General features: G+C 45.7%; 3 protein-coding genes across 4 annotated transcripts in view; 1 reads left to right on the forward strand and 2 right to left on the reverse strand.

The window, feature by feature from the left end:
* The first annotated feature begins 6,800 nt into the window (after positions 1-6,800).
* Apobec1 (apolipoprotein B mRNA editing enzyme catalytic subunit 1) lies at positions 6,801-19,902 on the forward strand. The gene is made up of 5 exons (XM_050164180.1): positions 6,801-7,185; positions 10,403-10,430; positions 14,753-15,150; positions 16,067-16,185; positions 19,676-19,902. The coding sequence occupies exons 1-5, from the start codon at positions 7,170-7,172 to the stop codon at positions 19,799-19,801; spliced, it is 687 nt and encodes a 228-aa protein (XP_050020137.1). The 5' UTR covers positions 6,801-7,169; the 3' UTR covers positions 19,802-19,902.
* Positions 19,903-36,399: 16,497 nt separating this feature from the next.
* Aicda (activation induced cytidine deaminase) lies at positions 36,400-40,274 on the reverse strand (the record flags this gene model as incomplete). The annotated part of the gene is made up of 4 exons (XM_050164042.1): positions 36,400-36,453; positions 36,906-36,991; positions 37,618-37,888; positions 40,110-40,274. Coding segments are annotated over 4 exons (576 nt in total), but the record flags the coding sequence as incomplete, so codon positions are not given.
* A 29,965-nt stretch (positions 40,275-70,239) lies between these two features.
* The window catches only part of Mfap5 (microfibril associated protein 5), a 12,663-nt gene continuing 11,446 nt past the window's right edge, over positions 70,240-71,456 (reverse strand). For both annotated transcript variants that reach the window (XM_050164136.1, XM_050164135.1), the window contains one exon: positions 70,240-70,556. In XM_050164136.1, the coding sequence (XP_050020093.1) occupies positions 70,444-70,556 (113 nt within the window). In that variant the 3' untranslated portion in view covers positions 70,240-70,443. The remainder of the gene's footprint in view (positions 70,557-71,456) is intronic.

A 71,456-nucleotide genomic window follows, 5' to 3' on the forward strand; every position in this document is an offset into this window, starting at 1 on the left:
GTGTCTCACTGTGTAGTCTAAACTGGCCTCCAAGCTTCTGGGCTGCTGGGTTTATAGACCTGACCCTCCACGCCTGGCTTTAGAATTTCTTTCCCTATCTTTTTTGAGACCAGAGTCTCATTTATCCAAGGTTAACTTTAAACTACCTGAGGTAGCCCTAGTAAGGACGACCTTGAACTTCTAACAGTCCTGTCTAAGCGTGTTGCAGCTATGGGCCTGTGCCACCATCCCTGGCTTGTGTTTGTGTGGCCCTGGGGACCATGCCAGGCATGACTCTACCAACTGAGTAGAGCTTCAGTCCTCTTTTGGGGTTTGAGACAGTATTGTATATAATCTACTGACCTCCAGCCCTTGATATCTTAGGATCTGGAGAGCTAGTACTGCAGATTCAGATCACACTTGGCTTTAATTTTTGTTGTTTTGGGTTTTGTTTTGTTTTGAGACAGATCTCTCTATAGGACTGTGCCTGTCTCCAACTCACAAGGGCTCCACCCCACCTCTGCCTTCCTGGAGCCACCACACCCTCCTGTCACACCCACGGTTTCCCGAGACACTGAACTTCCCCTCTTTGACGTTCAGAGCACTGGGCAGGAGTTTGGCTGCATTATCTGGCAGAATTGCAATCCTGCGCGTCTGACTCTACAAACGTTCTGCTGGGTTTGGCCGGATTGCCCCACCCTCCCTATCTGACCAACCAGGCTGGCTGGGCGTCTCAACAACTCCACTCTCCTTTCCATCCTAGATGCCAGGGGATGTCGTAACAGGCCCCCAGACCGTAGCACCACTGATCTCACGATGGAAGTGCCATCCAGGCTGTAAAACTCAACACACAGACAGCACCACCAGCCAAAACTAAAGCAAAGACCTAATCCATCCAAGTCCACAGTTCTGGGAACGTCTCTGTCTCTAATGTACTGACCTTGCTTTTTTTGGCTTCTACAGTTCTGTTCTGGGTAACTGTTCTTGTTAACTGCAGTGTGTCAACCCAGAAGATAGTTTTGTGCTTAAAAGCTCACCCTGAGAAAGGCTCAGGCCTACACTAGGATCCTGAACACCCAGTATCATCCACAGCTGGATAATAGAGACTTCTATTGGCTTAAATCCATGTCTGAGCAGTCTTCTCTGGTGGATACCCCACGACAGGGGCTTATCAGCCAGATTTGCTTCAGGGTAAATCCTGTTTGGGGCCCGGCTTGTAACTCAATGATGTGGAGCCTGCTTGAAGCCCTGGGTTCAATTCCTGCACCCAAATCTTGTCTCTGTAATCTTTCCATGCTCTTTCTCCTCCATCACGCTGGTCCCCGGCACTTCAAGCTGCCGCGCTCCTTTTCCCTTGTATTTAAGACGGAGCGTTGCTGGAGAGATGGCTCAGCGGGTAAGAGCACTGGCTCCTGTTCCAGAGGTCCTGAGTTCAAGTCCCAACACCCACATGGTGGTTCACAAACATCTGTACTGAGATCTGGTGCCCTCCGCTGGTGGGCAGGCACACATGCAGGCAGAGCACTGCACACAATCAGAGCTTTATTCTGTGTGTGCACCGGTGTATAAGCCAGAGGACAACCTTTAAGAGTCAGTCTCCTAGCAAGTGGGTCGTGGGGACAGCACTCAGGTCATTAGGCAAGGTCACAAGTGCCTTTCTCTGCTGAGCCATAGTGATGGCCCTCGCTTTGTTTTTGAGGCAGGATTTCATTTACTCAAGACTGGCTTTGGAGTTGCTATTGCTATATAGCTAAGGGTGATCTTGAATTTAGAATCCTTTTCCCTCCACCTCCCAAGCACCGAGACTCGAGACTCTAGGTGTTCGACAGTATTTCCTGTTTATATGGTGCTGTAGACAGCACCCAGAGTGCTTCACGGCAGACAGTCTACCAACTGAGCGACATCCTTAACCCCAGATATAATTCTTTGTGGACAAAGATTTGCTGTCCCTAGCTGCACCTGATGACCCAGTGATGTCACTTAGTCACAATAACCAGACACACGACCTGCACTCCACCTATGATGCCCACTAGCCAGTGGATGAGCAGCGACCAAGAACAGTGCAGTGTTCTGCGCATCTTCTACTGAAGACACTGGAGAGACGCCACTTTGATCTGCCCTGCAGCTGGAGAGTCTCCCCAAGGTCCTGAGCCTCAAATCAGAGGCTTCTGTCAGAGACTAGACCCGACTAGATGAGATACAGTACACAGGTGGGCAGCCTTGGGGAGACAGACTTAGGAAGTTAGTGTGGGCCTTGTCTGATGACCCTCAGCATAATAAAACAGCTTTTGTTTGACCAACTCTACATACCTGTCTTCCTCTCTCTGTCTCTCTGTCTCTGTCTCTGTCTCTGTCTCTGTCTCTGTCTCTCTCTCTGTTTTTTTGACACAGGGTTTCTCTGTGTAACAGTCCTAGCTGTCCTGGAACTCACTCTTGTAGACCAGGCTGGTCTCAAACTCACAAAGATTCACCTGCCTCTGCTTTCTGAGTGCTGGGATGAAGGCATGCGCTACCACAGCCCACCACCTTCTTGTTCCTGACACTCTGCCTCCCTAGGGCTGAGATTAAAGACGTGCACCACCACGCCTGATTTACACGTTTCTTAAAGAGTTTTTCAAAATAAAAAAGCATTAATAACTTTCGGCTCCTTAAGGGTTAATTGTCCAAAGAGACCCAGAGAAATAACAGTCATTTAGTAATCGTGAGCTGCTGTGTAAGGGTGACTACTGGAACTCTTGCAGGTCCAGGGTCGAAGTGAGAAACGGGAGAGAGTGGACTCGATACAGGCGTGGGTGGGGGGCGGTGGGATTCTTACAGAGGACGGTGAGTGAGAGGCAGGTAGAGAGCTCCACCTTCTGAAAGGCCAGAGTGCAAAGGCAGGACACAGAAGACCCTGAGGACTTTCGGGGATATATGTACAGGGCCTTGGTGGTATTGGTTTTTTTTTTTTTCCTGCCTTCTGCTGGCTAAAACAAGGATGATCAAGCTGGACACTGCTACCAGGGAGGCTGCGGTAAGAGGCAAGAGGCGGGTGTCCTGGAACTTGCAGTCAACAGCTCCCCCCAGAAAGGATGGTGAGCTGGTGAGCTTTGAGGTTTTAGGCATCAGCTGCCTAGGAAAGATGAGTTTGAATCCCTGGTCGTTTCCTGAGGATTGTCCTTTGGAAGCAGCTGAACCCGTGTGTCTTCTGTTTAAGCTGTTTGTTTCTGCGAGGCTGTGACTGTGTAAGCCCCGACATACACATGCTCCTGGTGCCACCGATGTCACCAGGCACATTCCTGCGGTGGGGAGCATCCGACCCTGGAGTGCAGGCCCCGCCTAAGCTGGCATAAGCTTGTACACAGATTGTTGGACCATATTGTCCTAGACGGAAACAACCTATTTCCTGAGTTTGAAATTCTGGGTTTTTGTTTGTTTTGAGATCAATATTCAAGACTGAGTCTCTGGTGCCAAAAAGACCTTTGCTTTCTGGGTTCAGCTGGCCATAACAGCTGAAGGACCTAAAGGCAGGTGGGCCGGCCATGAGTGTTGTCTGTCGCTTAGGCCCTGGCTAACATATGTCTTAATAGTCGGGGATATAGCTCCATTGATAGTATGCTTGCCTAACATACAGGAAGACCTGGGTTCCATTTCCAAGACCACATGATCCAGGTGTGAGGCACACAGCTGTAATGCCAGCACTCCAGAGGTGGAGAACAGAAAGATCAGAAGTTCTAGGGCACTATGGCTATAGAGTGAATGGGACACTAGCCTGGGGTAAATGAAATTCTGTCTTTAAAAAGAGTCACCGCATTGTAGCCCCCTCTCTGGGACTTTATCCTAAGGAAGTGATTATCTAGAGACGGAGGCATAAGGATGATACTTGGGACATTATTTACAATGCCTAAGCATCAGTAAAAAAAAAAAAAAAAGTCCCTCAGGTTTAGGGGTCACACCAGTTATTCCACCACTGAAGGTTGAGACAGGAGGATTGGCCGGAATTTGATGTTTCCTGTGTGTCCTGAGCTTCTAGGCGAAAGACAATGAACATCCACCGTGGAAGATGGTCTGTGTAGAGACTAGATAAAAGGGAGCTTTACATCGTCACCAAGAAAGCACTGCGGATGGTACTCATGGAGTTACTGGAAAGACAAGGGTCCTTTTAACAGCAGTCTCATAGATAAAAGAATTAGAAAAAATACAAACAGGAAACTTGAGGATAATTTTATTAGTTTAAGAGAAAAATCTACACCCTAGGCAAGCTAGAGACCTCAGCAGCTGCCAGGTAGAGAGATATGGATAAGATATTCATGCTTCTGAATTAATTTTTTGTCCATTTATTTATTTATTTTTTGAGACAGGTTTTTTCTATGTAACAGTCTTGGCTGTCCTAGAACTCTCTTTTGTAGACCAGGCTGGCCTCGAATTCACTGAGGTCCTCCTTCCTCTGCCTCTGAAGTCCTGGGATTAAAGGTGTGCGCCGCCACTAAGCAAAGGCTGTGTGCCACCACCACCTGGCAGAGGCTGTGAGCCAGTTACCTTGTTTTTGTTTTTGTTTTCTTTTCTTTTCATTGCTGAGGACAGAACGCAGGGCCTTGCACTTGCTAGACAAGTGCTCGACCACTGAGCTACATCCCCAACCCCAATTTTTTGTTTATTTCTTAAAAAAAAAAATACATATGTTGCCAGGCAGTGGTGATGAATGCCTTTAATATCAGTACTTGGGAGGCAGAAGCAGGCAAATCTCTGAGTTCAAGACTAGTCTGGTCTACAGAATGAGTTCCAGGATAACCAGGGCTACACAGAGAAACCCTATCTTGACCCCACGCTGCCCCTCACATGTGTGCCTGGTGCTCATGCAGGTCAGGAAAGGGTATTGCATCCCCCTGGAAATAAAGTCACACATGGTTGTTGCTGGCCTGGTAGGTACCGGAAGCTGAATCCAGGTCCTCTGGAGGGGTAACCAAGTGCTCTTAGGCACTGGACCCTCTCTAGGCCTGCTTCCTAACTTAGCAGGCAGGTGGAGCCTGGGAGCAGCTGCATGGGGGGGGGGGGGGGGGGGGGCATACTTAGAGAGAATGAGAATGTTACCGGAGAGTCAGGGCTCCCTGTTGTGAGCTCTTAGTCTCACTAATACACAAATTTCAAAGGGATTTAAAAGCTGGCTGTGGTGGCGCACGCCTTTAATCCCAATACTTGGAGTCAGAGGCAGGAGGATCTCTGTGAGTTTGAGCCTAGCCTGATGTACATAGCGAGTTCCAGGACAGCCAGAACTACATAGAGACTCCATTCCCAAAACACTAAATGAATAAACAAATAAATAGGATTCAGAAAGACCTTGAAGGCCATTTTTATTTATTTTTTATTGATTTTTATTTTTATTTTTATTTTTTTTCCGAGACAGGGTTTCTCTGTGTAACAGTCCTACGTGTCCCAGAACTCACTTTGTAGAGCAGGCTGGCCTGGAACTCACAGAGATCCTCCTGTCTCTGCCTTCCAAGGGCTGGGATTAAAGGCACGCACGACGACTGCCCGGCCTCGAAGACCATTTTTTAAAAGTAATTTATTTATTTTTATTTTATGTATGTTGGCATTGTACCTGTATGTCTGTGTGAGGGTGTCAAATCTTGAAGTTACAGACAGTTGTGAGCTGCCATGTGGGTGCTGGGAATTGAACCCAGGTCCTCTGGAAGAACAGCCAGTGCTCTTATCCGCTGGACCACCTCTCCAGTCCCCAGGTTTCATTCATCCTTTTGACCAGGAGGAAGTAACTTTTCTTTAACAGCCCCTTGATAAACTCCATCTTCCTATGATATTTTACAACCTAGGAGGGACATTTGTGATACCTTCCTTGCTAGTTTTACCAGGAGAATGGGAGCTGAGGCCCAAAACTGTAATCAAGGATGTGTGTATGGAGGTTCATCCTCAATGGCCCCCAAGTCACAAAAGTGGGCAAACCTAGGGTACCACTGCCTGGTCTGTAAGGCTGACCAGTGGGGCTGCTTTACTCCCTGATCTTCAGGCAAGCTTTATTTATTAAAATACAAATGAAATGCCACTACAAAGTCTGGGACAGGAGGAAAACACAAGCTAGAGTCATCTGGGAAGAGGGAAGAAATACCCCCGTCAGATTGGCCTGTAGGGATGTCTGTGGGTGTTTTTTTTTTTTTTTTAATTGATGATTGATGTGAGAGGACCCAGTCCACTGCGGGCAGTACCATCACTGGGGAGGAGGCCCTGGGGTGTATAAGCAGGCTTAACAGGCAAAGGTGAGCGAGCCAGTGAGCAGCACTCCTCCATGGCCTCTCCATCAGCTCCTGTCTCCAGGTTCCTGCTTGAGAGCCTGCCCTGTTTTCCTCAGCGATGGTGTGGGACATGGAAGTATAAGCCAAGTAGACCCTTTCCTCCCTGAGTCGTGTTGGGTCTTGGTGTTTATCATAGCAAGAGAAACCAAACTAAGACAAGACCCAGTGGGAGACATAGGTCTTGAGAGAATGATCTCAATTCTGAGGAATGGTGCTGACTCCCAGAACTGAACTTGACCCTGACAGCAGAGGTGATCGCTGTAGATGTATAGCACATTAGCTTTTTTTTTTTTTTTTAAATTAGGGCTAAAAATTTCAAGAGTGGACTTAGTCATCCAGTTAACCTTCCCTTCAAGAGCCCCAGACCAGCACACTAGTTATCTGACTCAGAGACCAAGGTCCAGCCGCTTTTGCACCCTTAGGTGCCCCTCCCTTCTCTGACAGAGAGATGGAACAAAGGACAAATGAGAGGAAGTAATAGGTGAAAACCACAATATTCTTGCCAGGTCACGCCAAGAAACAGTTTCATTTTCTCTGACCTCTGCGCTGCCTTCTCTCCCAATCTTACTTGAACTCGAAGAAGAAAGCCTTGTAAATTTAGACATCACCAGGAAACATCTGAAATTTATTAAACATATGAAATTTCAAACTATCAGTTTCTATTCTGCAGAAGTGACGATTCCTGTGCCTTTGGGTTCCTCCCTGTGGAGGATGAAAATCCAGATGCCACTTCCTTCTTCATTTACATAGGACAGCTCTCAAGTAGCTGCTGCCACTCAGGAACTAGTCATCCTCTGTCTACGCGGGTGACTGTGGCACTCCAGAGGAAACAAAACGCAGACACACACTTGGCAGAAGTCATCCTCGCCACACACGCTCGGGAGGAAGGAGTCCAGACAGAGCAAGATGAGCTCCGAGACAGGTAAAGGGGGTGCCAGGTCCTGGCAAAGTGTGCAGCAAATTTTTTTCCTCTTTACTTTGCTTCTTTCTATGCAGACTTTTGTCATGTTGCCCCAGACTGACCCCCAACTCCTGGCCTCAATGATTCCCCTGCTTCCCTCAGCCTCTTGAGTATATGGAAATGCAAGTGTCTGTTGCCATGCTTAGCTTAAGTCCATGGTCTGGCCAAGTGCGCATCAATTATACATGCGTGTAACCTGCTTATGCTTGGGTCCCTAGGTGCTTTCCAACTTTCCTATTATGATTAATACATTAATATTGTTCTTAAGATGAATTACTATTCTGATGGGGTATTTATAGCTCCTAATGATTTTGACAAGTAACCCTAAATCAATGTTGGTTTCATGGTAATAAAAAATTTAAGTTAGTTGAGTCTGGTGATATAGCCTTATAATTCTAGCTACTTGGGAGGCTGAGGCAGGAGAATTACTCGTTGAAGGTCTTTGTGCACTACAGGGAAAATTCAAGACCATGCTGGGTAATTTAGCAAGAACCTGCTTTTAAAAAAGATGGGAGAGCTGGAGGGGATGGCTCAGCAGTTAAGAATATTCGCTGTTCAGCCGGGTGGTGGTGGCGCACACTTTTAATCCCAGCACTCGGGAGGCAGAGGCAGGCGGATCTCTGTGAGTTCGAGGCTCAGTCTGGTCTACAAGAATTAGTTCCAAGACAGGCTCCAAAGCTACAGAGAAACTCTGTCTCAAAAAAAAAAAATTGTTGTTCTTGTTTGATTCCCAGTGCCCACATGAAGCTGCTCACAACTGCCTGTAACTTCAGCTCTAAGGGTTCCAATCCAATGCCCTCCTTTGGTCTCCACAGGCACACACACACACACACACACACACACACACACACACACACTTAAAAGCTTTGTTTTTGCTAAGAAGAGTTATGGTGTAGCTTAATGGTAGAGAGCTTGCCTAGAATATATGAGGCCCTGGGTTAAATCCCTCAGTGCTGCCCACACTTCAACCTGGAAAAAGTAAAACTAAAGCTAAATAAGAAAAAACAGAAGCAGTAGCAAATGGTTTGTGTGCTAGCTGGCTAACTAGACAGTGGTAAATAATGTCAGCCAGCTGTGGTTACTCCCACCTCTGATCTCAGGAGTCTAGAGACTGAAACAGGCGATTACAGGAAATTTGAAGCTATCCTGGGCAACATAATACACTTCAGACGAGCCTAGGCTACAGTATGAGACACCCCCTCAAAACCAACCAACCAACCAACCAACCAACCAACCAACCAACCAAACAACCAACCAACCAACCAAACAACCAACCAAACAACCAACCAAACCAACCAACCAAACCAACCAACCAACCAACCAACCAACCAACCAACAAGCAAACGGTCTGGGGATGTAGCTCAGTTGGCATAGATTTAACTAACATGCAGGAAACCCTGGGTTCCACTCCCAGCACCATACACAGCAGACACAGTGGCTCACGCCTGTAATCTGAGCTTTTGCGAGGTGGTAGATGAAAAATTGCAGGCGGAAGACGTGCCGGCTTTGGAAGGAAGTGACCTCAGAAGAGCTGAAATTGGAGCCCACGCCTGAAATTGTTTTTCTTATTGTCTTTGGTAGGGTTTAAATCTTTGGAGATTAAAAAAAATATTTATTGTTAAGACGTGGTCTCCAGTAGCCGGGACTGGCCTTGAACACACTGAGTAGCTGAGGATGACCTTGAGGATTTCTGAAGCTCAGAGATGACTAAAACAGTGTTTTGGATACATTTGCCTACTATTTAATTGGTTTGGGGCTGGACACAGAAAAGAGTGGAAAAAACAAGGTTATGTGATCTTTTTATTATAAACTGACTCTCAAAAGCAAACAAAACACAAGCCAGAGTAACGGTGCCCAGGGCAACGGTAGAGCCAGGGCGACCATGAGCCAGGGCAATGGTGGAGCTGTCTGGGAAGGAATAAACCCTTCCTTCTGTAGGCTTCAGCCAGGGAGATAATGGTTCTGATAATTGCAACTCACATAAAAAAGCTGTAAGAAAAAGATCAAATTTGTCAGAAGCAAAAGCACCTTACTGTAGACAGATTTTTATTTTGGGCCACCAGCTCACAAAAAAATGACACAGAGTCTTATTAATTGTGAAAGCTCAGCCATAGCTTAGGCTTGTTTCTAACTAGCTCTTATAACTTAAATTAACCTGTATTCTAAATCTATATTCTTCTATGAGACTAGGTTGCCTTTACTCTGTATGGCCTATCCTGGTTCCTCTCCGATCCCTTTCTGTCCCCAGAAGTCCCTCTTAGCCCCTTCCTACCTAGTTAGTGGTCATTCAGCTCTTTATTAAACCAGTCACAGTGACACATCTTCATGCAGTGTAAAGGAATATTCCACAACGCCGTACTCAACAGTTTACATAGGGAGGAAGCAAAGTTCTTCCAAGGACAGTTGTCTGTGGAAGATGTAACCATGATGGTGTTGTGTAAATCCACTTTTGACCTTAAAATCTCCATCTCTGGAAAAACTGGAGAATAAACAGTATACAATTCACCAACAAGAAACGGCCAAAAAGGAAGAAGAGCAGAGTCCACTGACCAGCAATCCTATAGGGACACCCCATCTCAACTGTTTAAATAACCCACTGACCAGCCACACTGTAGGGACACCTCAGCTCAATTGTGGTAAGAACTGAGATCAGCTCTCATGGATATAGGATCTGTCTGTGTTTATCAGAAAACCAGTCTGAAAATAGATTCTAATCATGTATAAAGTATGTTCAGCTTGCACACTACCCCAAAACAAAGTCAAAGAAAGATAGAGGTGAAAATAGAAAATGCTTGTAGAAGACTTTCGTAAAGTTCATCAGTCAGGATTCAGTACTCTGCATTGCTCACCAACATGTTCTGAGGAGAGCGACAGAGTCTGGAGGAAGAGATGCATCATCTATATCCCATAACTTCCAAATTGAACCTCTGGGACCCTTGAGAAGTGACTTCCCCATTAGATTGCTTTTTTTGAGGTCACATCAGAGTGTGGCCTAGGCAGGCCTTGAACTCCGCATCCGCCTGCCACAGTGTCTAGTATGTGGGGATGGGAGGTGCGTGCTGTACCGGCTTCGCTTCTCCAATATGGTTGTAGATTTGGGAGACTAGAACGCGTTTCCATAGCAGCTCCATGCGGATTGAGTGTTATCTGACAAAGCCGTCTGTCTCTTGGTTCACAGGTCCTGCAGTTGTTGACCCCACTCTGAGGTAAGACGTGCATAGTGCCTCCCAATTCAATCACACAGAGATGAACATTTAAGAATTACACAACTATAGTTTATTTTTTAGTGTGCGAATTTGCTTGTCTTTATTAGATAGTAAGAAAAGGACCTCAGCACTTGTGAAGGGGACAATATTTATACTTAGTGTAAAAAGAAAATAAGAGGATTTTTGAATATATATATGTGAGTTTATTTGTTTATTTTCTTTTACATACTTTAATATTAATTAATTAATTAATTTTTTTTTTTGAGATAGAGCTTCTCTGTGTAGCCTTGGTTGTCCTGGAATTCACTCTATAGACCAGGTTGGCCTCAAACTCACAGATATCTGCCTGTCCTTGCCTCTTGAGTGCGCCGCCACTGCCCAGCTCATTCCATATCATTTTTCAAATAATGTTTTCTATATTAACATTATTCTGGATATCTGGCTTTCACAGGACATGCTCATGGGTGCTGAGTGGGAAGTTGCATGCTCTCATCAGAAGGATTTTAGTGATGTCTCTGAGCAAGGGCAGAGGAGCCAGCTCCCTCCCATCCTTCTCCCACCCCCTCCCCTGTCTCCCTGCCTTTAGGGAGTGAGATAAGTCATCTTGTCATCATGCCTCTGTCATGTGGAAAATCACGTTTCCTGGTGACACACAGAAGTAAATATGAGCATGTTTTAATTATTTGTCTTTTCCTTATTTATTTAATCTGCCTTTGTGTGTTTTAAAAATCTGTTTTTCAGTCGGCAGTGGTGGCCCACACCTTTAATCCCAGCACTCGGGAGGCAGAGGCAGGCGGATCTCTGTGAGTTCGAGGCCAGCCTGGTCTACAAGAGCTAGTTCCAGGACAGGCTCCAAAGCTACAGAGAAACCCTGTCTCGAAAGAAAAAAAAAAAAAAGAATCTGTAACCGTCTAACCAGCTACATCATTACCTTTAAGTTTATTTTGTTTTGCAACTTAGAAATCACCAACATTATGGCCCACTTAATAAAACAAACAAACAGGAAATTCCTTGTGTGAAAGGGGTGTGTGAGTGGTAAAAGTTTGAAAAGCCAGGCCAGGAACATCTTCTTTGCTTTAGGTTTCCCCTTGTCACACACCCATAAGACTCTCGCTGTAGCATGAATGAATGTCCAAGTGTTGATGTTTTAAAAACCAGCGCTGTGTGCCTGGTGCCTAGAATCTGTCCATTCTCACAGACAACTGCCTGCCCCTGCCTCCCGAGTGCTGGGCTTAAAGGCATGCGCCTCCCTGCCCAGCTCATTCCATATAACTTTTCAAATAACATTTTTCTATATTAGCATTATTCTGGATATCTGACTGGATATCTGACATGGGATACTCTGTCCACTCTCTGCCATGGTCTTCTTCAAAGACTTATGCAAAATCTTGGCAGAGGTATTATCTGTCTGCCCATCCATCCATCCATCCATCCATCCATCCATCCATCCACCCACCTATCTCCCATCTATCTATCTTCATAAGCTGCCCTAGAAGCCAGAGTGAAATCCAAAGGCTTAACTCCATGATGAATGTTTTTCAAGAAGGCCACTATCCATCATGTGGGTGTGTGTTGGCTTTTTCCTGGTCCCCACAGGCTCCAGGTTCCTGGATGTGCCATCCTCAAGGGAACTCGAGCCTCTGTGCCACGTCTGCCATGGCCTGTATTCAGAGAGGTCAGGGGTAAGGGTTGATATTTCTGTTTTCCTACCTGTGGTTTTGAGCAGTTTCTGCTGCTTCTTATTGAAGGCTCTTTCAGAAAAAGAATCGATCAGTTTTTGGTCTCTGAAAAACTGTGTTTTTTGTTTTTCAAAACAGGATTTCTCTGTGTAACAGTCCTAGCTGTCCTGGAACTAGCTCAGTAGACCAGGCTGGCCTCGAACTCATAGAGATCCACTTGCCTCTGCCTCCCCGAGTGCTGGGATTAAAGGTGTGGGCCACTACTTCCCGGAAAAACTGGATTTTTATAGACCACTTAGAAATGACTTCAGCAGACTTTATCTACCTATCTTAGCTTTATCTATTTTCCGTGCATGAATGTTCTGATCACCATATGAATGCCAGCTGCTGCTGAGGCCAGGAGAGGGTGCCTGACCCTCTGGAGTTACAGATGGTAACATGAGCCTCCCCACGTGGGACCTGAACCCGGGTCCTCTGAAAGTGCCTTCTCTCCCGCTCCCGGACTTCTGTTGCTGTTGTTAATTGACTTGTTCTGGTTCTGCTGACACATCCTTGGGGGATCTGAGGTTCTGCTCTCATGCAGAGTCCTGACTTCAAGTGGTCCAGATGGCAATGGAGGGCGGGAAACTACAGGTTTGGTTTGGTTTTGCATTTCCACGCTTTCTCAGCTTAATCGCTAATGGTCGCTGGGATTGGGAATAACTCCTATATCTTTTTGCTTCTGTTTAAATGAACTGGAACAGCCCCCCCCCCGCCCCCACCCCCGACCTTAGCACAACTGAAGCGTGATGGAAGTAACATTCAAGCACTGGAATCCAGCGAGTAGGCAGCAACACCCGTGAAAAAGGGAGCCAAGATCAAATCCATCGAAGTCACAGTTCTGGGAAAGATGCTAATGCACCAGCCTTGCTTTTTGGCTTCTGCTTTTTTCCCCTTCCGCCTGACTGTTCTTGTTGACCGAGGCATGTCAACACAGGATGTGGGTGTTGTGTTTGAAATCTCACCCGGAGAAAGGCTCAGGACTGTGCTTGGATCCTGAATACATCAGTGTAGTGGCTAGGAAATACTTCCTAAAGGCTTGGACCTGGTCTTCTCTGGTGGATCCCCCACAACATTGCTGGAAATTCTGGGGAGTCTGTCCAGAGCCACCACATGTTCCTGGGGAAATCTGGGTCTCATCTTGGGATTGGACCCTTAGTCATGTTAATAAAATGGGTTTAGAAAGAAGTACAAGAAGCCGGGAGGTGGTGGCGCACGTCTTTAATCCTAGCACTCGGGAGGCAGAGGCAGGCAGATGTCTGTGAGTTCGAGACCAGCCTGGTCTACAAGAGCTAGTTCTAGGACAGGCTCTAAAGCTACACAGAGAAACCTTGTCTTCAAAACCAAGACAATACAATACAAAACAAAAACCAAAAATCAAAAGAAAAAACAAACCAAAAGAAACTAAAATAAATAAATAAATAAATAAACAACAAAAAAAAAAAAGAAAAGAAAAAAGTACAAGAACAGTTATGTGAGAGATTAAAAGAAAAACCACAGGGCAACCAAGATGTTTATCCCAGCAGCTGCCCAGAAGCATAGACAGGGGAAAGAAAGAGAAAAGTTATCTATTTAAGTCAGCCTGGAGATCAGCCCCACGGTGGACAAGCAGCCACATGTCATAAATGGGAGCCTTAGAGGAAGAGCCACGCCTGCTGTGCTAGGGAAAGCGTGCTTAGGCTCCAACTAGTGTCCCGAAGAAAAAGGCAGAAAAGAAGCAAAACAAAGTCTTCCAGAGTCGGGATTAAATGCGTTTACAATAATTTCATTAGTTTATAATAATTTCATTATTAACGAAATGCAGTGATAGAAAGCCTTGGAAATCACGGTAGGAGCATGGAGCAGTAAACTCCTGCCCTGGTCCCTTCGCTTGGTTGGAAATGGGTTCCTTCCCTACTTACTGGCGTGTTAGCAAGCCACCTCTAAGGCCGTGCATTTCGGGGAGGACAGTCATTTCCATGTTCCCATTTTAGAACTCCCAGGAGCCCTTTGGATTCCTTGGCAAACATGGTAGTTCTGAAAATCCCCAAAGCTTTGTCCCTCGCAAATCCCATTTCCACGGGGTGTCCTTGTGAAGTTTTAGATAGTGCCTGAGAGCAGCCTCGGCCATACGCGGTACGTGGCCTATGTTGGTCACATTCTCAGCCTTCCCCAGCCAGCTCCCAGGCCAGACAGATGGGAAAATCTACTCAGCAGTGTGTGAAGTCAGGGAAGCAAACCCTCCTCCTCCTGCATCTCAGGCAACGTCTCTGGGGCTGGAGGGGTCCAGTCCGCACCACGGATCAAACTCCCAGGATGCTCTCTGTTGTGGAGCAAAGTAACACTCAGAGTGTTAGAGGAAGATGTTCAGCACTGACCTCTGACCTCTGCACGTGTACATATGAGCAAGTGCATGTGGACATATGCACGCGAACATATATGTACGGCACACACACACACAAATAAATAAAGTATAAATAGAACAGAAATCAAGGTCAGCCCTGGCTCCATATCAAATTCCTGGCCAGCCTAGGATATGTAAGGTCTGGTTTAAAAACAACAAAGCATGAGGGGAAAAAGTTTCTTAGATCCCCTGGACTGCATGGGAGTCTTTTTGTGTTTCAGAAGAAGAATCGAACCCCAGGAGTTTGAAGTCTTCTTCGACCCCAGGGAGCTTCGGAAAGAGACCTGTCTGCTCTATGAGATCAGCTGGGGCAGAAGGCACAGCATCTGGAGACACACGAGCCGAAATACCAACAAACACGTTGAAATCAATTTCATAGAAAACCTCACCTCAGAAAGATCCTTTCATCCATCCGCCCGGTGCTCCATCACCTGGTTCCTGTCCTGGAGTCCCTGTGGGGAGTGCTCCAAGGCCATCACAGAATTTTTGAGTCAGTACCCCAATGTGACTCTGTTTATTTATGTAGCACGTCTTTATTACCACATGGATCCGGGGAACCGGCAAGGACTCAGGAACCTCGTTTGCAGAGGTGTGACTGTCCAGATCATGACCGAGCAAGGTAAGAACAGAATGGTCCCGAGGGAGTGGTGTTGGTGATGCTCGGATGGAATTCCCGAGGGGGAAGTTCAACATAATGTGAGGAGGGACCAGTTCTGACCTTCACAGCAAGGGATTGATGAACAAAAGCCCTCCTTTCCTAGGTATCTCTGCCTCCAGCTCACCTAAAATGAACTTCCTTTTAGGGAGTGTGACCCCTTCTAGGAACAAATACGCAAAGCCTTTGAGTTTATGCTTGGTGGTTGTTGCTGCTGGAAATTGAAGCAGGTGCTAAGCATATATGGGAGGCAGGCAGGCTCTATATACACTACTGAGCTACATTCCTGCTCTCCTTAGTTTTTATTCGAGACAGGGTCCTTAAATTGCTACTCTGAGCCGGGCGGTGGTGGTGCATGCCTTTAATCCCAGCACTCGGGAGGCAGAGGCAGGCGGATCTCTGGGAGTTTGAGGCCAACCTGGTCTACAAGAGCTAGTTCTGGGACAGGCACCAAAGCTACAGAGAAACCCTGTCTCGGAAAACAAAAAACAAAACAAAACAAAAAAAACTTTGTTGCTACCCTGCACTCGCCACAGGCTAACCTTGAATTTTCAGTTTTCCTGCTTCAGCCTTCTGAATAGCTTGAATTGCAGGCATGAGAAAATGTGCCCAAGTATGTATGTAAGTATGTATGTATGTATGTATATGTTTGTTTGTTTGTTTGTTTGTTTTCCGAGACAGGGTTTCTCTGTGTAACAGCTCTAGCTATCCTGGAACTTGTTCTGTGGACTGGGCTGGCCTTGAACTCACAGAGATCTATCTGCCTCTGCCTCCTGAGTGTTGGGATTAAAGATGTGCGCCACCACCGCCCGGACTCCAACTAATTTTAAATAATTTACCATTGCATTTGCTAGATGAACCAAATTTTGTGTTTCTTTAGAGTATTGTTACTGCTGGAAGAATTTTGTCAACTACCCACCTTCAAATGAAGTTTACTGGCCAAGGTTCCCAAATGTGTGGACGAGGCTGTATATACTGGAACTCCTCTGCATCATTCTAGTAAGTGATTCTGGCTTTCTGCTTTTTTCTGTTTTGAGATAGGGTCTTCTATAGTCTAAGCTGCTCTTGAATTTATTATGTAGTGGAGGATGACCTCGAATTCCTGATCCTTCTGTCCCCACCTTCTGAGTACTGGGATTATATTACAGTCTTGTACTCCCTAGTAAGTTCCTCCTCCTCTTCCTCTTTTAAAGCATCTCTGTGTCTTTATAAAGGGATGCTGCAGAGGGCGCCCTGGAGCTGGAGATAGAGGTGCTTGTGCGCCCCCTGGTGTGAGTGCTGGGAACTGAACTCTATGAATGGGTGCTACAAGAGTTCAGGTGCCCACAGAGGGTCCCCTGAAGATGGAGACAGTGGTGGTTGCTGCTGGGGTCCAGCCTCAGCAGAGAAGTGGGTCTCGAATCTGGGATGTCTGGAAGGCGAAATGAGTACACAGAGTACACAAATGCAGGATTCTGATGCAAGCTGACAGGCTGTCAGCTGCAGGGCTTCTTCTTCTTCTTCTTCTTCTTCTTCTTCTTCTTCTTCTTCTTCTTCTTCTTCTTCTTCTTCTTCTTCTTCTTCTTCTTCTTCTTCTTCTTCTTCTTCTTCTTCTTCTTCTTCTTCTTCTTCCTCCTCCTCCTCCTCCTCTTCCTCCTCCTCCTCCTTCCTTCTTCTTCTTCCTCCTCCACCTTCTACTTCCTCCTCCTTCTCCTCCTCCTCCTCCTCCTTTTCCTGAGCTTCTTCTGCCCTGAGCTTCAAATCTCAGTCTTTTATTGCAAATTTTACACAAGGAAAATGATTCTGTTTTCTTGCCACAGGTTAATCATTACCTGAGCAAAGGAGTTCACAAGAAGTAAAAAGATTCTTTGAAGTCAGAACATCACCATTCATTATAACATTTTCCCAGTGCCCAAGCCCCATGCCAGCCACTATATTCTTAATTCTTAGCTGAGTTAATCATAAAACAATTTCTGAGGCTTTCACCTCAGAGGGAAACTACTTGCGGTTTACAGAAGCATAGTTCAGTGGGTTTTACTCCATTGTCATACCTTTCCCATTGTTGTTCCTCACAATTCCAATTTTGACTTATAAGACCATGGGAAGCCAGGCGGTGGTGGCGCACACCTTTAATCCCAGCACTTGGGAGGCAGAGGCAGGCAGATCTCTGTGAGTTCGAGACCAGCCTGGTCTACAAGAGCTAGTTCCAGGACAGGCTTCAAAACCACAGAGAAACCCTGTCTCGAAAAACCAAAAAAAACCAAAAAAAAAAAAACAAAAAAACATAGGCAGTCAGCCCCAAAGCCCTAGGTTCTTCAGAAACTTTATTCATCATAGTCAAGTTCTGTTCTGGTTCAGTATAATTCTTTTGCCAAGTTTTATATCCAGGTAAAAAATAATTTCTGCATTTTTCCTAAATTTCCCCAATTCTTTCATCAGTCAGGATTTCCCCCATAATCTGCTTTACAGCTTCAGCGCCTGCTTGCTCTATCAGATCAGGAAGACTCATATTATCATACAGCACATCCATATTTTCAGAAGCCACTGGTGTGGAAAGAGAAAAAGAAAGTGAAGAACAAGTACACTAATAGAATTGCTGTAATCAGAATCAGCTGTAACATTGCCAAATGTGTATACAGACTCCATAGAAGCAGTCCTGGGGCACATAGGTGTTTTCTCCTTGGTCCTCAAGTAACACGCTCAGTTAGCTGCCACTGGGTTGCCTGGAGGGAATTGCTTCCTGCATCTCAGGAACCACATGTGGAAGAGGGCTATGCTTTGCTGTCTCCACAGTTTGCAAGCCCCCTGACATGGGTGCTGGGAACTGAACTCTGGGTCCTCTATGAGCACAGTCTGCGCTTGTATCCTTTCCTTCACTGTTGCTGTGATAAACCTCATGACTGTAGTAAGGAGGCTGCTCGTTTGTTCCTGGACACTTAGCCCTGAAATAATCACACAGAAACTGTATTAATTAAATCACTGCTTGGCCCATTAGCTCTAGCTTCTTATTGGCTAACTCTTACATATTAATTTAACTCATTTCTAGTAATCTGTGTATCGCCATGTAGCTATGGCTTACCAGCTTAATTTTCCAGTGTCTGTCTCAGGCAGGCTACATGGCTTCTCTCTGACTCTGCCTTCTTCCTCCCAGCATTCAGTTTAGTTTTCCCCACCTACCTCTGTTCCCTGCACAGGCCCAAGGCAGTTTCTTTATTAACCAATGGTAATCACAGCATACAAAGGGAAATCCCACATCACATGACCAAGCTGATGATAGAAAGAAGGGTTTCCTTGGGCTTACAGCTCCCAGGGGGAGAGTCTACATAACATCAGGGAGGCATGGGAGCAGGCAAAGAAAGCTGAGCTGGACTTGTGAAAGCCCAAGAAGAAGAAAAGAGAGAGAGAGAGAGAGAGAGAGAGAGAGAGAGAGAGAGAGAGAGAGAGAGAGCTGGGACTAAGGGGACAACTATAACCTCTCAAGCCTGCCCCCAGTGATATATTTCCTCTAGCAAGGCTTCATGTTCTAAAAGTTCATCAATTCCCAAACCATGCCACCACCAGACATCAAGTGATAAAATACTCAGGCCTGTGTGGATGTTTCATCCAAACCACCACAGCACCCTAACTGCTGGGGTATCTCTCCAGATCCTCTTATAAGTGTTTTTCCCTCCCTCCCTCCCTCCCTCCCTCCCTCCCTCCCTCCCTTCCTCTTCTTTCTTTCTTTCTTTCTTTCTTTCTTTCTTTCTTTCTTTCTTTCTTTCTTTCTTTCTTTCTTTCTTTCTTTCTGTCTTTGAGACAGGGTCTCACTATATAACCTTGGCTGGCTTGGAACTCACAAAAACAGACCTGTTTGTTTCTCTTCCTCTTAGTGCTGAGACTAAGGAGTGTGCCACTCCCCCCCCCCCCTTTCTCAGAAGTCTACATAAGTTTACAGAAAGATGTGGCCTCCTTTGTGCTTCTCTTCTGAGGATTTCCCCATATGCCCTGGTTGCATTTTTTTTTATCATTTATACTGCATTTTAGTTATTTAACTTATTAGCTTATCTTAAAATGAGAGGACAAGATAATCTGAATCCAGGCATGGTGATACATGCTTGAAACCCCAACACTCAGCAGGCTGAGTCAAGAGGATCCTGAGTTCAAGGCCAGCCTGGGCTATAAATCTAGACTGTAGCTCTAAAATCTGCACCACCACGGCCAAAACAGCTTCCTTTAGTGGAAAGCAGGTAGGAAGAGGGAAGGGACCGGTCAGTGTAAGGTGTATCTGGAACGTGTGGTGACTCCATTTTGTCACACGCATCGCTGTCGCCGTCACACTTACTGGGGCTCAATGTTCCAAGGGGTCTTGTTTCATAGTGGTTGAGGTCAGGCACACTATTGAAGAAAAGGTGCCTCATTTGGATTCTTGGTCCAAATGATGGCTCAACTGAATCCCAATAGACAATTTTAAATGTTTATAGTAATAATAGTGTTAATTGCTACTGAGGATAAAATATAATCTTTGTTTCAGGGACTTCCGCCCTGTCTGAGGATTCTGAGAAGAAACCAACGCCAGGCTACCCTTTTTACACTTGTTTTTCAAAGATGCCATTACCAAAGGATCCCACCCCCCATCATTTGGGATACAAGGATGTGACCTGGGAGTTGGAGATGAATAAAATGACTGCTTGTATGTGTACTGTTTGGATGGCAAGCACTGATGATGCAATAAAAGTGGCTGCCATGGAGAATCAGGAAATCAAGCTGAGGCTGTCTCTCCTGGGTCGTGTACTAGCTATATACGTGAGGCCCTAGGTTCAGTGCCCAGAACTCCCAGGAAAACAGAGAGAATCTAGAAATTGAGCCAGGCATGGTTGTACATTCCTGTAATCTTAAAACTTGGGAGGCAGGGGCACCAGATCTCTGTGAGTTCAAGGCCAGCCTTGTCTACATAGCAAGACTGAGGCCAGCCTAGGACCATAGAGTGAGACCTAGGCTATAAAAAAAAAAACCCAAAACCTTCAAAATCAAGAATCTAGAAATCGAAGATTCAGGTAAGGTAAGGTGGGCATTCCTGGACTCCTAGTAATTGTGTGGTAGAGGCAGGAGAATGACAAGTTTGAAGTCAGCTTGAGCTACACAGTAAGTTTGAAAACAGCCTCAACAGCTATGAAATTCAGTGTGCTGTCTTTTGGGTTATACCACCTCACCAGCTTGTGTAATAGGGTTGCTCAGACCACCTCACCAGCTTGTGTGATAGGGTTGCACAGACCAGCTTACCAGCTTGTGTAATAAGGCCTCTCAGACCAGCTTAGTCATTTGCCTGCCTTCCTCTCCAAAGACTGTCATGGCATACAGCAGTCCCTGAGTATAGTGAGAGGTCTCTTGTTTGTTCCTGGCTGCTCAGCCTCATAATAATCACATAGAAACTATACTAATTAAACCACTGCTTGGCCTATTAGCTCTAGCTTCTTATTGGCTAACTCTTACATATTAATTTAACCCATTTCTATGAATCTATGTATTGCCATGTGGCTGTGGCTTACCAGCTAAGGTTCTGGCGTCTGTCTCCTGTGGGGCTACATGGCTTCTCTCTGACTCTGCTTCCTTTCTCCCAGCATTCAGCTTAGTTTTCCCTGCCTACCTAAGTTCTGCCCAATCAACAGGCCAAGGCAGTTTATTTATTCATCAATGGTATTCACAGCATACAGAGGGGAATCCCACATCACCTCCCCTTTTCTTTTTAAATGAAAAGAAAGGTTTTAACTTTAACATAGTAAAATTACATATAACAAAACAGTTATCAAGAAAGAGTTGTAATTACAACATTTATATCTACTTTATTTTTATTATAACTAAGGAAAACTATATCATTACTATCTACTTTTCAACTCCATCAAAGACTCCAGAAGGATAAGATATTACCTAAGCAAACAGGAAGTGCACTGTAAGCAACTTCCAAAACTCTAGAATTGACAGAGACATCTCACTGCCTGACAGTCATCCAAAGTTCTTCTGTACCATTGGGGCATCCACCTTCAGCCCACAGGCCCATAGTATTCAGCAGACTTTTCCGTGAAGCAGGAAATTTCAAAGATAGTTCCACCTATATTGGCAGCTTGTCAGTCACTTTTTTCTGTATTCTGCAGAATGTCTAGAAGACTCTTTCATGAAGCAGGAACCTCAAAGGACCATCTCACCTTTAGGCAAGTTAAACAGTCATTGCTCTGTGGGTCCTGCATGTCCAGTTCACACAGCATACTATCAAGCAGTCTAGGCAAGAGCAATTTCTTGCCCAAATGGCTAACCGACTCCATAAGGAGCCTCTTCAATGCCCATCTTCCTCTTGAAGTAGATCGGTGCTGTCAGGAGCAGATGTGTCTCACTGTCATGAAAAATCCTAAGTTCTTAAACATTTTAAATGACATATTATGTTAGTCTTTGAGATATTTGAAGAATAACTATCAGCTGGGTGGTGGTGGCGCACACCTTTAATCCCAGCACTCGGGAGGCAGAGGCAGGCGGATCTCTGTGAGTTCGAGGCAAGCCTGGTCTACAAGAGCTAGTTACAGAACAAGAACCAAAAAGCTATGGAGAAACCCTGTCTCGAAAATCAAAAAAAAAAAAAAAAAAAAAGAATAACTATCCATCTGAAATATATATCTGTACATCTAGAAAGCCAAACTAACCTGACTACAAGCTTGACTACTATAGATGACTATCTATTGACCTATATTTCTTAGTTATACATTACATTTTTAAGTGAGCTGCACAAACACAATACCTTAATCAAGTTTAGAAATACATATACACAGTATAAAAAAACTGACCTTAAATTTGTATCAATAGACCAAGATTCATACCAGTGCAAATCTCTATAGTATATCCCCCTTTAAATGTAAACAAACATTTATAAACAATATTTTGGAATATGGGTATAGTTGTCTCCAAACTGCTTCCTGCTATTTATTGGGCAAAGTAATTTTTTGAGGGGGTGCTCAAGGCAATCTTTCAGGGGGTTTTGGTCCATCAGACAACATTAGTCTGGAAGGATTTCACAGGTTCTCATCCTCTGTGGAAACAAAAGAAGAACCTCTTTTCCAAAGCAACATATCCTTAGACTCAAATTCTGAAGTCACGATACCTTTAAAGTATATTTTTTGGTTTAGTTTAGCAGCTCGTACAATGAAATGTCTATCTGTACTTAACTCATTTACAGTCAAAAAATTCAAAGAAAACACAATAATATACATAGTCCAGACTCTTTGTGAATTTTCCATCTTTATGTGGCTTATTTTCCTTTACTCTTTTTAATCTATGACTGTCTGTACTCTGTCTACTTCTTTTCCAACTCTCTATACTCTTTCTCACTGAAAGAGGCTGGGCTTTACAAAGTCTATCTATGCCTCACATTTTAAAAATCATTTATTTATTATTATTATTACTTGTGTGGAAGGGGTTGTGTGTGTATGCCATGGCACTTCTGTGAAGATCAGAGAACAACTTTTAGGGTTCTCTCTCTCCTTCTACTATCTACCCTGGGGAATGAATGAGGATTGTCAGTTTAAAAAAGTAGTTTATTACTATTATTTTTATCCCCAAGTCATCTTAACAGCCCTATATCTATACATTTAAAAAAAACTTCAGTGAAAGATACCATTTACCAATTATTATTGTATTTGTTTGGCTCCCAGCACCCAATGGAGTTTGTCTGTGAGAAAAACGAGGAAAGGTGTTTGTAGTTTGGGGATCAAGGCTTCCCACCTCATTAGAGCCAAACTCAGCATTTTTTTTTTTTTTTTTTTGCTTTGATTTGTTTCTGTTTTGAGACAGGGTCTCAAAAAGCTTCCAATTCACTATGTAGTTATGGATGACCTTGAACTCCTGAGTCTCAACATTTTTGTCTTTTATCCATCCACCTGTCCATCTGGGACCCAGAACTCAGCTGTGGTCTCCTCTCTTTCCAGTTCACTCTGTCTTAGATCCTGCTCCCTTCTCTCCTGGCTACTTCTTATCACAGAAACCCTTCAGGCTTTGAGCACATTTTCTTGACTCCAGTCATGCACTTCTATCTTGAAAGACATCTTAACCGTGTATCATCTCTTGTTCTAATGAAAAGGTTTGTATTCGGCGTGGCAGCATGCCCTCTGATCTCTGTACTCAAGAGGCTGAGGAGGGGGACCATGAGTCAGAGACCAGCCACTGGGCTACCCATTGAGACTCTGTCACAAACAACCAATCAAACAAAAGAGGGAACAGGGCGATTGCTTAGTGGGCAAAAACCATTGCCCAACAAACCCAGGCAGAAAGCCAGGCAAAGTGACGTGAATCCAGGGTCAATGGACCCAAGGACCGTGGACTGAAATCTCTTAATCCATGCACTGAAATAAATCTTCCTTCTTAATAAATAAAATCAACCTTGGGTCAGGAAAAGGACCTAGCAACTTTGTGACAGAAACTAGTCATAGAGAGTCAGAGGGAGTCTGGAAGACAGAGAGATGCATAGGAAGTAGTAGGGAGGGGCTTCGAGTGGGGAAGTCAATTTTGGTTTGAAAGAACAGAAGGATGCTCTTTTTCAGAGACATCAGCGAAGAGGGAAGATCAGCTAGTTGCTCCTCAACCTTTCTGATCTAGCAGGTTTGTACCCCAACCTCTGACTGCCTAATCTTATTGATAAATAGAATAATGAGTTTTAGTTAAAGCTGTATTTGATGGCAGGAGGCAGATCCAGCAGTATGTAAACGTCTCACTGGGCCGCCGAGGAAGAAGTGGGCCAGTAACCATGGAGCAGTAATTAAAGATTCAGGTGCAGCTTCTGTGCCAAAAATAAAACAGCTCAAAGGCAGAGAGACCCTAAAGTTCATTCCCAGTGACAAACTTACTCCAACAAGGCCACATCTCCTAAACTTGGTGGCCATTCTTATTTGAATTACCACAAGAATGTAGATCAATAGTATAACACTTATCTAGCCTGTGTGGGGCTCTGGGTTTAATCCCCAGCACTGAAAAAAAAAAAAAAAAAGAAAGAAAGAAAGAAAGAAAGAAAGAAAGAAAGAAAGAGAAAAGATAAGGGAAGACAAAAAAGGCAAGAGAGATTAAAATGTATCCTTACCTCTGTCTTCTAAGGTTGTGTTATTCCCATGTACCCGTTTCTTCTCTGCCATATGTCTTAAAATAGTCACATCCACTCATTATCATTCATTATCTATTTATAGCACCAATGTTCAACTACATTATTCTTAAAAATTTGACATCTATTATGTGCTTTTAACCTACCCTTTTTTAGGTTTTTGTTACGTTTTAAAAACAGAATTAATTGATTTTACTTTTCTGGTATAAGTGTTGTGGCCCCAGCAGGAGCCTGGATCTTCTGAAAAAAAAAAAACAAACAAAAAAAAAAAAACCACTCTGGTGTGAATCTTCACCAGCCGGTCAGTGAATTCCTGATAGGGAAACTTGGTAGACAGTCTCTTTCCAGAGGTCAGGGTGGAGTAGTTGTGGGTCTGGGAGATGTGTCAAAGATGGCCTTGGTGAAGTTGCCCAGGGTGAAGGTGAATCAGTACTGGCTAACCAGCAGCTTTTGGGGAACAGAGCAAAGACGATTTCAGTACCTCTGGGGCCAGGGATGAGGGGTACCAGCACAGAGCCGCAGGGTGTGGGACTCGCCAGACTTGCTACCCAGGTATCCTCTCTTTACAGGGACAATGGAAAGCTTGGGAAAACTAATGGTCTCTTGGATGGCAGTGACTACTACCTCCATAGAGCACTTAATGTTGGGTCCACGGAGGTCACACAAAGATGGGGACAGACCACCAAAGTATAGTAAACCAGAAGCAAACTTTATTCCAGGAAAAAAAAAATTAAAAATCTCCTAGGAGCACAAAAAGTTTATCAGCTAGCTGAGACCATAGCCAGAGATGGACTTGTAAGGCTGTGGCAAGGAACAGCTTCTGAACCTCAGCTTTTAAAAGTAAGGATTAGGCAATAGCAAAAGCATTTTTAATCTTGAAACTTAGACACAGATTGCCCGTCTTTGCAGTAGTTAGTACCAGGGTTTTTCAGTTAAACTAGTGTTTGTAGTTAGCCCATTGTTTCTCTCTGGCTTTGCTGATGGTGTTTACTGCCCTCTGCATTCCCGACACTGCCAGTTTGCATAGCAGGGAAGGGTATGAGACAATATAAAACCAAAAAGTCACATACATCTCATCAGTTAAAAGTTAACTCAGCTCACATCAATTGCTGGTCATGTGTGGCCAGGGGCGTTATCTAAAAGCTGATCCTCAGTTTTGCCGAGTGTCCCTCAGTTTGCAGAGAGCTGCTTTAGCCTTGCAAATGTGTAAAACAAAGTAACCCACTTTTAATAGTCAATCCTTAAACTGCTGGGACAGCTGCTGACAGCCTGCTCTCATTCTCCCAGGCTTACAGCTTTATATTTCTTTATTTCCTACCTCCTTATTTTTGGAGTCTACACTTCTATATTCTTATTCTTGGACTCTTCACCACATACACTCGGAGGTAACATCATCATGCTTTTAACAACCGTTATCACACCAGAGACTCAGCTGCTCAGATAACCACTCTGTCCCGGCTCTTGAGCTGGCTGGGTACAGTTCAGTCTATAGTATCACTGTAGAACATAATAAATTGTTCACGCACATTCTGGAAGCTAGCAGAAGAAGCCATAAACAGGTCAAGTTCCAGTTCTGTTTCCTTCTGCTGGGGCCCCAGGCAAGTTAGTCAGCTGTTTCTGTTTCCTCCTCAATACAATGAGAATGCTGACGTTGCCGTTGCGAAACAGGGCTGTGAAAACGAAACCTAAGCCACAACGTCATAGGCCAAGTGATTTTCTTCCTGTAAATGTTCCCAGAGTGCTGGGACACTGGCAGGAAATTCAGAGTGAACAGGCAGACTCATCAGTCAATCAGGTCTTGAGTCTTGATTCTATGTACTGCGTTGCATGGGTAAAAAAAAAAACCAACGGCAGCAAAACCCAGCAGATGTCTGTATGACATTCATCGTGGACCAAGTACGGAGTGTCTCACACTCAGAGATCTACGCCTCTGCCTCCGGAGTGCTGGGGTTAAAGGTGTGCACCACTACTGCCTGGCAAACTCATTTATTCTTACCAGCTGCCTCCAGTATTACTTTGGAAAGGAGCAAAACTTCAACACAAAAAGTTCAAATGATTCGACCAAGGCCACCGAGCTGCTGAACTTTTAAGTCCCTCTCCCTCAGGAAAGAGGAAGCAGCCTTTTGTGAACAAAAGAGCATTTCTGGCACCTTTCTTTATAAATACCAGACTTAGTTTTCTCCAGATTTTATAATTCAAAAATAACCTTTGGAGGAAGTCAGCTTCGGCCCTGACACTGCCCGGGGATGGGAAGCGATTTGACCTTTCATTAAATGGGCATGGGTGCATTGAATATTTCTCCTCCATCCCGAAATGCATATGCTCACTTTAAAGTATGAAGTGATGTCTCTGGGAGCTTGGGTGGCCCCCAGTCCTGTTCCGTTACGAAAGAGTAACTACAGCGGGAGTTGGTGACAGAGGAACCAATAAGTGTGACTCACTTCCGGAATACCTCCCCGACTTCAGGGCAAGCAAATCCCCAGATGTGTGCACCGGTGTGTAGACTTGGTTGGTGGAGTCTGACCCGCCCACAGAGGTACACCATGTTTACACACTATAGTTAGAAGGGCGCTAATCTGGTTTTCAGTTATAAAGGGAACACGAGCCTCAGCTGTCACACTGAGTACCCTGAGAACTGGTATCTGAGAAACAGGACAGAGACAGCGTCTCAAATTGAAGTCCATACATTGTCAGGGCTGGAGACGGGGCGCGGTCCACAGATCGTTTGCCTAGCTTTCGGGAGGTCCGATGTTCGATTTTCAGAACCTCAGAAGCCAGGAGTGCTGCCGTGGGCTATCCATCCAGAACTGGATAGGTGGTGGCAGAAGAATCACGTGTCCAAGGCCGTCTTTGGCTCCACCGTGAGTGTGAGGCAGCCTGAGCTACGAGATAGACACTGTCTCAAAAAGAGTTCCTCTACATCTCAACTCAAGTGCTCTGGCTCCTGGAAGAACTGGTTTTATTTTTGCTATTTTTGTTGTTGTTGCTTTTCCCTCCTCTTCATGTGTTACGTTTGAAAAGAGGTCTTTCTATATAGCCCCATCTGACCTCAATCTCATGATTCCCCTGCCTCTTCTCCCAAGTACAGACACAGTCTACCACATCCGGCTTACCCCCCAGCCCTCCACACACACATTATTCCTTCGGTGTCAGGGATTGAATCCAGGACCTTCCCAATAGCGAGAAGGTACCCTACCACTGAGCTACACTCTCAGCTCCTGGCCCTTCCCCACAGCGAGTAGGTACCCTACCACTGAGCTACACCCTCAGCTCTTGGCCCTCCCCCACAGCGAGAAGGTACTCTACCACTGGGCTACACCCCCAGCTCCTGGCCCTCCCCCACGTGAGTGGGTACCCTACCACTAAGGTACACTCTCAGCTCCTGGCCCTTCCCCACAGCGAGTAGGTACCCCACCACTGAGCTACACCCTCAGCTCCTGGCCCTTCCCCACAGCGAGAAGGTTCTCTACCACTGAGCTATACTCTCAGTTCCAGGAATAACTGCTTTACCACAGAGCCGCCCATGTCTAGTGAGTATCGCATGCGCATAGCAGGCACCGTGCCAGAACCTGGTATCGTGACTAAATGGATGGAACAGCTGAACCACCCTCGGACACAGGCTGCATCCGAAGCCCTTTTCCTTTGCCGCCTAAGTCATCGCTGTTTATGCCACAGCAAATCCTATGAAGTCCTGTCTCGTGTGAAAACATTCCAGTGGTAGTAAAGAGACCATTGAAATCTTGGGAAAGGACACCTAGGGTTTAGACTACAAGGAAAGGCAACCACAGGTCCCGGTTTGCTCTTTATACAGGCTGATTTGCAGGACATTTGTGGAACCTTTTCGATCGTTGTCGTCTACATCTTTGGCTTAATTTCTTATTTAGACCTCATGTCTAATAAGGAAACATGACACCTCGGTGAGATTTAAATTGGAAAGTAAAAGAAACCAAATTGCATGGACCATGACAGTTTTAAAGCCCCAGGGGCCGATTCTATTTGATTAGCACTCAAAAGTTGTTGTTTGTGCCGTGCAGATTTCACGGTCTGAAGACTAGAACATCTTGATGTGCATACAGCTGACCAGGCTCTGGGCCTGTCTCCCAAGGTGGCTCTCTCTCCAGCTAACTCTGCCACTCCCTGGTTATCAGATCTCCCAGAGAAGAGGGGACTGGCCCAGGGATTCTTCACTATCTTGTTTTTGGCACCTCCTTTAATTTAATCTTATAAACCATCCTCTCATTAAATGCTCATTAAGTTTCCTAGATACAGTTACCTTCTGCAGATAGAATCTCATTTTTATGAAATTAATAGGTAATGCATTCTTAACTCTTCCAGGATTCTGAGATATGGCAGGAAATAGTAACTTGAAGGGAAGGGTATGTTAATATGTCTATTAAAGTTTCAGGAGCCAAGAATAAAGTAGAGGCTATGTTCAACTTGCAGACCCATGTGGAAAGGAACCCAGAACAATGCATATCCAGCCATGGGTGCAATTCCCAGGGCAGCCTTTTCCTCAGAGACAGCCAACAGGCCAGAGGATGGCTGGTACTGCCTCAGTGTCTGTTCTTTGTTCATCTTTATTGGGACTGGATGCAGCTCGTGGACCAGAAGAGACAGGAAGGGTGTTTGAATAGAGAGAGGAGGATCCATAGAGTCTTGTGATAGAGCCCAGGCTGGCTGGGAACTTATGAGCCTCCTATCTAAGTCTAAGTGCTGGGGTTAGAGGAGTGTGCCACCACACCTGGAAACAGTAATCGTGAAGTTCATGCACAAACAAAAAGTATGAAATTATTGCACATCATGAAAATTTAGTTCTCGTAAGGAAATAAAACTAACACATCTTAAACCTCAGAATGATAGGAACCTGTTGATAATGGTTGTTAAAACACAGTTGGAGACTGGGTGTGGTGGTGCTGGCCTCACTTCTCACTAAGTAAATAATAAAGGTTTAACATTGTGTTTTAATTGTTTATCTTTTGTTGTTGTAGAGATAGGCCCAGATTGATCTCAGTTTTACTAAGTAGCATATATATAAATCATAAGCTACAATCCTGTCGGGGTTAGAGGACAACTCGCAGGAGTCTGTTTTCTCCTTTCACTTTTACATGGGTTCCAAGGATTGAACTCAGCTCGTCAGACTTATGTGACAAATGCATTAAATGTCTGAGGCATTTTAAAGGGCTGACCTTGAACTTCTGACCCTCCTGTTCCTGTGCTCTGAATGCTGGAATTGAAGGCTGTATCCCCATACCCTGAACCCAGGACTTGGTGCGCACTGGCAAGTGCTCTCCCTACCAAATAGTTCCACTCTCAGTCCCGAGTTATTGTCTTCACTGGATTGAATATTTATTTATGTTTCAAAAGACTAGAAATATCAGTTTCTGTGAAAAGAAGTTCTCTGAGTCCCAATTCAAAATTTCAAATAGTGTTTCTCTGGATACATGGACTTTAAGACTTTTTATTCCCTCTGAGACAGGGCCTTGGCTATCTTGGAACTAACTCTGTAGACCAGGCTGGCTTAGAACTCACAGAGATCCTCCTGCCTCTGCCTCCTGAGTGCTGGGATTAAAGATGTATGCCACCATCGCCTGGTTTAAGACTGCTTTAAAAAAGATTATTTATATTTTTTAATTTATGTGTGTGTGTGTTTGAATACCACATGTATGCAGGTGTTCATGGAGGCCAGAAGAGGATGTTGGATCCCCTGAAGCTGGAGTTACAGTTGTTCATGATGTGGTGCTGGGGACTGAGCTTGGGTCCTCTGGGAGACCAAGAAGGACTCTAAGCTGATGGAGGAGGGCCATCTTTCTATCTGTTGTTTCATTGGCTAATTAATAAAGAAACTGCTTGGCCTTTAATAGGACAGAAAATTAGGTCAGCGGAGTAAACAGAACAGAATGCTGGGAGAAAGAAGCCGAGTCAGTCAGTCGCCATGATTCTCCCGCTGGACACAGACGCAGGTTAAGATCCTCCCTGGTAAGCCACCAGCTAGTGGTGCTACACAGATTATTAGAAATGGGTTAATCAAAGATGTGAGAATTAGCCAATAAGAGGCTAGAACTAATGGGCCAGGCAGTGATTAAAAGAATACAGTTTCCGTGTAATTATTTCGGGTAAAGCTAGCCAGGTGGCGGGACGCAGCCTGCCGCCGCCGTTGCTTCAACACTAAGCTACTGAGCTACCTCTTCAGTCCCAAGATGTTTCGACTTTCTTGAATCGGAGTGTGTGTGTGTGTGTGTGTGTGTGTGTATTATGTCTGCACAGAGATGAGCACAGTGCATCAAGTTTGGGAAGAACGAGTGAACAATTAATACACTAGTATGAATTTTAGTGAAGTCTCCTTAAAAACAATTATCACCACCACCACAGAGTGAGTATTAGTAAAATGAAATAAAAATTATGAAGTGTGAGCTGCTAAGATGGTTCACCGTGTAAGAGCACATGTCATGTGGTTAGCATGAGAAATTGCCCCTATAGGCTCAGCTACCTGACCTTGGTTCCCAGGCGGCCCAGTTCGTGGGTGCTGTTTGGGAGGTCTGTCTGGAAGTGCTGTGGGAATACAGCACCAGGGGCGGGTGGGCTTGAACACCTCACAGTATCGCCCACTTCCAGTTCAGTCTCTGCTTGGTGCTCAACTTCCTGCTTCTCACATCAAGCCTGCCACCTGATGCCTCCACCCCACCAGGATGGTGTCTTGTCTCTCTGGTACTAAAGGTGAATACACAAACTCTCTCTTCTGTAAGTTGCCCCGGTCACAACAACCAAAAAGTAACATACACACATAATAATAATAATAATAATAATAATAATAATAATAATCTAAAATCAATTAGTGACTGTCATGGCCATTTCAATAGACAGAGCAGCAGCTGCCGTTGACTGAAGAGTTTGGTGTGTCAATGGCCCCGAGGGAGAAGCGTCTGAAAAGAGTGAATTTATTGCTTGCTGTAGAGAATGGAGCATAACATGAGTAGAAACAATTCTAGAGTTTGGGCTTTGCTGAGGCGATAGAAAAGGAGGGTTTGTTGAGGGCAGTGTGTGTTCTGTGGTTGGGTTTGTGACTAAGCCTTATGTCTAGGGAGGGCACCTAGGACAGAATAAAGCTGAGCTCACTGGAGAGAGGGAGAGTGTGGTACTTTGTCACAGAGGGAGGCGGGACTGTTCTAAGAGAGAGGTACAGATTGACTTCACCAACCTGGATCAGGCTCCGGGAGTCCAATACCAGGCGGTTTCTTCCCAACGTATTTAAACCCAGTACAGTCTGGGAGACGCTTCCCAGTGTGATAGAATCCCCTGTAATTACACTGAAACTCAACTCAGAGTACACGTCCTTTCTTCCAGGAAGGTGGGCTCTAGAGAGGATCGAAGGGTCTGGCTTGGTGTGCAGTTAGCTAGAGGTCATTTGGGCCATTAGCCACCTCTGGTCCTGGCTGTGGAGCCTGGTGGTGCCTCTGGCTGTCAGGGTCATTTAGATTGCTAGTCACCTCCAGTCTTAGCTGTAAGAACTTGGTACAGCCAGCCAACAGATGACACACCACCAGGCTGTCTGTCATTCCCCGTTCTCAGCTTTCTGAAGAAACAGTTATTCAGAAGAATGGGTTTTACCTCTTTCCCATCGAAAGACCATTTTGCTGCTAAATATTCCTGGTTTCTCTGGAGACCCGTGGGCTCAAGGACCTCCCTGCTATGCTCCCAACAACTTTGCAGGCAGCACATTCAGTCAAAATCACAGAGTGATTTTAATTTCTCAGACTAACGGCGTCTGAAGTTGGCGTCTCATGGAGAGTCCGTGCAGTAGGAACCACTACGGCTTCCCCGTGAGCCTGGACCAGCTTGCAACTCTTATGGGCTGTTTACCTTTCATCTTGGGGAGGAGTTAGCTATTTAGGGGCCGCTTGTGGTGGTGTGTGTTTGTAATCCTACTACTCAGGAGATGGAGCAGAAGGGCTGGGCAAAGTAATCAATTAGTTAAAACAATAGCTCAGCCGAGCGGTGGTGGCACACACCTTTAATCCCAGCACTTGGGAGGAAGAGACAGGCAGATCTCTGTGAGTTCGAGGCCAGCCTGGTCTAAAGCATGAGTTCCAGGACTGCCAGGGCGATACAGAGAAACCCTGTCTCGGAAAACCAAAAAACAAACAAATAAAAAACCAAAAACAAAACCAACCAACAAACCAAACAAACAAAAAACCCAGAAAAACAAAAGAATAAACACCAAAAACTCCAATTCACAGAATTCTACTAATTTTATTGGAAAATGCCTCCCTCTGCGTGAGTCCCTGCACCCAAAGCTAAGCAGATCCTCATTTCCTTCTCCCTCCACCCCCACAACCAGAGTTTAGGGGTCTCTGTGGGTTTACCAGTTGTCAGCATTGCTCTGTTCTGACTCGCTGTGTTTGAGACAGCGTCTCATGTGTCCCACACTGGCCAGGAGCTCACTGTGTACTCACATCTGGCTGGGGGCTTCCCATCGTCCTAGCTCATCTCCCGAGGGCTGGGATTACAGGTGAGCATCACCACAGCTGGGCTCTTTCTTACTCGGGCCATTGGACACTGGGAATCGTACAGTGTGCGGATTTCTGGGTGTTTCTCTCACAGGGCTCGAAGTTTTCTTTTTAAATTAATTAGTAATTTGTGGGAACAGCCGCCCCGAGTTATGATATCCCTGCCCCCATTTGAGGTGCTTAACTGCAAAGAAAAACATGTTTGACATAAAAATTACCCTCTGCTCCTGGAGTAGGGGAAGGACTCTTGAGTGCACAGTCCCTCGCAGCCCCCTCCTCATTTGTCACCATGGTATAAAAGCCAGCCATAGCAGAACAATAAAGAAGCCGCTCCACCTCAATCTCATGCTCTGTGCATTCCTTCAATCCGGACACCCTTCGCCGATTTTCTTGGTCTTCAGGTCGTGCAGGCGTGGCAGTAATTCTCTTTTTATTTAAAATTGTGTTTACTCACTGTATGTGTATGGGGGCTGGCTCACATGCCATGATGCTTGTGAGGTCAGAGGTCAGCTTTGAGTTGGTTCGCTCTTCTATCATGTGAGCTCCAGGGATGCAACTCAGGCGGTCAGGGTTAGCCGAAGAGGTCTTTACCCACTCGACCACCTGGCTAGCCTAGCATCACGCGGTCACGGTATATTCATGCTTTAGCATGGACAGTACTTCATTCCTCTTATGAAATTTCGCCTGCGGATATGCCATGCTTTGCTTCTGCATTCACCATTCCTCAAATGGTGGGTATTTAAAGGTGCCATTTTTTGGCTATTACACATAATGTTATTTTGAATAGTCATGTACAAATTTTTGTTTGACCATATTTCTTTTGCGATTGTGGGTGCGTGTTCAGCCGTGTGTGTGTGTGTGTGTGTGTGTGTGTGTGTGTGAATCATTCCTCCGGCTCTATCCACCTTCTTTTTTTAAAAACAGGGTCTCATTATGTAAACCAGGCTGGCTTCAAACTAACAGAGGTTTTCCTGCCTCTATCTCCCAAGTGCTGTGGTTAAAGACTGAAGAGTCCAAAATAAGAATATAAAAATGTAGATTCCCAAAATAAGCAAAAGTAAATAAATATAAAGTTGTAAGCCTAGGAGAATAAAAACAGGCTGTCAGCAGCTTTCTCAGTAGCGTAAGGACGGACTATGAACAGTGGGTTACTCTGCTTTACAACCCATAGCTCTATTTGAGAGGCTGAAGTGGCCTCTGCAAACTGAGGATCAGCCTTTAGATACTTTTTGGTTGTGCATCTTCCTGTTCCCTTCCCTGCCAGGGGAAAACAACGGACTAGATATGAACACTAGTTTAACTGAAAAACTCTGTTAACGGAAGTTGCAAAGAAGGGCAATCTGTGTCTAAGTTTCACCTCAAGATTGTAAAAATCCCTTTGTTATTGCCTAAGGCTTGTTGCTTAGTGTAAAAAGGGAGGGTTCAAAAGCTGGCCTTTGCCACAACCTTACAAGTCCATCTCTGACTGCGGTCTCAGCCAGTTGATAAGCTTTTTGTGCCCTATGGAGATTTATTTTTTTTAACTCTTATTTTTTTCCTGGAATAAAGTTTGCTTCTGGTTTACTAGACTTCGACTGTCTGTCCCCGATCTTTGTGCAAACCCCACGGACCCAACAAGGTGTGCACCACCACCACCCTGTGATCTCCATGACTTTAATTTTATAAATAATTTTTGACATTATTTTATTCATTATTTATTATTATTCTATTATCGTCAAAACTTCCAAATTTTATTTATTTATCCAGTTTACTTGAAATGAGCCAGAATAAATTGGCTGTGGGGAAAAAAGTTTCTAAAAATCAAGAGACTAGCTGCTGAGAGATGGTGCTAATGTTTTAGATGGTTGCAGTTTTCTGTGCTGCTGTAGTAATTTCTAACGTTTCGCAGGTATGAGACTTCAGGAACCCACTTCGATATTTCAGAAGAGGAAATGGTGGCAGGAATGTCACTGGACGCTCTACAGCATAAAATAAAACACGAATAGATACAGGAAGTCATGATATTTATTTCCAACTCTTCCACAGCAGTTCACATACAATAAATACAGTTGTGTGCACAGGACTTCCTGTGGGTCTTTTAGTTGCATAATAAAGGTAATTGGGTAATAACCACACAGGGATGTTTATTCTGAATTCGTTTCTCACCATCGAAGGTAGTTGTTAGGGAGACTAGGTACACATAGGGACTATGGGTCTATGTTGGTTCCTTATATTTTGCTGGGTAAAACATAATTTCCTTTGTGGTCTTGCATTTTTCCTTATTAAGTATTACTTACCACCCCCACCACTGTTTTAAATAGGGTCTCACTGTGCAGCACAGGCTGGCCTCAAACTCGCCATCTTGTCCCCCTCTTATACAGTTCACAGTTTTGGGGAGAAGCATCGCACACATACAAAAACTGGAAAACCCTAACTGTTGGCAGTCCACCAACGAGAAGAGATCACCTCTCGATACTCAAGCAGCTCCCAGGTGTCCCTTACTAGAAGTCTGTGGTGTTTCTAAAGCACAGGCTCCTTTAAGAGTCGTGAGGGAAGGAGACAGAGTGATGCAGCCATTTCTGCCGCCTCCCATCTCCGCATGCTTCTCGGGGCTCCCACAGCGGCACCGAGTTGGACCAGAGCACCCGGAGGTTCACCTCCTCCGTGGTCGGTCGCAGCCACTGTGAGGAGGACGCGGGGAGAATCTGCCATTTCTACTGGGAAACAAGCGGCTCTGATGACTGTTGGCTCTGGATTCGCTGCTCCTTTCTTTATTGCAAGGCACCAGCTACTTAAAAAAAAATAAGGATGTTTAATTCATCCCTTCCAGAGAATGAAGGCTGTTTAAGAGATGCGCTGGGAAAATTGACTTAAACTCTTGAACTCTTATGCTAGATCAGATTGCAAAGAAGCTGATGACATTAAAAAAAAAAAGTCTGTGTTCCCAGAGCGTTCATTTCCAGATTTCTTCATAGTCCTCTTCCGCCTTTTAAGATCCTTTATTATAACTACCCAGAACTGATCACACACAGCTCAAAGCCCACCCAAGCCCTCTCACATACAAATATTTAAAAGCACGACAGACAATGAAAACGTACGGCGCACGCGTGCATATTAATGCTTTGGCGAGAGCGGTTTATGGTTGGTCCCGCTCCCTCACCAGGACAGACCACAAACTATGACCTGGGGGGGGGGGGGGAAAGGCTTCCTTGAAAGTGAGCCCCAAAGAAAGAGAGTAGAAAAATCTGTCACTGATACCGCTGATAATTCAAAGGAATAAAAACACAGAGGGTGCGTGTAACAAATCGCGTGACCGTCTCCATATGCTCTTCTAAGCATAAGCCTTGTGTTTCCATCCTGCTTAAAACTCAGAGAGAAACGTCACTATGGTCCAAAGTCATGAAATTCTGTTGTTCTCCAGCAGATGGCGATGTTGCTCTCAGAGCTGCCAGCTGTGTCGTCTCTCTGGAGGTCCTATGCTATTTTGCATAGCAAGCATTTTTTAAAAGTCATATAATTTCCCCCCTACACTCTATGAAAATGAGCATTTAAGAAGAAAAACGGATACTTGAAGGATTGTTTTCCTATCCACTCTCTCCAGCAGAGAAATTTCATCACATGTGACATTCCCGGAGGTTGCTATCAAAGTCCCAAAATACGAAATGCATCTCGCAAGTCATCAACTTCATATAAGGGCTGCGGAGAAAGAGAGATATAGCCTCAGTGAACGGCTTCAAAATTGAGCTTGGGGGGGGGGGAAGCGTGTAAATGAAGTGGGTGGCTTGAGAGGAAAGTATACTGGGACCAGGGCCTTTTTAGGAGGGAGAATTCTGGCCTGGAAGGAACCCCATCTGAGGGGAGGGTAATAACAGGAAGAGGTGAAGAGAAGGCGAGAGGAAGGAGTCTAAGTGGGGCTCTGCCCTGGGGAAAGACGGAAAAGGACGGAAACTGGACCGCAGGAACCCTGAAACATTCACCAGATAAAAAATGAGTGGTTCAGAAAATATCTAAGAGGCTCCAGTCAGGGGAGAGGGAGACAGAAAGAGGGAGAGGGAGATAGAGAGGGAGGGGAAGAGAGAGGGAGGGAGAGAGAGAGAGGGAGGGAGGGAGGGAGGGAGGGAGGGAGGGAAGGAGGGAGAGATTCTTACCAAAAGGATGCGCCGGAGCTGTCTGGTTAGACGGACAGAATTTTCATGCAGCCCCTCCCAGGCTTTGAAAGTTCTCTCTCGATTTTCTACAAATGTATTCCAGCAGTAGAAATAGTCTTAAAAGAAAAAAAAAAAGGCAAGATGGAAGTGTGTGTGTGTGGGGAGGGTACAGTGTGTAGGTGAAGGTCAGAAGTCGGAAGGTTAGAGGGTCCGAGGACAGTTCTCGAGACTTGCTTCTCTTCTTGCATCGTGTGGGGTTCCAGGATTCAAACTTAAGTCATCAAGGCAAAGACCCCTCTGAGCCATCTATCTATCTGACCCTCTTTTATTATTATTATTATTATTATTATTATTATTATTATTATTATTATTATTAGTCTGGTAAGGGCGGAACGCAGGGCTTTGCATATGCTGGACAAGAGTTCTGTCACTGAGCACACCCTCAGGGCCCCAACTTCTGTCCCTCAAATTCTGATCATTCTGAGACAGGTGCATACTCAGAATTCCAGCACTCAGAACGCAGGGGCCAGAGAGTTGCAAGTTGAAGGCTGGCCTGGGATAGTGAGACCCTGTCTCAAAAAACAAAGCAATACATTTGACATCGAAGAGGAATTGATAGTAGGTAGGGAGTCGCGCCCCCCCCCACCCCGTCCCCCTCCGAGCGCAGTCTCCCCGCTGACTAGCCTCACTCTAAATTGGGCATAACTCTCACCTTTGAAGGTCATGATCCCGATTTGGACACCGGCGCGGTGCAGTTTCCGCAGCCCCTCGGGCTCGGCCTTGCGGTCCTCGCAGAAGTAGAGGCGTGCGGTGAAAATCCTCAGGGTGAGGTTGGGGTTCCATCTTAGAAACTCAGCCACGTGCCGGGCACAGTCGTAGCAGGGGCTCCAGGAGGTGAACCAGGTGACGCGGTAACACCGGCCGGGGTCCAGGTCCCAGTCCGAGATGTAGCGTAGGAACAACAATTCCACGTGGCAGCCCGACTAGGGAGAGGGCAGAGAGCGCTAGTGACATGCCCTTCGACTTAGGGCCAGGGGCTGGGGGAAGGGGTGTCGCAACTGGCTGGCCTAGAACTCGGCATATAGACCAGGCTGGTCTCTAACTCATAGAGATCCACCTGCCTCAGCCTCCAGAGTGTTGCTCTGGAATCAAAGGCGTGCGCCACCACACGCAGCATACTGTTAATTTTCTTGTTAAGCGAGCTATTGTTGGAGTCAAGTCTATCTTCTTCCAGTCACAACGATGAACTGAGTTGCGACCAGAAGAAGAATCCTCCTTACAGGGATTACATTTGTGTTTCGAAAGTGCCTGTTTGGATGCAACATGTGAAACTGCACCGTGACCACTAGGTGGCGCCAGGACTATTTTGTGTGTGTGTGTGTGTGAGAGAGAGAGAGAGAGAGAGAGAGAGAGAGAGAGAGAGAGAGAGAGAGAGAGAGAGAGAGAGAGTCTATCTTGGCGTAGAAGTGGGGAGTGATTAAGTTGTGTGTGTGTGTGTGTTGTGTGCTCATCATGACTCTGATCATTGCAACAGTAGTAGGCCCACCTCCTATTGTGGAAAATAGTCTAAGACTCTGAAGATAGCTTTTAGTTTACTTAACTCTGTTGTTCTATTTCCTTAGTAGTAAATCGGGCTGGTGCTGTGAGCACTGCATGAGAAAAAAGATCAAGTACCAATTGATAGAACCATCTAGAAATACAGTGTGTCGTGGCTCCAAATAGGATTGTGTGCTAAAATGCTGCTAAGTTACCCTGTGAAAAGGTAGGCAAAAGAGACTACGTAATAAATCGCCAACTCCACGGGACCTTCCCTGGGAGTCCTGGAGACGCCCACGGGCACATGGAAGCCAATCTGCTACTCAGTGAACTCTGGTGGAAATACTTCTCTCAGGGAGCTGAAGGACTGATCTCATTACCCAGCAGGCGGGGCTTCTCTATGGCTTCCGAAAGAAGCTCGCCAGGTTAAACATGTTCGCTGGCCTCTGGTCTTTGTGATAGGAGGGAACAAAATTATTCAGATAAACAGAGTTGAGTTGATATCATTTTTCCCATTTTTTTCTCTTTGACTTTCAAAATAAATTTAAAGACAATGTACTTTTTTTTTTTCACTCAAGAAAGTGCTTGAGAAAGAACCCCGCGCTGAGGGGATAGAGCGCTGAGGGGCTGGACTTTGCTAGGGGTGGAGCTCGGGGTGGGCACTTGTCTGGCAAGGGCAGGTCCTTCATTTCATCTCTAGGACTGTGAAAATTATTACTTTTTTAAAGACAGGGTTTCTCTGTGTAGCCCTGGCTGCCCTGGAACTCACTTTGTAGACCAGGTTGGCCTCGAACTTGAGATCCGCCTGCCTCTGCTGGGATTAAAGGTGTGCGCCACCACCTGGCTGAAAATTAAAGTGTAAAAAAAATCAAAATACTCTTATTTTTTGTTTTTATTTATTTACTTTGGATTTTGCTATTTTTTTGGACACAGGGTCTCACTATGAAGCCCAGGCTGGCTTGAATTTATGGTAGTTCTCCTGCCTCAGCCCCCCAATCGCTGAAGATACATGCATAAAACACCAAGTTTGTTCTCTTACCTTAATGGTTTTTAAAGGCTATTTTTATTTAACGCGCATGGGTGCTTTGCCTGCATGTGCCTGGTACCCTTGGCGGCTAGGAGAGAGTGTTGGATCCCTGGAACAGGAATCATAGTTGCTGTGTGTTGCTGTGTGGGTGCTGGAATCAAGCCCAGGTCTTCCCAAAGGACACCAGGGGCTCTGAGCCCCAAGCAGCCTCTCCAGCCGCCTTCTTTACTTTCGTCTTAAAGCAGTTCAGAGGCTGGGGAAAGACAACAGAGGCTGGGGACAATTCTTGTCATTGAAGGAAGGTGTGCCATTAGGGTGCCCAGCATGACTGGGGAGGGCACTAACACCCTTCTGACCATGTCTAATGTGGGTGGATAGAACGTGAAAGGAATCCGAAGAAGCTGGTGGAGACAATCCAACAATCTGAAAAAAGTGCAGTGTGGTGGCGTATGCCGGTAATCACAGCGTGCAGAGGCAGGGGGATGGCCAGAGTTGGTCAGCTTGGGAGTATAGGTGTTTGCTTTCTCTCTCTCTCTCTCTCCGTTTCCCCTTCTCGTCTCCCTCCCCTTAGAGACAGTCTCATTACCAGTGGCACCCACAACTTAACGTCACTGCTACAACGTAGCCGGCACCAATGGTACCTTGTTGCGAAGGTGGCCGAAATCCAGCGAGAAGGAGGTGGCGCTGTCTCTTCTCTTAACCACGTAGCACAGGTAGGTCTCATGCCGACCCTTAGCCCAGCGGACATTTTTGAAGTGGTAAAGAAACTTCCTCCTTTTCATCAGAAGGCTGTGAACGAGAGTAGAAATTCAGGAATACTTCCTTGTCACCACGTCCTTCCTCCAGCTTTATTATTATCATTATTTATTGCTATTAATTATTATTGTTGAGGATTGAGTTGTGTGCACACTAGCTAAGTGCTTCACTGCTGAGTTGCATCACCGTACCTATTAAAATCATTATTTTAAAACTTTAATGATTATTTGGGTTAAAACCAGGAAGATAGTCTTGCTTCCTTTTCTGGATACCCGAGACACCCTCAGCTTTTCTGGATACCCGAGACAACCTTCAGTTTAAAATCCACCCATTTTTTTTCCCCACTTCAGATTGAGACCCAGTGGGAGAGCCCCATGACAGTCGCCCTCCACAGCTGTCTTCTAGCTGACGATGATGTAAAAGGATCTTTTCCTCGGTGTTATCGCTGTATTTCCAGCTTTTTCTCCTGTCTCTACCTCCATCTTCTGCATGGATCTCAAACTCCACGGGGTCAAGCAGTGGCCCTTACTCACCCAGGGCCTGCCCCTCTCCCCATCACAGCAGTCAAACTGGGTGGTCACTCCCCCCTCGATTGCTTCTTCTTCCTAGTTTTCATATTTAATTGATTTGGGTAAATTTGCAGTTTCTGCTGGGCGGTGGTAATGCATGACTAATTCCAGCACTCTGGAGGCAGAGGCCAGTGGGGATTTCTCAGTTCAAGGCCAATTTGGACTACACAGGGAGTTCCAGGACAGACAGGGTTACACAGAGAAACGCTGCCTCAAAAACAAAAGACAAAACAAAAAAAAATGTACGTTCTGTCAGAAAAGAAAATATTGCTCATTGACATTCTGAGAACTTGGAACATGGGAGACACAGCCTTAAAGGGCGTCTCTCTAACTTCTGCTCTCCTGGTCTCCCAGCTACCCCAAGAGTATCACAGAACCAGAGCTCCTGTCTCTGGGGTACCCCAAGAACACAGAACCAGAAACTCCAGCACAACAAAACAAAACCAGACCTAGAGAGGTAGTTCTCAGACAGGCACGCTGGCACACAAATCCAATTCCAGCACTTGAGCGGCAGAGGAAGAGCAGGAGTTCAAAGCCAGCCCAAGCTACTGAGGAAAGAAAAGTCATTCTCTTCCTTGAAGACCCTCATTCTATGGGAGTCCCATCCAACATCCAGGTAAAGGAACACTGCAGACAGGTCTTGCCGGATGTCCCCCCTCCCTCTCTAAGCACGGGGTCATATGAGGTCATGCCGGCTTGCAATCCCATTTCTACATAGTACCCATTCTTCATTGAGCAGAAGTATAATGAAGTTTCCTTTGTGTCTTTTAAAAATTACATTTAATTATTATTGTTCTGTGTATAATGTATGTGTACGGACACACACATATAAGGGGAGGTCGGGGAACAGCTTGTGGAAGTTGGCTCTCTGCTTCCGTCATGTGAGTTCCAGGAATCAAATGCAAGTCACCGGGGTTGACCACAAGCACCTTCACCTGCTAAACTATCTTGACAGCCCTCCCTTGGCTTCTGGATTTTGTTTGGTCAGCTTTGTTGGTTTTATTTATTTATTTTCTTTGTTTGTTTCGAGACAAGATCTCACGGAGCTTAGGCTGATAGGGAACTTGACCAGGGATGCCTCTCCTGCCTCCACTGCCAAGGGCAGGGGTGCGAGGTGTGTCCCGCCCACTTGTTTTTATGCAGCCTTGGGGGACTTAACTTAGAGCTTGATGCATGCTGGGAGTTCTCTACTAACAGAGTCTCCATCCCCTTAAAGTATCTCTCTCTCTTTAAAAATAAAACCTTTGTGGGGGCTAGAGAGGGGACCCAGCAGTTGAGAGCATGTATTGCTCCTCCAGAAGACCTGAGTTCTAGACCAAGCAACCACATCAGGTGGCTCACAACCACCTGTCACTCCAGCTCCAGGGGCAGCCAACCTTTGGCTCCTGAGGGCACTTGCACTAACACACACACACACACACACACACACACACACACACACACGAGCAAGGGGAGGGAGAAAGGGAGAGAGAGACTTAAAAATAATTTTAAAAATCTTTGTATTGTATGCAGACATATATGGGGGGGGGAGCAACCCGTGCCACAGTGTGTGTGTGTGGAGATCAGAGTACAACCCTGGGTGTTGGTCCTTGACTTCCCTCCTGTCTGAGGCAGAATCGCTCGTTCTTTGCTCGGCACCCCAGGCTAACTGGCTCACCAGCTTCCTCGGGTTCTCCTTTCGCTACCTCCCGTCTTACCTTAGAAGCACTGGGATTACAGACGTCTGCTTTTGGGGAGCAAAACTCGGGGCGTCATGCTTTCATGGCGAGTGTTGCTCCCACAAAGCCGTTTTCCCAGCCCTCAAGTTTCTTTCAAGAAAGTCAAGTCCCTGTTAACAGTGCTGTAGACACGAGATAGCAAGATAGCGTGGTTGGTAAAAACTAACCCCCCCTCCCTTGTAGAGACAGCACTGCCACACAGTGGTGCTGCCGGGAAGTGAAGTGCAGAGAATAGGTTTAAAAAAATTTTTTTAAAGGGCTAGTTAGGAATTTGAATATGGTTTTGATGCAAGAGAATTGAAACTTTTTCACTTTTGGGGGGGTTGTTGTAGAGATGTAATTTACATAGTAAGGTCCCCTCACTTAAGATCTACAGCCCAGTGGATGCTGACAGGTTTGCACCCCAGACTGCCAGCGCCATCAGAGTAGCCAGCGTCTCTAGCTTTCTTCGTATCTTCATCTCTACTTTCTGCTATTTTCTAACTTTCTATAATTTCAGATAAAAATATAAATCACATTCTCTCCTCCTTCCTGTGTGACTTCTCTCACTGAACATAGTAAATCTGATATTCACCCAAGAATTAGCAGCTGCTTCCTTCTTCCTACCGAGTGATATTCTACTGGGTGGGCACAGCGAGCTTTGTTTAATCCTTCGCGTGCTGATTGTCCTCTGGGTATGGTCCACTTTGGCACTGTGTGGGTGGAACTACTATGAATACTTATGGACCATCACTGACCGCCTGTAGTTAACTGCTCACGTTTCAATAAGGCAATGCAAGTCCCTCCCCCGACTTTTGGGGAAAAACTTTTGGAGATATGGTCTTGCTGTGTAACCCACACTGACCTGGACATCTCGATGTAGCTGCAGCTGGCCTCAAACCAATGATCCTCCTGCCTTGGCCTCTAACAATACTAGCTTACTTTGAAATAATAATGTACCATGATAGTCACCACAGTATCTCCATGTCTACTGTTTATCACTAGCCTATAAAACCACTTAGAAGCTGGGCATGGTGGTCTACACCTTTAATCCCAGAATTTGGGGAGGCAGAAGCAGGTAAATCTTTGTGAACTGGAGGCTAGCCTGGTTTACCTGGAGAATTCTAAGCCAGCCAGGTTTTGTAGTGAGATCCTGTCTCAAAACAACAACAACAACAACAAGCGTGTAGCACAGCTAAGCTCAGCAATAACAAGGAGCACGCAGAGAAGTGCACAGACCTCGCGAATTCAGCCAGTTTTACACAGAGTGAGCATCGTCTCTTAGCAATAAATCCCCTTTATATTTAACTAAACTTTCTGTGCTGTCTAGATGGGAAAAGTGGGAAGCCTTTCTCAGTGACTTGAGCCTGGAGCCTTGTACACACTAGTGAGTGTTGGACCCCGGAGCCATACCCACAGCCCTGGAGAACTCGTTTCTTCCCCATACTGTGGGAAGCCCGTGTATGTACATGTTTCTGTGTGCGTCTGTGTGTATTTATGTGTGTTTGCTGCTGCCATGAAGAAGGAGAGGTATCCTGGGAGTTTAGAAAAGGAAGATGTGCCACAAGCAAAACAATTATGTCTGAACCACAGGACGATATACGAGGCTGAACCACAGGACGATATACGAGGCTGAACCACAGGACGATATACGAGGCGGAACCACAGGACGATATACGAGGCTGAACCACAGGACGATACACTAGGCGGAACCACAGGACGATATACTAGGCCGTTTCTGCTTTATGATTCCAGCCACGGTGAGCAGATCGCACAATCCTGACCTGCTGATTGGATGCCTTGATCCATCATTTATTTCCCTCAGCTCTAGCTAGGAGAATGTTTCTAGTTCCCTCTTCTCAGTCCCAGGTAAGGAGGGCATTGCCAGGTAGTTTTTCAGGCCTGCAGATTGACAGCTGTTGAGACAGCTGTGCTCCTTGAGGCAGAACACGAGCTGCTTCCCCAGCAATGCAAACCAAAGACAAAGGGTCAAAAATAATCCCAGCAGAGTCACAGGGCCGCCTTGGCTCCGTGCAGTCCTTTCTCCGCTTTCTGGTTTGGTTTCTCTGACTTTCGGTCCTGCCTTTATCTTTGCATTTTGTTATGTGCATCTATTTCTCTCAGCCCCTTCCCCGTCAGGGTCTTCAGACCTGTTTTCTATAAGCTCATGAAGTAGCACTGTCTGCCCCCTGAAAATTTTTTTTGGGGGGGAGGGCTGGGGAGAGAGTTCAGTGACAGAACATTTGTCTAGCCTGTGCAAGGTCCTCATTGTGGTCCCTAATAGGGACGAGGGGGAGCGGAAGGGGTAGGAGGGAGGGGAGAGAAGAAAAGAAATAAAAAATAATAAATAAAAAAAGAAGAAAAGAAAGGAAAAGGACTGGAATTCGACAAGCATGCACACTATCATTAGATATACTAGCTCTATATTCCAAATATTATAACCAAAGTGGACTTGAGCTCAGGGTATGGGGTAGGCATGACTCTCACACACTGGCAGTAAGTGTAGGAAAACAAGAGAGAAACTGCTGATAATGGCTCATCGTGACCTGCATATAACAGCCCTGAAAAGCTTTCAAGAAGTTAAGACATCTCTGCACGGATTAATTAAGCAGTAAAAATGCCACTAAGCGCCTAACAGTTGAGGCTATAACACTAAACTGCCCGCTTTAATGAAATTCTCGCCTTACAAGAGACACCATCGTAGCGAACTGCAAGCAATCATCTCAAATGCTTGGTATTTTTTAAGACGCACAAATTTCTTTACTATAGCCAAATAATTCAGTGAAGACTCCCCATGTGAGTCTTGCAATGTTGATCATTTGCCAAAGAATTATGAAAATAACCACTCCTGTTTTTAGTAAGGTGCTGAGACAACCCTTCGTGCTGGGTCCCTAAGGGTTCCTTGTGATGGCTGTTGAGCCAGTTCCAGTGCTGTCCGAATCTCAGTGAGCCAGGACTTCCTACCTCCTGTGCGACACAGAGAAGAGAGAACTGGAGAGAGGCGAGGAGGGCTAGGTCCAGAGTGCAGAAGACCCGAGCTTCATGAGAGATCCAGCAGAAGAAAGTGCACAGTGACAGGCAGAGCCTGCCACCCAGACAGCCAGGCTGCACACACACACACACACACACACACACACACACACACGCACGCACGCACGCACGCACGCATATGAGACGACTGCCTTGTTACCTGTCCATTTCGGTCTCCAGCGTGACTATCTTGACTCGCTCAAAGTCTCAGGCCAAAGGAAGCTTGCTTCAAGCAAGGCTGCTTCGGTGCTGCTGTGTGACAGAGCACTGGCCCCGGCATTCAAATCTGAGCTCACCCTCGTGGGCTCCTCCTCCACCAGCATCACTACCCCCAGGTATCCAACATCTGCCTCCTGGTTGGGTCCAGTAAAGATGGGTGGGGCTGTGGTAGGCAGAGCCACATGGTTTAGATGATTCAGGGCAGTTCTGCTCAGTGTTCAGCTTCCCTTGAGGCTTTTCCTCTTAAACAGCTCAGGAACCACAGGTAACAAAGATCAAGAGACAACAACAGTGGACACTTCACAAATTGTCAGCATGTTAATAAGAAGTATCTCATGTGTGTGTGTGTGTGTGTGTGTGTGTGTATGTATGTGTGATCCTGAGTATCAAACCTAAGGCCTTGTGTAAGCTTCCTAATTTTAAAAATCTGATAATAATAATAATGACAATAGTCATATTTACTTAAGGTGGCATTAATTAAAATTTCAGTGGCATCTTTCTCGTCCCTCAGTCAGTGACATTCAGCTTTGGGCCTCAGTAGAGATAGGTGCCGACAGCCTCGCCTCCTGGCTGAGCAGGTAAACTCAGTCACACAGCATCCAGAAAGTGTGGTTTGGCCTCTCTACCCACTGATACTTTTGTTTTTAAAAAATCACATTACAAGATAGCTAGAAAGACTAGCTGCTCACACCAAAGAGTGATTTTAAATGAACCATTTTCTCCTCATTATAAATATCTTGCTGGGGGGTGTGGTTAGGAGCACTTGCATCTATTGCAGAGGGCCCAGGTTTAGTTCCCTGCAGATGGTTGAGAGCCACCGTGTGGATGCTAAGAACTGGATCCCCGTTGTTTGGAAGAGCAGCAAATGCTCTCTCTCTCTCTTTTTCCTTTCCTTTCCTTTCCTTTCCTTTCCTTTCCTTTCCTTTCCTTTCCTTTCCTTTCCTTTCCTTTCCTTCCCTTCCCTTCCCTTCCCTTCCCTTCCCTTCCCTTCCCTTCCCTTCCCTTCCCTTCCCTTCCCTTCCCTTCCCTTTTCCTTCCTTCCTTCCTTCCTTCCTTCCTTCCTTCCTTCCTTCCTTCCTTCCTTCCTTCCTTCCTTCCTTCCAAGACAGGGTCTCATTATGTAGCTCTGGCTGGTCTGGAACTTTCTGTCGAGACCAGGCCAGCCTTGAACTCACAGAGATTGGATCCCATTAAACACACACAGCACATATCCCTGCGCTACACCTCTGGCTGTTGCCTACAGAATCTCTCCCTCCATCATCTTACAGTTCAGGCCTCATTTATTCCACCCCTTTACTCAGCTCCCTGGCAGCTGAGACTCTCCTGAATGTCCTATGTGCAATGTTAATGAGCCCCATCCTCCTCCTTCCTCCTACGCTAACTCATTTTTCTTGCTATCATTCATCACTTGAAGAGATTATTTCACTCACCGAGGAATTAGTGAATTCCCGAGAAAAGAAAACCTTCAGGGTGCCAGCGGTAGACATCATCACCTGCGACATTACAAGTTTGAGGGAACCCTGGGGACAGGAGGACATTTGGAATCCAATCCCCCTAACCCGTCTCATCAGATGTGACTTGCTGGGACCTTTTCCATGCTTTCTGTCAGTTGCCTGGGGATGACACACACAGAAAAACTTGATGCACATCCTCTCAAAGGGCCAGCTTCATTGTCATTTCCGGTGCCATTTCTTTACATTTTAGAAAATTAAACATGTGTATTTTTGTCGAGTTTGGTGGTGGAGGGGTGTGTGGGGCCCAAGTGCCATGGTGTAAAAGTCAGAGGATAATTTGCAGGAGTCACAGTCAGTTGTCAGCTGCCCTGTAGGTGCTGGGAATTGAACCTGGGTCCTCTGGAAGAGCAGTCAATGCTCTGAGCCACTGGACCATCTCCCCAGCTCCCCACTCTAAAACTTTGTTGCAGTAAAAATAATAATAAAGCCTAAAGAGCAGTTAAACAACCACTAAACTATCTGCAATGAGCCTTTTTCTGTTCTGCCAGTCAGCTCCCAAATAATGACATGAGACTTCTTGTTAATTATGAAAACGGTGCCTTAGCTTAGGCTTGTCCCCCTGGCTCTTATAATTAAAATGAACCTATTTCTATTAATCTACGTTCTGTCACATAACTGCCCATCCTGATTCTTCTGTGTCTCCTGCCGTCTCTCTCACACCTCAACTATCTCTTCCTCTTCCTTTCTCTTGCAGGAAATCCCACCTATACTTCCTGCCTAGCTCTTGGCCGTTCAGCTTTTTATTACACCAATCACAGCAAATACACCTTCACAAGTCTACAAATATCCCACAGCAATTCCCTCTTTTTGTGTAAATAAAAAGGAAAGGTTTTAACTCTAACATAGTAAAACTATGCACAATAAGAACAATTATCAGGTAAGATTAAATTCACAATGTCTAGTCTATTTGTATTTGACAAATTTGGAGAAAATATTGTATTATCTATCCTATTTTAGTGAGTCCAAAGTTTTATACCTAAACCATTTTCTATCTTAACTTGTATTACAACCAACCCAAAACTATCTTTTTAGACCTCTAAAACATTTTTTCTTAAACAATTTAAGCTTTTATGTCTTTCAAGTTTATACACTTTATATGTCTTTTGTGAGTTTCTTTGCTAAATTTGTTAACAAAGAAAACTGTAACTATATGTGTCTTGTCTTCAACCTCATCAGAGGCCCAAGATGGACAAACATTATCCAAGTAAACAGGAAGTGCAGAGCAAGCATCTTCCAAAGCCATAGAAATGACAGAAGCATTTGGCTGTCTGGACAGTCACCCAAGGTTCCCCTGCAATGTTGGGATATCCATCTTTAACCTACAGGCCTATAATATCTGACAGACTTTTCTGTGAAGCATGGATTTTGAGGCTGACCTACTCTGTCTTGGCAGTTGCCTTCCTTTGTGTAGTGTTTGTGCAATTTGGATTGCATAGTGTCAGCAGTAAGGCAAGGGCAGTTTCTTGCCACAATAAAAACAAGCTTCATAAGGAGGTTCTTTGATGCCCATCATACTTTCTGGATGGGTGTCAAAGAACCTCCATATGGAGTTTGCTTTCTTTGTGGTAAAAGCTAGCCACTGGGCAAAGAACTGCCCTTGCCCCAAGTGCTGCCTCCTGGAATGGCATATGTTTTACTCAGTGACCCATCCCTACCCCCACCAACCCCTGGTAGATGCTATTCTATGTTGACATTTGAGATTCCATGTGGAAGTGAGATTATGCATCATGTTTTTCTGTATCCTTATTAGTGCATTCAGCCAATTGTTCTCCTGATCGTCATGTCACAAATGACAGGATCTCCTTTATTAAATCATTTATTTAAATGATAATATATTATCATTTAAAATTTTGCAGTGTTGGAAAATCAAACCCTAGGTCTTTGTGCCTGTCAGAAAAGTATTCTACCAGTGAGCTGTACCCCAAACCCAAGATCTCACTTGATGTGGCTGGATGACAGTATTGTGCTGATGCTGCATGGGTGTGCATTAATGATGTGCACTGTGCTTCACAGGCAACGGATAATGTTATTAGATGCATTGGAACTTGGTGTGATGTTTAGATGACAGTATAAAGCAATTAGATGGCATTTGAAGTCAAAGTTAAGGACTTATGGCATTTAGAAGCTGAAGGTGCATTAGTTCACCTAGCCTAAGCTTTCAGCATGGTCTGTGTGTATCTGGAGGTTCACCTCAGTTGTAGCCCATAGGAACAGGCCAGTAAGTACAGGAAAGCGTGCAGGGTTTTCCCATAGCTGGGCAGCAAGGAAGACATTACTTTTTCATTATTATTTAACTTATATTTTAACTTATACAATGATTAAGACTTCTTTTCTTTGTTTTCTCTGTTTATTTATTCTTTTCTCACACAATACATCCTAACCACAGCCTCCTCTCTCTCCACTCTTTCCATCCCCCCATCTCCTGTATCCCCTAGATTGTTTAGGGGTTGGGAATGTGGTTCCATGGTAGAGCTTTTCTCTAACAGTTAGGAGGCCTTAGATTCAACACACACACACACACACACACACACACACACACACACAGATTTGGGCCTGGCAAGATAGATCAGCAGGTAGAAAACACTTGGCGTGCAAATATGGAGGACTGAATTCAATCCCCCAAGTCCACGGAAAGACAAGGCATGAGGGGCATGCATCTGTCACCACAGCAGTCTATCCCTACATAGGGATGGTGGAGACAAGAGACCTGCCGGAAGCTCTCAGGCTGAGCCATCTGGAGCACCACATAGAGCAGAAACAGGACAGACTCTTGACTCAGCAAGGTGGAAAGAGATGACTCCCAAGAGTCATCTTCTGACCTTCACAGATGTGTGCATCTGTTCTGTCTGTCTGTCTCTCTCTCTCATACACACTCATACATGCATGCACTAAAATAAAAAATATTTTTAAGAGGGCAATGTACAACACTTTATTCTTCCTTCCATGCAGAGCAGGCCCACACTTGGAGCATGCAGAGTAGGCCCACACTTGGAGCATGCACAGCAGGCCCACACTTGGAGCATGCAGAGTAGGCCCACACTTGGAGCATGCACAGCAGGCCCACACTTGGAGCATGCAGAGCAGGCCCACACTTGGAGCATGCAGAGCAGGCCCACACTTGGAGCATGCAGAGCAGGTCTACACTTGGAGCATGCAGAGCAGGCCCACACTTGGAGCATGCAGAGCAGGTCTACACTTGGAGCATGCACAGCAGGGCAACAGTTGGAGTATGCAGAGTAAATCCACACTTGGAGTCTAGGAATATGGTCTCTAACAGTATTCTGAAGATTTTAAACACAGAACATGGATTGCAGGGAAATTTCAGCATGACACAGGTGGTTTGGAGTCACACCCTGAGGGAGTCAACCCTCTTTGTTGCTGTTGTCTTCATTTGACACAGGGTCTGTGTAGCCCAAGCTGGCCTCAAGTTCACTATGTAGATGAGGTTGACCTTGGGATTAAAAGACTGCACCACCATGCCAGCTCTTACTTTCCTCTTACAGAACAGCCAGCCTGGGAAGGGCAGGGGTGTAGTGAAGGAATGTTCACAGAAAGCAGGAATCCTAACTGGGTGTGGCAGCAGGCAGCAGTAATCTTCCTACTTGGGAGGTTGAGGCAGGAGGATGGAGAGTTTGAGGCCAACCTGAGACAGCCTGCTGGTGAGGGGAAGGCAGGGACTGGGGCAGAATATCACAGTGTTCTCTTGTCCTCTGGTTAAAAAGCACAGCGGGACTCCCACCATGAACTTTGTGAGGTCAGTTCAGAAGAATAAAAGGATGGTTGGCAGTAGAAGTCTTCATTGGCGGCGTCCTGACGCAGTGCTTCAGGTAGACCTCAATGAATGGATACGCTTATTATTGCTGTTCATTATTCTTAATAGTATTGTTATTTTATGTGTATGAGTGCATATGTCTGTGTACCATATTTGTGATTGGTGCCTTCCAAGGCCAGAAGAAAGCTTCAGACCCCTGCCGTTGGAGTTATAGATGGTTGTGAGCCATGACTTCCGGGAATTGAACCTGGGTCTTCTGGAAAAGCAGTCAGTACTCTTAACTGCTGAGCCATCACTTCAGCTGCCATTTGTTAAGTTTTAAAGATTTATTTTTTAAAAATATGTGCCTGTCTGTGATATATGCATATGAGTACAGGTGCCGTGGAGGCCAGAAAAGGGAGTCAGATCTCTTGGAGTTAGCATTAATGAGCCTCCCGGTGTGGAACCAAATTTGAGTCCCCTGGAAGAGAGTACATGTTCTTAATCTCTCCAGGCCCAAGAGTTTAATAAATACAAGGGACAGGCCAGAGAATTCTTGGAGCAGTGGTTCTCAACCTTCCTAACACTGTGATCTTTGACTACAGTTCCTCATGTGTGGTGACCCCAACCATAAAGTTATTTCATTGCTACTTCGTAGCTGTAATTTTGCTACTGTTATGAATCATAGTGTAATTTTCTGATATGCGATCCCAAAGGTGTCACCACCCATGATTGAGAACCAGTGTCCTAGAGGATGAGGTAGAGAATTGAGACCAGCAAAGTGTGTGAAGACAGAGCCGTGGGCCCTAGATATGGCTCACTCCCTTAGGACATGCACAGTGACATGTTCACACAGTGGCCATGTGTGAACCTGCATGCGTGCTTTCTTCAGCATGGAGAGTCTGCCTCTCAAAGTTTCCCATCCCTTGCAGCAAGAGCTGAGGTGGGCCTGCGAGGCTCTGCATCCATGTTTTAGAGCAATTTAGCTGGTTTGAGGGGTGGCAACAACAAGGTGGTGGTGACAGAAAAACCAAGATGAGGTTTCATCTTTTACTCTTTCTTTCTGAGACAAACTCCTGGTGACCAGGCTGGTCCTGGGTTCAAAGGGACTGCTGGTCTCAGCTTCCAAAGCACCTGAAGAAGAGTTGTCAAGAGCTAAATAACTTGTGTCTGACTCTTAAAATCTTTTGGTTAATAAGTGTGCTTGTCCAGCATAAAGCCATGCTTTAGGCCAGTGGGATGACTTAGCCTAAACCACTAGGCTTGCTGTGCAAACCTGTCCACCGGAGGTGCCCAGGGTGGAGGGGGAGAACTGACCGCAGCAAGCTGTTTTCCGACCTGCACACGTGTGCTATGGCACACGCACACCCCCACACTCTCTCATTCATACACCATACACATGCAACGGGAATCAATAAGAAACGGTTAATTCTAAGAAAGCGGGATCTCTCGTTCACCTTCTTCTGAGAGAAAGAACGCAATCTTGCTTAATTACAGAAGCATTTTCCAGTCCTGGACACTTGAAACTGAGACAGCTGCAGCACACTTTGAAAGGGTTTCACTCAACTTTTATTTCCTTCCTAACTTTCCTCTCCCCGCATTAACTTCCATTGAAAAACCGCAGTCCAACCTGGTCCACCTTGTTTTTAACGAAAGCTTCGTGTCTTAGAAGTCGAGCCTCTTGCGGCTAGGCTAGCTTTTGAACACCTGGAGCTGAGCCATCCCTACGAGAAGCCCAGGTGAGGTTTCGTTATGGTGAACGCGGGGAACCGGCAACCCCTGGGAAGTTTCTAGGCCCTGCATCCCTGTGTCTCAGAGCCAGCACACCAAGGCATGTCTCTCCAGGCCACTATTTTCGGCCACCAGCTATATTGCTCAATATGATACTTGGTTGTTTTTAAAAGGGATCCAAAAAGGGCTTTGTGTGGGTGAAAGTGTGGTTTTTGGATTGCTTCAACTTCTCCATTCCCCGATTTTTGTTTTTCTCATTTTGCTGCATCCCTCTGGGGTATGAAAAGTTGAGGGACAGCCCTCTAAACATGTATCAGAATTACTCAGCTTCTACTTTTGGTCTCCTGAGGACATTTCAAAGATGAGAGAGAATTGTAAACAGGTATTTATCAAACGCTTAGGTCTACAGAGAGGTAGAGGCAGGAGGATGGAGTTCAAGGCCATCCACGTGTGGAGGTCCAGGCCAGCCAGGCTGTCTTAAAAGAAAAATGAATATTCAAGTAGAATGGTGAGAAATTAAAAGGCTTCAAGTTGAATGTGGTGGTTAATTTCTATAATCCTAGCAGCCTAGAGGCTGAGGCGAGAGGATTGTCAAGGGTCTGAAGCCACTCTGCAGTTTGAATTGCAAGTCAGCCTGTTTCGTAGTGTTCAGACCCTCCCCGATTCAAAGCACTGAAAAATTGAGCTTCAGCAGAGCAAAGGAAATAATCAACACAGAAAAGAAATAGACTGTGGAATGGGAAAAAACCTTTGTCAGCTGGACATCTAACAAGGCACTAATATCTAGGGCACACCCAAAGGCCGGGCAGTGGTGGCGCATGCCTTTAATCCCAGCACTTGGGAGGCAGGTGGATCTCTGAGCTTGAGGCCAGCCTGGTCTAAAAAGTGAGTTCCAGGACAGCCAGGGCTAAACAGAAACCCTGTCTCAAAAAACAAAATAATAATGATAATAAAAATTAATTAATAAACACCCCCCAAGCTAATCAATAAATGAGCAAGCTGTAAACAGAGAGTTCTAAAGAAGCAACAGAGCAGCAAGATGGCTCAGAGGGTGGCAATGCTTGCAGCTGAGCCTGATGACCTGCGCTCCATCTGAGATCCACATGGTAGGAGGAGTGGACCAACTCCTGCAATTGTCAATTGATCTCCATAGAGTGTAGGGTCATGAGCACGTGCACACACAGGCACACAGACAGACAGACAGACAGGCACACATGCACACAGACAGACAGAAGACAGACACACAGACAGACAGGCACACATGCACACAGACAGACAGAAGACAGACACACAGACAGACAGACACATACACACAGACACAGACACACAGACAGACAGACACGTGCCTATGCACACACAGGCACACAGACACACATACAGGTACACAGACAGACAGACATACACACAGCTGCGCATACACACTAAAAAGTGCAACACATTTTAAAGAAGTACAAATGGTCAATTAATATCTGAGAGAACATTCATTGTCTCGCAGTTCAGGGCTGGAGAGGCGGCTCAGTGGTTAAGAGCACCAGTAGCTAGCTCCTCCAGAGGGCCAGGTTTGCGTCCCAGCACCTACACAGTGACTCGTAGCCATCTGCAATTCCAGAACTGAAGTGTGTTGTGTTGTATGAGATAAGACAACTCAGAAAGATAAATGTTTTCTCTCATGTGCAGAATTTACCTTTAAAAAGGGAAAACATATAAAACATGAAAGCAGGCCAGCATGTCAGCCATACCTTTAATTCCAGCACATGGAAATTTTTTTAAAAAAGAAATTGGTGCTGAAGAGCTGGCTCAGTGGTTAAGGACACTTCCTGTTTTTTTTTTTTTTTTTTTTTTTTTTTTTTTCCCAGAACTGAGGTCGGGTGGGTCACAACGCCTGTGACTCCATATCCAGGGGATCCCTCTCTCTCTTCTGGCCTCCACAGCAATAGCATACATCTGGCACACACACATGCACACACACACACACACACACGTATGTTTTAAAAGAGAAATCTTTTTAAAAGGAGAGAAATAGCATAGAGTGATATAAAAAGGTTTTGTAATCAAATACATCCAGATTTGAATGCTGTCTCCTCCACTCATGTTCTCTTTTTATATTTTGGGGATAGGGTCTTGTTATGTCCGTGTCTAGTGTGCACCACCAGGAAGGAGAGAGACCACCAATCAGTCAAAGATAGGGACTTTCCTTGTGTGTTCCATCATTGTCAACCAGCATACAATGCAAGCTTTTCAGTCCAACCAATCAGACTCATTTGTTCTTTGTGTTGCTAGGAACAGCTATAATGTTTTAAAGAACTAAGGGGCCTAACAGACTACTTTTATGGTTTTAAGAGGAGGTTGGTCAGCCATTGGAAAGTTCTCAGCTCCCCTAAGGCTTGGGAACCTGAACTTTGTTTCAACCTACAAGTAAAGTAGTCAAAACAGCAGTGTTATGGCCAAGTGCTTTTTTAAAAAAATTTATTTATTTATTAAAGATTTCTGCCTCCTCCCCGCCCTGCCTCCCATTTCCCTCCCCCTCCCCATCAAGTCCCCCTCCCCCGATCAAGTCNTTCTTTTAAATAAGGTCATGTGAATTTTCTAGACCTTTAGAGTATACAAAACTTATCTTAAGGAAATATTTCTCTACCGATTGGAATTTGGACTAATTAAGATTGTGAAGTAACTTGCTTCCCTGAGTAGCAATGTCAACCTCAAAATGAACCAAAAAGAATGCGGTGAGCTTTCAGAAACAAGATCTTGCAGAAGTTTCTATCCCGCTATTGATCTGGGAACTGGCCCTAACTACTATTTTTTTTCTCTTTTTTTTTTTTTTTTTTTTGAGACAGGGTTTCTCTGTGCAGTCCTGGCTGTCCTGGAACTCACTCTATAGACCAGGCTGGCTTCCAACTCACAGAGATCCACCTGTCTCTGTCTCCCATTTCCTGGGATTAAAGTCATTAGCCACCACTGCCCAGCTGGTCTCACTGTGCTACCTTGGCTGTTCTAACTGAGTAGACCAGGCTGGCCTTGGGCTCAGAGAGAGAGGTCCATCTGCCTCTCAAGTGCTGGAAATAGAAGCGTGTGCCACCACACTGGGCTCTTATAATTTTTTTTGAAAGTCACCTAATGGTATCTTTCCCACGTATGAGATGCTAGAAACAATAGGGCGCCCACTCTAAGCCAGGTTGTGTGTCAAATACATCGCATCATCTCAAAACCAAGAGGTAAGGGAAAAGTTTTGCATGCCAATAAACCTCTCTGCCTACTATCATCCAAACCAGACCAAACTAAACCAAATTAGAAAAAGGCCAGGTTTAATGGATGCCAGTGCTCCCGGGTGGCCTTCCAGGCCCTCAGAGAGGAGATGGGGAAGGAAGACTGGGAAGCCATGTGTTTGTTCTCTGGGGGCAATTTAAATCCCTGTGGGAGTGGTCTTGAGCATCTCTGGGGAGGGGGGTCACCATTTTGGGGGCTTTCTCAGAGGTGGAGTGTGGACTGAGGCAACTCCCAGGGGAAGGGGTTTGGGGTGGGACTTGCCACACAAACATTCCAGACTTTTTGGATATATGGATGCCAGGGGCTGAGGTGAAGCCTTAACCCAAACAGTAAGAAGCAGCAGTATTTCAGATTTTAGACTGGGATGTGGCTCAGTGGCAGAGCACTTGTCTGGCAGATACAAGGTCATAGGTTTTCTTCTAGCACTGGGGATAAAAAAGACTAGGGGACCCCAACAATTTTCAGTCATGAAAATGGAGTCTTAGAGTCGGGCCGTGGTGGCACACGACTTTAGTCCCAGCACTTGGGAGACAGAGGCAGGTGAATCTCTGAGTTTGAGGCCAGTCTGGTCTACAGAGTGAGTTCCGGGACAGCCAGGGCTGTACAAAGAAACCCTGTCTTGAAAAAAATATCATTTACTCTGTGCCCGTACACACATGCTTACAAGCCACAGCGCATGTGTGGAGGTCAGAGGACAACTTGTGGAGCTGCTTCTCTCCTTCCACAGTGTGGGCACGGGGATCCAGCTCCGGTTATCAGGCTTAGTAGAAAGAAAGTCCTTTCACCTGCTTAGCTATTTTGTCAACCCTAAATATTGACATTTAACTGTTTGTTGTTGTTTTGGAGTGTGGGCGTGCGTGCGTGTGTAAGGGAATCCTTTGAGACTGGAGTTACAGGCTTGTGGGCTGCCCAGTCAGGATCCTGTGAACGGAACACCCAGATCTTCTGGAAGATTAACAAGAGCTCTTAACAGTTGAGTCATCTTTCCAGACCCCCAAATTAACTCTTTCTTTCCTTCCTTCCTTCCTTCCTTCCTTCCTTCCTTCCTTCCTTCCTTCCTTCCTTCCTTCCTTCCTTCTTTCCTTCCTTCCTTCCTTCCATTCTTTCTTTTTTGAAACAAGAATCTTACTATGTAGCCCTGGCTGTCCTGGAACTCACTCTGTAGACCAGGCTAGCCTCAGATTCGCAGAGCTATGTCTGCCCCTGCCCCCTGGGTGCTGAGACTAAAGGAATATACCATATTTAACCTACTTACTTTATTTATTTTTAATTGTGTGTCTGCATGGGGTATGTGAGTGTGGGTGCAGTGCCCACAGAGGCCAGAGGGGCCGTCAGAGCTCCTGGGTCTGGAGTTCCAGGTGGTTGTGAGCTCCCTGATGTGGGCGATAGGAAGCAATAGGTTCCCCTCTAGGAGCAGTTCTCACTCCTCACCCCGGGGACATCTCTCCTGCCCCCTAACTGTTGAGAAGTTGATGCGTGAGGAAACTGTATGAGCGGCAGTTCCCTCTCACTCCCCGCTCCTCCATGGCCTCCCATCCCCTCTCAACTCCTACCTTTGGGATTATTGTTTTTGTTATTGTTGCTGTTTTGAGATAGGAGCTCACTATGGAGTCCTGGTTGACCTGGAACTCAGATCTGTTGTCATCTGCATCCCAAGTTCTAGGATTAAAGACATGCTGCATGACATCAAGCCCAGTAATTATGGTTTTACACACACACACACACACACACACATTCTCACCCTACAGAGTCCAACTAGTGTTACCCTTATTTGCATATGTTTAGGGATGATCACTTAAAATTGGGTTCCTGTGCCTAAAAAGAACTTGTTCCCCCTCCCTCAGCAGCCATTGGCTGCCTATAGCTCTTCATCTAGGGGCGGTACCTGCTCTATTTCTTCTTCCGTAGATGTTGGCGCAGCACAACTGGTGTGGCCTTGATAGGCCTGGTGCAAGGAGCACCAGACTTACTATGAATCCATGGAAGCAGCATGTGCCATCCTCTCCAAGACCCTATCTTACAGCAGTCATCCGGGTCCTTAGACCCTTACCATCTTTCTAGAATGTTTCCTGAGTGCTCGGCATAGGGGTTTGTTACAGATGCATCATCTGGGGCTGGACTGGATAACTCAGAGGAGTTATAGAGGCCAATAAGGTAGAGAGGGACTGTTGGAGGAGGGGGAGGTGCCGTAGTGAGGGGGGCAGGCTGCAGGTGCTATGGAGGGGAAAAGAGAAAATGGAGGGAGGATTTAACTGGGGGGGCAGAGAGAGAGAGAGGGTGACGTGGGTGAGGATAAATAACATTCAGGATGTTTCAAAGGCCATAGAGACCTAATTATTTTATAATTTAAAAATACACAAAATCTATTATAAATTATAAAATTATAAATTATAAAAATTTAAAACGCATTGTATATATGTGCATATGTGTATATATGTATATGGTGTATTTAAAATTATAATATATGCATGTATGCATAAATGTCTATATATGTACATATAGTTGAAGTTACCTCACATAGTAACTTCAGGAGCCACAAATTATCTAACAAAAGCCTTAGTCAGTGCCAGGCAAGGGAAATCTTCCTTCGAGTTGTTGGCCGGGGAGAGTTTAGGAGACCTCCAAACAGCACAGGCTGTTGTCCTTGCTCTTGGTTGTCTGCCAGAATATAAAAGTAAGACCCCTTTGCCGAAGACACCACACACTCCAGAAACAAGATTTGAAGAAGTCAAGCTGGTGCTGACCTGGAAGCCTAAGAGGGCTTGCTCTCTTAGTGTCAGGAGGTGCCATGCAAGCTCCCAAGGGGTTGGGGGAAAGTTATCAACTGTCCGGCCCAATTGTAAAGCCTGAGAACCCCAACAATGACCAGACCAGCGAGACAGCCCCCAAAGTACATCAGTGGCACTGTTGTCTTGGAAGTAACCAACAGTTGTCTGATCAAGCATCAGCCTGCTCAGTTGGAAGGAACTCGTACCTTGCATTGTAAATCTAGCCAAGAACCCATACTGGGAAGGTCAAAGGCCCTAGAGAACCTCTCACCACCATATTCCTGAGGTAGTACAGTTTCAGCTGCCATTCGGATGCTTACACCCATACATGAGCATAGCTCTCGCCCATCAACAAAGACGCATCTTCCCACTGAAGACAGAGGCAGATAGGCCTAAATGGTAATTAAAATGTGTTACTGTTATTTTTAATTATGTATATATGTTTGGGTTTGTGTATGTGAGCACAGTACCATGTGAGGTCAGAGCAGGGTGTAGGATCCCTGGAGCTGAAGTTGGAGGTAGCTGCGTGCCATAGACTGGGGTCCTTTTTGAGAACAGTGTGTGCTCTTCAACACCCTCCATTCCCCAAATAATAACATAAAGGGTTATTTGATTAGGAGATAATATATTTAAAAAAAAAAACACCAAAACCCCCAATCATACTGGCACACTGTCAACATGCCTGTAATCCTACTACTCAGAAAGCTGAGGCAGGGGATTCTCAGATTTGAGGCCACCTTGGGATTAAACAGCAAGACCCAGTTTTGTTTTGCTTTGGTTACACAAGTTTTCTCTGTGTAGCCTGGTTGTCACTGTGTAGACCAGGCTGGCCTTGAACTCAGAGCTCTGCTTGCCTCTACCTCCCGAGGGTGTGTGCCATCACTGCCCAGCTGATTGAATGAGTCTTTACTGTGTCCCAAGCGCCACCTTTTTGACAAGGAACTATTTCTATAACAACCAGGTTGGGATGAAAGTTTGGTAATTATTGACTGGTAAGACTCCAAAGTCTCTCCCTGTTCTAGAAGCTCCTCATTATCTGGTTATGTATTTATTTAAGAACCCTTTGCAGTTACTTTGCAGTTTTCTTTTTTTTAATTTATTTTATTTTATTCTATTTTTTTTTGCAGTTTTCTTTCTATATGCCCTCGTACTGTTGGTGTGTGAGTATTCACACAAATGCAGGCTCCTTTCCTTGGAGACCAGGGCTTCAGATTCTTTGTAGCTAGGGTTTCATGTGTTTGAAAGCAGCTAAACATGGGTGCTGGGAACCCACCCCGGGTCATCTGAGAGAGCTGTCTGTGCTCTTGACAGCTTAGCCATACCCCCAGCCCTGGGGAGCGTTTAAACAGGCTGAGATGCCAGGGAACATTAGAGATGCCCCAGATACTCTGAGTTCCCACAGATCTTTGTTCTCTGTGTGGGCAAGCACCATCCAAAGACCCAGTTGGACAAGCTCTCTCTGTGCAGTGGGGTAGTGTAAGGAATAGCAGAATGACCGACTGACATAATTTTAACAAAAATAGCCCAGTGGAGATAAGGGGTGCTTCTTAAAGCATTGCATGTAGAAACAAGTAGAGTTACAATCATCACTCTAAGGATGCTGCTGCTTAAATTGTCCCTAACTGTTGTTGAAACCAGGCCACCATCTGCTCGGGGAAGCTACTACACTAAAAATTCTTTTTCTATGGTTCCCTTTTCTAGATTCTGCAATGACCCTCACCGTTCTTTTACGATCATCCACTCAATCACTGCTCATTAAATCATTACTCTTACATTTATTAATGTTCAGTTTCTTTGGAGGGATTTGAGAAACAGCTGGTCCATAGCAGCAGCTTTGGAGTCTCTTTGCAAAAACCTGATCCTGGTTTCTCCTCCCTGTGAGCCCCCATGAGCCCCCATGAACTCCCATGAGCTTCCAATGAGCACCTATGAAACCCCTATAAGCTCCTATGAGCTCCTAATAAGTGCCCATGAGCTTCCATGAACCCCCATGAACTCCCAATCAGCACCCATGAAACCCCATGAGTCCCCATGAGCTCCCATGAACCCCCAATGAGTTCCCCATGAACCCCCATGACCTCCCATGAGTCCCCATGAGCCTCCATGAGTCCCCACGAACCCCCATGAGCTCCTATGAGCCCCCACGAGCCCCATGAACCCCTATGAGCCCCCATGAACCTTCATGAGCTCCCATGAGCTCCCCATGAACCCCATGAGCCCCCATGAGCCCCCTTTGAGCCCCCATGAGCCTCCATGAACCCCCATGAGCTCCCATGAGCCCCATGAGCCCCATGAACCCCCATGAGCTCCCCATGAACCTCCATGAAGCCCCAATGAGCCTCCATTAGCTCCCATGATCCCCCATGATTCCTTATTAGCTTCCATGATCCCCCATGAACTCCCATTAGCTCTACCCTTGGCCTTTACCTCCTCCACAGCAGTCACCAAGCACCAACGTGTGTTACCGCATCAGGGAGGCTCATCAAACACCTCGGCTTAATGAAAAAAAGAAAAAAGACACCGCCAGCCCTTTCAGCACACGCCAGTATTTTGTTATTTCACTCACACTGACCCAGCCTTTCATAAAGTTATTTTATGCTGAAAGGAATACAGCTGCATAATAAGACATAAAGGCCAAAGTCTCCGCTTGAAAGACTTGCTCTGTAATTATTGCTTTTGTCCCAGATGCATAATCCTTAATGCCTGAATAAAGAGCACAGAAAAGCACACAGACACGCACACACACAGACAGGCACACACACACACACACACACGCACGCACGCACACGCGCACACACACACATATGAAAGACAGAACTGCATTTAGATGATGTACGCAGACTAGGTAAGTCCACAGAGGCAGAAGAGAGCTTAGTGCTGACCCAGGAGAGCGGGAAAGGCGAGAGGAGGGAGTAACTGCTTAACTGGTATGGGGCTTTCTTTGATTTCTTTAGATCACGGTGGTGACTACACATTAGTGTGTGTTTATCTACACTAGTTAGTTTTGATCACTGTAACCAAAATACCTGATAGAAACAACTTCTGAAGCAAGCTGTTTTGGCTCAGGATTTCAGAGATTCAGTCTGCCGTGGCAGTGAAGGACGGAGCGGTTCACTTCACGGTGGCCCAGGAGGGTCACATCACAAATCAATCAGGATCAGAGAACAAGACAGAAAGTGGGCAAGAATAACACCCCCAAGGACCTGCCCCTGGTGACCCACCTCCTCTGGCTAAGCTCCACCTCCCAACATTCCAACACCTCCCCCAACAGTAGCTTTGGCTGGAAACAGGAGCTTGGGAGGGACACTCCAGGTTCCAGTCACTGCGTTGTGAGTTTCAAAATATTTCCTTTTGCTAACCATGTGGCACACTCCTATAATTCTAACACTCAGAAGTCAAAAGCAGGCACGCTGTAAATTCAGGGCCAGCCTGGTCTAGACCATCAAACTGTCACAACTCTCTCTCCCCAAAAGAGATTCATTATACGTTATTTGAATTTCACCTCCATTAAAATAAAACCAGCAGAGCAGTGATGAAGCACTCCCTAGCACTTGGGAGGCAGATGCAGGTACGATCTCTGGGAGCTCAAAGCCAGCCTGGTGTTCAGAGTGAGTTCTAGGACAGCCAGGGCTGTTACATAGAGAAACCCCGTCTTGAAAAATAAAATGAAATAAAATAAATCCTGGGGGCTGGGGGACTATCTCAGCAGTTAAGAGCACTGGCTGCTCTTCCAAATGACCTGAGTTTGATTCCCAGCACCCAGGCCAGGTCACCTGTGTCTCCAGCTCCAGGGGATCCAGCGCAGCCTCTGTGGGCATTTGCATTCGTACACACACACTCACACAGAGACATACATACAGACACATAATTAAAAACAGTCAAATTACAATTTAAAAAGCCTTGGATAGTTCAAAAGCTTTCCAGGAACTGGAGAGTCGGGAAAAGGGTAGTTGGCTGGGGTAGTTGATCGTCATATACACTCTCGGTTATCTTCTGCACAAAAACTATAAGCAGGGAGAACAGAGGCATCCGGTACCCAGGGACAGAGGAGGAAAGAGACAAAAACAAACGAAAGCAGGAAGAAAAAACAAATCGAGATATCAGTGGGGAACTCACTCAATGAAAAGCTGAGATCCGGGCATCTATGAGACAATAAAGGCTACAGCAGGTAGCTTCCCAAAATGCTAGGAGATATTCTGTCCCTGAACAGAGGACAAAGCAATATTACCTAATGTTCTGAAAAATTATAAAAACTTGAAAAGAAAATTTAAAAAGTGTATGCCATTGTAAGAGTCGAAACATTTTATTCTAAGCTGAAAAGAATCAAAGGGGGCGTGGAGTGGTTATGCAGGCTGCTTCTCCAGGCCGAAGCAGAAATTGGACATCAGTCCTGCAGCTTAGTGAGGCTGCCTCTGATTTTTAACAACATTAAAAGGAAGGCCAGGCATGGTGGCACATGCCTTGATCCGAGCCCTCAGGAGGGAGAGGTAGGCCTATGTCTGAGAGTTCCAGGCTAGCCCGGTCTACATGGCCAGATAGCAGATAGAGTAACACAGTGAGACCTCTTCTAAAAAAAGTGTGTGTGTGTAGGTGGGGGACTGAAGAAACGGAGAGATGGATCAGCAGTTAAAGCACTTGTTGCTCTTGAGAGGACCTGGGTTCTGTTCCCAGTGCCCATGGCGACTCACAGCCATGTGTAACTAACTCTGCAATCATGTGTAACTCTACAGCCATGTGTAACTACACTTCTCGGAGATTAGACACTTTTTTCTGATCTCCATAAGCACTGCACACATGTGGTATACAGACACACATACACAAAATAAATAATAACTTATTCTTATTCTGTCGTGGAGCTCCTGCCTGGCATTCACAAGGCCCCAGGCCTATCCCTGGGGCTGCACTAAGCACAATGTATTCAAAGGCTATTAGTTGCTGCCAAGTGTAGGGGTACACACCTGTAATTACAATACTCTATGCCATTCCTCCCGAACGAACAGATCAAAGTAGCTGGGAACCCGACTGAAGGCTTTACACTCACTAACCAAGCACTGGGTTTCTCTGTGTAGCCCTGAATGTCCTGGAACTCACTCTGCAGATCAGGCTGGCCTTGAACTCAGAGATCTGCCTGCCTCTGTCTCCCAAGTGCAAGAATTAAAGGCATGTACCACCACTGTCTGGCTAGTTGCTCTTTCTAAACAAACAACCCCCCCCCGACAACCCCCCTCAAAGCATACTTTTTTCTTCATTTATGGTTTACTAATTTTGGTGTCTGTGGGTGTTTGTATGCCCATGCAACACGTTTTCCGTGCCCATAGAAGCCTGAAGAATGCATTGGATCCCTTAAATCTGAAGTTACTGTTAGCTGTAAGGCACTGTATGGAGTGGGTGCCGGGACTTGAACTGAGATCCTCTGGAAGAGCAGTCAGTGTACCTAACCATGGAGTTCTCTCTCCAGCACAAACTAGTTGTTCTTTACGTTAAACTATTGCCATTCATGATTTCATTTTTTCTCCCTTTTTAGAATATACTCTGGGTCATACATGAATCATTCATGCTTTTCTATGAACATTTAAAAAAATCCTTGTTTTCTATAAAATATTGATTTGAAGCTAATATTGTATATTGCAAAGATTTATTTGCATTAATTCTTTTTTTTTAACCTTCCCCTGTAACATCTTGTGCATTTTAAAGACCAAGTGAGCAGCTGGAGAGATGCTCAGAGAGGAAGGAGTCCCTGCAGGAATGGGTTCAGATCCTCAGCACCCACGTGGAAGTCGTGGTACCACTAGGCTGTGGCAGCGCAGACCTACAGCCTCGTGCTGGCAGCTCAGAACAGCTGGATCCCAGGATCTGCTCATACCTGTACCCTCCAGCTCGCAGATCAGAAGTAGGCAGATTCCTGGGGCTCTCTGACCAGCCAGTCTAGCTCACACAGTGAGCTCCAGGCTCAGAGAGACCCGGCCTTAAAAACTGATGTAAAGAAAGATGGAGGATGACACCTGAAGTTGATCTTGGCACACACAGCCAAGTGTGCCACTACACACCTGTGTACACACACGCACACACACACACAGATGAATGTATGTGATCTTGGCACACACTGCCAAGTGTTCCACTACATACCTGTGTACACACACACAAACGGATAGACGAATGTATGTGATGTTGGTACACGCAACCAAGTGTATCACTACATATCTGTGTACACACACATACACACAAAAGGATAGACAAATGTATGTGATCTTGGCATACACAGCCAAGTGTACCTGTATATACCTGTGTAAATACACACACACACAAAAGAACAGATGAATGTATGTGTATAAATCACTTTATTCAATAGGAAACAATTTTTGTGCTGTTTTCACTACCTTTTATTGTAACTCCTTATGTTTGTGCATCGAGACATTATGGTATATAATGACGTACTTGATACCTTAATACCCAGCAATCTTTTAAGTACAAGTCAGGTTTAATTTTTTAATTGGAAGGGTGGTGGTAAGACAGGAGCTCATGTAGTCCAGGCTTGCCTCAAACTCAATATGTAGCCAAGGATAACCTTGGACTCATACATGACCTTCCTCTTCCACCTCCCAAATACTGGGATTTCAGGCCCGCACCACTATGCCCAGTTTAACTCAGGCTATTAGGAATGAAAGGTTGTTTGGGAACATCAAAGATATGGAAACCGCAGACCTTGAAAGTAAGGAGAAAAGCTTTAAGACCCTAACTGAAAGCGATTGGACAGATTGAAAAAAAGCACGCACCATTACGAGCCACTTACAAAAAAACGTGAGGGCTTGAGGTAAGCAAAGCTCAATTTGTTAACAGGAAGCTATGGGCCCTGCATGTCTATTTATATAAACAACCAACGTTTGCTTTTCCCTTCTTGGTCTCTGCCCAGAAGTTGTCGTCTGAATGCTGCTTTGGATATGCTTGACTGGTTTTTAAAAAGGAAGGGGGAAAGCAGAAAAGGGGGGAGGAGACTCAAAACTACTGCGGCCACCTGTCACTCTCACAGAGAAACTTAACAAGACACTTTCCCTGGTGTTTGCTTAGTGAAAATACAAGGTGTCTATTTTTACCAAGATGTCCCTTTTCTTTTTGTCGTTCCTCGGCTCTGGGGATCAGATCCAGGGCATTATATTTACTATGTCCTCAGGTCTCCTTTGACTTTTTTAAATATAAATTTCAGGCAGGTTTGGCTAAGTGGCCCAGACAAACCATAAGCTGTGATCCCCCTGTCTCAGCCGTCTGAGGGGAATACCGGCTGTGCCACAGCCCTAGTGAAATGGCTGAACTTCCTGCCCAGGGCGCTGCTAGGTTCCACCTAAACCACACAGACAGGCCTGACCCCTCTCCCCTGTGCTTCTGATCCGTCTCCATTTCGCCCTAAGTTGCCAAGTCTCTCAGGGAAGCTCCGTGTGCTTTCGCCTTGAATCTGGAATTGGTGCGCTCCATCCGTGCCATTGTCCTGGTGGCAGCCTGCCATTACTCTCCTGTCCAGTGATTCCGTTTTCTGATGCTCTCCCATCTTCCTCAGTGTCCTCTCTTCCTTCACTGTGTCACCGCCACTACAGGACAGGAGGAGCAAGCTGATTGTGCCTCCTGCGCAGGTGCGCAGCCTTTGGCCGGCACCGGCTGTGGCTAAGATCTCTCAGAAGTGCATCGAGGAGGAGCTTGTGGTTAACAACAGCACAGTACAGTGCAGCTTGATGTCATCGCAAGTTAAGTGGCCTGGCAGGGAAACCAGCTGGCTTTGAACCAGCTTCCTCTGAGTCAACACCAAGGGAAAGTGGGCCCAGAGCTCAGTGAATAGGTTCCACACTTGAGTTTCAAGGTTGCGTTCATTCAAGAAGAAAAGAGAATGTTCTAGGCGCGACATTGAGAAAGTTAGGCGCTGAGTAGGATCAACTCAGTTTGGGATGAGAAAGTAAGGGTGAATGAACCCTGTGGGAGCCGGACGAGGCTGTTTCTGTTAAGGACAGCCTCTAAAGGACATTTTTAGCAATCCCTTTAATTCCAACATTAACGTCCCAGATGAAAGTGAGAATTCAGGGCTGGAGATGTAACTCAGAGGTAGAGCGCTCGCCAAACATGCATGAGGCCATGGGTTCCGTTCTCATCACCACCAAAATGTGCAGAGATAACTGGAGAGTTGGCTCGGGGGTCAGAGTTCAAATCCTCAGTACCTACAAACAATGGCGGGTGTTGTCCCCCTTACACTTGCAACCCCAGTGCTGTTAGGGTTCAGAGTCAGGATGCCGTAGCCGGGATCCAGGTGTGAGAAATAAGGTGGAATGCAGGACAGAAGGATGTCTCATGTCCTCTGCTGGCCTTTGTGTGAGTCCACGGGTGCATGCCTTCACACACGTGTGTGCACAGACCACACATGTACATCACATACTCAGTGCACATACACTCACAAAACGTGTGGAGAATGTAAGAACGCTAAGAAATGACAAAACACAGGCGTTTGATCATGCCAAAGGAAGGTGAGAGGAAGTGTGGCGCTTACAGGCTGCGGGATCCAAAGACAGCAAAGGAGAAAAGGGGCCGAATCTGGAGGCAAGGTAGCAAGGTTGGAGTGCTGAAGGAGCAGTGGTAAAGAGTAAAGGGCAGGAGGGATAGGGACCAGAGAAACCCCGCCTCGAAAACCAAATAAAGAAAAGAAAAACCCTGTCTCAGAAAAAAAGCAACAAAGGCTGGGTGGTGGTGGCACACGCCTTTAATCCCAGCACTTGGGAGGCAGAGGCAGGTGGATCTCTGTGAGCTTGAGGCCAGCCTGGTCTACAGAGTGAGTTCTAAGACAGCCAAGGCTATACAGAGAAATCCCATAGTGGGCAAGCAAAGCAAAAACCCCACCCCAAAACAAACAAACAAAACCAGAATAATGTCTGCATCATTACTTTGTATTTAAAAGCCTTATGAAAAGATTCTTTTTTTTTTTTTAAATATTTTATTTGTTTATTAAGTATACAATATTCTGTCTGTGTGTATGCCTGCAGGCCAGAAGAGGGCACCAGACCTCATTACAGATGGTTGGTTGAGAGCCACCATGTGGTTGCTGGGAATTGAACTCAGGACCTCTGGAAGAGCAGGCAATGCTCTTAACCTTTGAGCCATCTCTCCAGTCCATGAAAAGATTCTTATGTTTAAGAATTATTTTATTTTTGTGTATATGCTCGTGTAAGAATATGCCCGAGTGTGTCCAGTTGCCTGCAGAGGCCACAAGAGGGTGTCAGGGACTGGGAACTGAACTCAGAGAGGAGAAAGTGTCCTTAACCCTCCTTTATTTTATTTTTATTATTTATTTTATTTTATTTATTTATTATGTATACAATATTCTGTCTGTGTGTATGTCTGCAGGCCAGAAGAGGGCACCAGACCTCATTACAGATGGTTGTGAGCCAGCATGTGGTTGCCAGGAGTTGAACTCAGGACCTTTGGAAGAGCAGGCAATGCTCTTAACCGCTGAGCCATCTCATTATTTTATGTATATAAATGTTTACATGTACACCATGTGAATGTCTGGTACTGCAAAGGCCAGAAGAGGGCGCTAGATCACCTGGAACTAGAGTTAATACAGATCACTGTGAGTCACCACGGTGGACATTGGGAATTGAACCTGGAGCCTTAAGGAAGAGCGGCCAGTGCTCTTAACCAATGAGCCATCTCTGCAATCCCAGGAAGAGATACCTAAGATGCCCATTTGAAGCCCTGAGCTTGTGAGTTTTCCCCATTGTGGCTGCAATATACTTTTAGTCTATTTATCTATACACCAGTGTATTTAACTCTAGACAGAGGAAGCACACAAATGTTTTTTTTTTCCCACCTCTTTAATCAGTTTTACAGATCTCACTAAACTCAATTGCTTCCCAGTCACAAGAATCTGGCCCCCATTTAGCTACTTTTCTGTGCTACACGAGGAATCCAATTCCTGTCGTCACGTCTAATAGTCATTGAGCAGCTCTCATCGGAATTCCGCTGGGTTTTACAGGAAGTTTCTAAGTTTTCAGTCAAAACATTCATGAAACCTAACTAGTCACTTATTTAAGAGGGAATGGGGGGATATGGCCCAGCAGTAGAGGCTGTGCCTAGCTAGCGGGAAGCTGTGGGCTTGGTCTTCGTGCCAGCAGAAAATAAAGGTGGGGGGGAGTGCATTTTGTTCTAGTGTAATTGTGACCACGGTGTCACAGTAGGCTGTGTAGTTAGCCTTGTGGAGACGCTGGGCCCCTGTGCTGCCGGAGATGGGTGAGAAGATGAGGTTTACTTTCCAGCTCTACATCCCGCTTAGACAGCCTGCCCAAGACATTGCACGGGAGATGATGGGACAAGAGCCACACCTGATGGCTTTCTTTTTTCCACCCCAGACTCTGAGCCCAGCAGATGGCAGAATTTGGGATCTGATTGTTAGGTAAGACTGGATAATTCTCGGTTCTGTTGGGAAATCTCCTAGGACTAGAAAACACCCAGTGAGCATATGGACTACACAAATTGGGCAGTTTTTTTTTTTTTTTTTTTTTGAAGGGAGAGCACTTTACAAGGGTGGGGGATCGGATTTGGGAGGACTGGGAAGAGAGCATGATCAGGGTCATGATGTGGAATTCCCAAATAATGGATAACCAATAAAAATGTTCTGTTGGAAAAAAAAAATGCCCATGACCTTTCTTTTTCCTTTTTAAATAATGGTTTATTTTCCGTGTGCTTTCCACAGGCATATGTGTGTACCACTTGGCTGCAGGGCCCACAGAAGCCAGAAGATCTCAGACTCCCTGGGAGTGGATTTATAGATGACTGTGAGCCACCATTCGAGTGTTGCCTGGGAACCGAACCCAGGTCCTACTGAAGAACACCCAGTGTTCTTAGCTATTGAACACCCCCTGACCCATCCGTGACCTTTCTGGTCAAGAAGACTTGCTGGGCAAATTTTAGGACAATCATGCGAAATGCTCAAGTGAGTAGAGAAGCGTATGTAAATGCTGAGGCATTGATCTAGGAAACATCTAGAAGGGACCTGAAGGAAGTTGCGTGGTTAGCCAAGATGGAGGAGCAGAGCCTTTCCCACGCTCCTGTTTAATACTGACATATTTAATAATTACAGTGACTAGCCTAGGGCAGAGGAGTGTAGCTTAGTGGTAGAGTGCTGGACTAGAATGTGCAAGGCCCCGAGTCATAGCACCATTCAAAAAACAAGAGCGTTAACCTAAAGTTATCTTCTGAGATTAGGGTCTCACGTAGTCCATGCTGCCCTCAGACTTGTTGTGTAGCTGAAGAGGACCTTGAAGTTCTGATCTTCCTGCACCGCCACGCTCAGTTTTATGCCATCAGACCTAGGGATTCTCACAAGCTAGGTAAACTGAGCCCTGCCCTCCCCAGTCCCTTCTGTAAGTGCTGAGTGTGCTAAGTCGTGTGGTCATTGCCTGTGCACCTTGCCTAAGATACTGGAAATCAGCGAAACCATGAAACAACATAGACGGTGTATTGTCAGTATTGCAAAATGAGACAAGAGTTACCAGTTCTGGTGCAAATTAGATAGTAGGGTCAAAGCCTAGACATTGCAAAGGGCTTACTTTAAAAAATACATGTTTCTGGGACAGACGCCGGTGGCTGGAGGAGAAGGAATGCCTGATTCCTCTCCCCGACACGTTCTTCTTTCTTCCTTGATGATCACAGACCACTGGGTCTCTGCAAATTCATATTTTCACAGGGAGGAAGTCGGAAGTAGTTGGAGCGACGGAGTCGTCTTGGAGGCAGGCCAGCCATCTGCCGGCAAAGCTCATCTAGAGGAAAAGCAGAGCATTATGGGAGGATGCCCGACCGTATAAAGAGCTCTTATTTTAAGGGAAAGGGAAAAAAATGCTTGTGTGATAGCATAAAAACACGTAGGAAGAACCGGGAGATGGTGGTACGCGCCTTTCATCCCAGCACTCGGGAGGGAGAGGCAGGCGGATCTCAATGAGTTTGAAGCCAGCCTGGTCTAACAAAGTGAGTTCCACGACAGACAGACAGGCAGGACCGTTACACAGAGAAACCCTGACTCAAAAAAAAAAAAAAAAACAAAAAAAACAAACAAACAAAAACCCCAAAACCAAAAGAACCACACCGGAAGAAAAGACTCGGGTTAAGCTACTCAGCTTTTCCACATCTGGATCCTTGGAACTTACTAGAAAGTTGCTAACCTTCTATGGACCTCTTTGTGCCTTTCTGTAAATCAGCACCAATACCTGACACAACGGTGTGTTTGCGAGGACTGGAATGAAACAACGTGGGCAGAATTAGTTTCCTTTGTACTCCCAGCTGCCGCCCATGGACCTCCTAACTAGAGACATGAAGTCCGGTCCTTCCGCCCGCATTTAGGTGTTTACAGCGGCTAGCTCCGGTAAAATCCCCCGAGGAACTCGAACAGTGCCTAGAGCGCCAAACACTCATAGTCAGTGTCAAGGTGTTTCCCTCGCAGGTGGCTCGCACGGAGTCAAGGGGGGCGAGCAGCAAGTTTCCTTCTGCGAAGTCAACTACAGCTCTTACTCATGAACCCAGCGCAAAGCTGGCTGCTGAGTCAAAAGGGACCGGGTCTGTGGTGTTGACACCAACCACAGCCGCCGTTCGGGGCTGTCCATGGCGAAGGTGAGAAGAATGTTTGTTCCCACCATGCATGATCTACAGCCACACGGTTTGGTGCC

Source organism: Alexandromys fortis, unplaced genomic scaffold (genome assembly GCF_014885135.2).
Source record: "Alexandromys fortis isolate MF-2015 unplaced genomic scaffold, M_Fortis_MF-2015_v1.1 scaffold_150, whole genome shotgun sequence".
NCBI classification, from domain to species: Eukaryota; Metazoa; Chordata; class Mammalia; order Rodentia; family Cricetidae; genus Alexandromys; species Alexandromys fortis.

Coding starts and splice junctions, on each gene's coding strand:
- Apobec1 (XM_050164180.1), top strand. Junction 10,431..14,752: donor GTTGTTGACCCCACTCTGAG/GTAAGACGTGCA, acceptor TTTGTGTTTCAG/AAGAAGAATCGAACCCCAGG. Junction 16,186..19,675: donor AACTCCTCTGCATCATTCTA/GTAAGTGATTCT, acceptor TCTTTGTTTCAG/GGACTTCCGCCCTGTCTGAG.